Source organism: Rhinolophus ferrumequinum, chromosome 11 (assembly GCF_004115265.2).
Source record: "Rhinolophus ferrumequinum isolate MPI-CBG mRhiFer1 chromosome 11, mRhiFer1_v1.p, whole genome shotgun sequence".
Taxonomy (NCBI): domain Eukaryota; kingdom Metazoa; phylum Chordata; class Mammalia; order Chiroptera; family Rhinolophidae; genus Rhinolophus; species Rhinolophus ferrumequinum.
In genome coordinates this window covers 85,087,243-85,159,331 of record NC_046294.1, presented here as the reverse complement: position 1 = coordinate 85,159,331, position 72,089 = coordinate 85,087,243, and positions in this window count along the sequence as shown.

The following is a 72,089-nucleotide window of genomic DNA, read 5'->3' as shown; positions in this document are numbered from 1 at the left end:
GCAGAAGCCTTAAAAGGTAGGTAAACAGTACACCTGTGGCTCTGGATGGCCAGCCCAGTCAGAGCATGACCCCAGTGACATCAGGAGGCCTAGAGGAATAGGCTCAGGCCCCTGGCATAGGGGTGGGACCGGGCCGGGGGGAGACCAGGACCAGGGAAGACTGGAGCTCTGTGGCTGGAACGCTAACTAGGAAATTAAGACAGAACCCCAATGGTAGGAATGGGAACACCTTAGTAATGATGAAGGGAAGAGTGTTTGCCCCAAATGTACTGACTCCTGAATCTGTGGGCAGACATCTGAGCACAGCATTGCTCCTACTGGTCAAATGCAGGGGCTGGTGCCCCTCCTAGCCTGGTTAAAACAGGCTCAATAACTAGGTGGGGCTGAGCCTGTAGGTAAAGGTGACTGTGCCCCGCAGGGCTGGGAAAGGCACGAATGACAGGCTGGCCATGTGGGAAAACCTTCCTGGCAGATTCCCGGACTGCCTGTGTGTCTGGGGCCAGGGGCTGAGCCATCGCCAGCACCGGCTGACCTCCAGATCCCCCTAGTCAACAAGCAGCAAGAAGAGGAGACTCCAGAGGCTCCCTCAGCTTTGGAGAAAGCTCTGCAAACAAAAATCAGTTTTTAGGGGTTAATCCTCAGCCCCAGGAGGAGGTAGTGGGCCTCCTCTGAAGGGCAGAGCCAGCAAGTGGGCTGAGACTAAAGAAAAGGCATAGGGCTGCCGGCCTGAGATTAGTTTGGCAGCAGCTCCAAAGAGCAGCCCTTCAATGGCCTGGATTGTCTGAGTCCTCAAAAGCACTGGCTGCCTCCCACCAGTCCAGCTAATGGGGCTGAGCTGCTGGAGCCATGACCCCTGTCTCTCTGGCTGACGGTTTGCTGCTCTAAATCTCACTTCCCCAGCAACCAGGGGGACCATCATCTATCTGCATGCATCGTATCCCCGCATGTTATCTCGGCACCTACTATGCACACAGAATCACACCTACTATGCACACAGAATCACACCTCCTCATTCGCCTGCCTCCAGCTACACTCACCAGCCTCTGAAAGGCAGGATCAGTCAGCACTTTGGGGTGGGCAGAGTGTGGGGTGCCCAGGAGGGGATTGGTGAGAAGACAGGAGAGGACAAGAAAGAGAGGGGCATAGCTTGCCCTTTCTCCCAAGACCTGACTCCATGAGTCTGTCTCTACCCACTGTGGAACAGAGGGGCCATCGAATCTGGGCTGTGCCCATCTGGGAGATGACACACTCAGATCCAAACCCCGAGGCGAGGGAATTCAGACTGGAACGCACCAGTTCATAAAGGGCAGGGCTGGGCCCCCGGCTGCTTCTGGATTTCTAGACATCTAGGATCTCCCTGCCAGGCCAGATCTCCATCTCTTCCCATCTTGGCAAGGATGGCCCTGTCCCACTAGGACCTCCATGAGTACCCCTGCACACCTCCCCAAGTCGTAGAAGCCCTGGGAAGGTGATGTGGACGCGGGGCTGGCAGGCTGAAAGGGAGGCGTTAGTGGTGCGGGCTGTTCGGGGTCCACAGCTGTCTTCGTGGATTTCACCAAGGAGGGAGAGACCGCTGAAAGAGGAAGGGAAGAAAGAGAACGCCCGCCGGGAGAACAGGGAAAGAGGAGCTGTTCTGTCCTTCCCTAATCAGCAGGCGCCTCTGGAGGAGCCTCTAACCCCCGGTGGAGCTCCGCGGGCATACGCCCTGCAACCACTCCCGGAGGCCTGGCCGACGTTCACACCGATTGCGCGTGGACCCGGCGGCAGGCCGCGCAGTGGGCGCGCGGGCCACAAGGTCGCTGGCTCGGGGCCCAGCTCCTGCGGCCTTGGCTGGCCACCGGCTGCTTCCCGCAGTAACGAGCACTTCGCGGAGCATCGCCTACTATTCCGGCGCCTTGGCCGAGGGAGGCCAGAAAACCCCATCCCCAGCCCTGCTGCTCTGTCCGCCCTGCGCCGCAGCTTTTCCAGCTGGTCTGCAGCCCAGCCCGCCCCTCCCCCTTCCCTCTATCGGGCCTCCTGGACCCTCCTTCAGCCTGGGGAGGAGGAGCCCCGTGCGACTTCAGGCCTTCCCTGAAGTCTGCCCCTGCCCCCGCCCTAACACATATACAGAAACCCTCTCTGTAGAGGAGCATGAAGAGGTTGGAAACGAGGCAAGAGCCTAAAGGGCAGGCAGGAGTTGTCTGGAGAAGGGGACGCAGGGAGATTGGGGGCGCGGGGGACACCTAGCATACTTGAAGAGTAGGCAGGAGCTAAAGCCCAGCCCTCCACACAGGTGTGGCCACCTGTTCCTAGTCCCTGGAAAGCAGATCATCAGGAGCCCCAGAAGAGAAGGCGGCCAAGCTCTTCACACCTTCACTGGCCCATCCCAGGAGCCCAGCTTATTCTGTTGGACCAAGCTGCTGGTAACCCTGCCCCCTGCCCCCAGCTCCCCCACATTGACTGTGGGCAGCCCTCTAATGCCTTCACCAATGAGAACCACTCCTCACATTGGAAGGTCTTGCCTCCTCAATGCTCCGAGCTCCCAGGAGGTGGAGGTCAGTGATACCGGGCCTGGGGTGCTCAGCTACCCTCTCTGGACAACGATGGACAGACGTTCTCTCAAGATTATATAGAGCACAGTTTCTAAATCAATGCGCTGTTTCCACCTTTTCCACTAGATTGCCTGGCCTCCGCTTCTCTGAGGAAATAAAGATACCACTGCAATGACCATTAGCCATGTCTCCCCTGCCCTTGAGGAAGGACCCTGGGCTCTCATCTTTAACTCTGCTACATTATACTTGAGGTAAGTATATCCAAGCAACTCATCCACCCCTAGGACTTACTTAATCACTCCAGTCTATACTGACTTCCTCTCCATTGAACCTGTGCGTTGAAATCTGCTGCACACAATCCTATGCTTGCTGAGTCTGGCTTTGTTCTCCAATAGTTCAAATGCCTAGGTTTGACTCCTCCCAGGAAGGTAGAGTCTTCACAAGCAGTAACTATTCCATTGCTTGTTTTGAGTCCTGTGGAGCTGAGCTTAGATTGGTGTAGCATAAGTACTCAATAAATGCCCATGGACTTGGCTAATGGATGGACCGACTTGCAGGGGGCACGGCCCCTTCGGAAGAGAAAGGTGGCCTTTCTCTCCTCTGTCCTACCAAGAGGAACCCAAGGTCTTGTGTCCTGGAGTTGTCTCAGAAATCATCAGAGTCCAGTTCTCCCCTCATTCCTGCTTGCCTGCAGCCCCCTTGGCCTTCTGGATCCCTGTGGATCTGAAGAGGAAAATGCTTGTGGCTCTCACCAATATCAATTTGCAGTCACTAGGATGCAACTTCACCCTATGCTGAGTTCATAAATTAATCTCCTGGGATTAGATTCTGTGTTTTAGCAACACTCCTGAGGCATTGTATTTACACATTAATAATAAAAGAAAAAAGTGAGACAAGTTCTGACAACTTTCGATAACATTCAGAAATAAAGTGTGAGGCAAGGAAGTGTCCAAAGTTAATTAAGACCATTTGGTGTTGACGGGGGTGGGGGGTGGCGCCTGCCATTCTCCGACAGGTGCTATTTCTGAAACCCAATTTCCTTGTCTGTAATGTACCCGATTTCTACAGAAAAAGGAGACGTTGAAATAAACTGAACTAGCAGCATAAACTTGAACATTCTCTTGTTTTGTTTTACAGTGCCATGGACACTTCACCAGAATTTGTGGAGGGTCCCTAAGGAAAAAGAGCCCTTTGGCCCTTCCCTGTGGTTAGCAGACAGTGTGTCCAGACTGTTCCCATCTGCACCGTGCAAGTGGGGTCCTGGAGAAAGTTAAAGGGTGCCCTACTCCTTAAAGAGGAGCCAGCACCTTGCCTTTCCACTAATAGCTATCAGGGTCTTCCAGACATTTACCTGACTAGACCTGCATTCCAGAACCAGAGGAAAACAGCTCTAGGACCAAAAAAGAAGGATGCTGGGGAGACTCCTTAGACAGGGTATGGAATGAAGCTGGGCTTCCCCACTCAATACCTAATTTGATCTATTGCACAAATATCTGTGTTTTAAGCCACCTGCATATGCTTGTGCATTTTTGTATTTTCTTCATTTCCATTGTAGCTTCTCTCAATTTTAGCATAGTTTTTTTCAAAAAAAAAAATGCAAGGCCTTTCTCAAAAAAAATTAGAGAAGGGGGAAGGAGGAATTCTCTTTGTTTCTTTCGTGAGCCCAAATGGACCACTGGGTTTTGGGCATGACAGGGATCAAGGAGAGAAACTCAGGGGAATGTTTCGGATACTACATGTGGGCCCCTCCAGATTGTATCTTCTCAGAGTTCTTTCTTCATATCCCCCATGGTGTTTTGTGTTTTGTTTAAGGGGCAAATGAATTCCTTCCCGGCCCATGGAATTTCCCTTGATGTTTATATTGGAAGTAGAAATGAAGTCAGCAGCACCAGGCTCTTCAGCTGCATCCCAAACTGGATCTAATCTTAACTCATCACTCTCTATCTTTGATTGCGTCTGTTCATCCAAAAGAGAGAAGACACAAGGGCAAATGGAAATGGGACTTTGGAAAGAGAATGACCATCCACGTTCCCATCACAGCCTGAGATTTCAACCGATTAAGATTTTTAGTGGGTGACCGTAGGTCTTGTTTTCCGCTTTGGACCTCTTGCCCTTGGCTCTTATAATAGAGGGCTTCTCATTAGCCAGGCAGACTTCACCTCTCTTTGGAAGCACAATATTTCGTGGGCAAATATATTTCATAAGGTAAATGAGGATTGGATATAGTCAGGCTTTTACTGTATCTCTCATACCAACCCTGTAACCAGGAAATAAATTAAAAACAACAAACGAACAAACAAAACCACATGGGCAGAAGCCCTCACGGTATAATTGACTTAATCCCTCAACGTGGCCTCATAGAGATTGACCCCTCTCTCAAGTCTTACGTTCATCCTAATTGTTCTATGTCTGTTTGCTCTGGATCAAAGGAAAGTCATCCAACCTTTAGATGAAGATTAGACTGAGAGATGATGCTCCATGGCTAAAATGCTAGAGAAAGGATAAGTGTTCTGGAAATGCAGGATGAGGTGCAAGGCTAGATCCATCAGCTTAGCTAAACCAGGAGCCTCTCTGCCCAGGGGGCTGGCCTAGGGAGAAAACCAACCAGAAAGAACTTTGTTTTTCTCTGGAATCAAGGTGGGAAAAATGATCACCTAGCATGCCTGAGTGAATGTATTTGTCACTGAGAAGGCAAATCTTTATGTCAAGCCAAAATCCTATGTTGTTACTAGGTTATGTACCTGTAAACTGCCTGGTAGTTTAAGCTGCACCTAATAGTTCATTCACTCTAAACATCTCACAATAAGTGTCAATATTCTGTGATCCACTATGGAGAGAGGCTTTTGGAAAGAATAGAGGCATTGCTACAGGTCCAAGGTTGTTATTTAAAGAGATGAGTGCAACCCCTACCACCTTTTACTTCTTGAGCAATAAATGCATGTGGCATGGTCACATCTGTTTCTTGGGGACCACAGAGGCTGATGGTAGGGATTCAGAAGTTGAAGCTGCCTTGTACCCAAGACCTACTGTGAGGTGCAGCCTAGTGAGCCCAGATTTCCTGGCCGGTATCACTTCCTGTCCTGCCACCCTTGTCCAGCATAGCTAGCCCCTCAAAGCCTCAGTTCTCAGACATCAGAATAATTATTCCTGGAGTAACCTTCATCTTTTGTTACCTTTCACAAGACCTGCAAGTTTTTGTAAAAGGAGAGGAATACAAGGGTTAATCCCCCTGAATTCTAGAATCCAGAATTTAGATCACTTCTAGAATCCAGAATTTAAACCACTTCTGTAAAATAGCACTTGAGAACATGTAGATGTTCTTATCATGTTCGGTATGATGTAGACATTAAGTATAAAGGTCTGGGGAAGATTGTCTGCGTTTGACTCTTGGTTGGAACACTTACTAGTTATGTGACCTTCAGCAAGTTGCTTAAACTCTCATCTGAGTGTCAATTTCCTTATCTGTAAAGTGTGGTAATAATAACTGACCTCCCAGAAGTATTGTGAGATTATTGTGGTAATTAAATTAGTTGATTGATATAAAATGTTTATAAGAGTGCCTGACATTATTAACAGGAGTAAGTTTAGTTTAAGTCTTGCCAGCTGGTAAGGAGCTGGACTGAATGACTGCTAAAGATTATACTTTTTGACTTTCTGTTTTCTGGACTAGGTGACTTGTTCTTTACCCCTGAAAAATGTATCCCCACCTGGTAAGGAAAAGAAAGTGCATTTGTACACAAGGACAGATGCACACACATACATATACACCGTTGTTTCTCCACACAGAATTCATAGAGCTAGTACATCGTCTAGCAAGTGACCTGAAAGAGAGAGAAACAGTGTTGATCATAGTTTATAGGTTTATACTCACAAAACCCCACGACCTTATGACTGTGAGCCCTTGCCATCTCCAGCTCTGCCCACCTACATGCACTGAAGACCTTCAACGTGCAGACTCAAATTTGCTTGGTTCCTGATTCTGTCCTGACCAAGCCCAGTGGTTTATCAGCAGCCCAACCCTACCTGAAGTTGAGGGTGTGTAATTTGTCTCACTTCCTGAACCTGGGTAACCAATGGGCCCAGAGCTAAACCTCATGAGGTTTATAGGCCCACTAAAATTAAGCTTTCCTATCAGTGCTCACCTTGTCTTCCTATGAGAACAGCTGTATTATGTCCAGTTCCTCTTCTGGCACTGTCACCCTGACCGAAATCTCTATTTTAGAACCATCCAACTTAACTGTCCTATACCTGTTCTTTTTCCAAATAAACAGAACTTTATCTTAATACCAATCCTTCCCTAGTCCTTGGCCTAGATCATAGCTGAAATGTCCACAGTGAGGCCACTACCTGCACCAGGAGAAGCAATATGTTGCCACCAACCTTACAATGACCACCACTTTCTCTGGAGTCTCCCCATACTGAGCCGAATTTACCAGCTCACCCCACCCCTTTGTTCCTCCAGGACATTGGTTTGGAGCACAGGAGACCTCTACAGCCGCGCATTGTGTGGACTCCACCAGTCCCCACCCTGACTACAGTTAGCTTCCTTCTCTTTCCCTATTGATCCAAGGATTAAGTTGGCACTAAAACTAAATATTCTACATGCAATTTGTCTGAGCTCCCCACCCCCGATGTCCCACTAGGATGTTTGCAAGACATACCAAAGTCAGTAGTCCAAGACCTAACTCAGGATCTTCTGCCCAAAATCACACCCCTCTTCCACTCTGATGCCCCTCTAATAGGTTTTTCACACTGCAGCCAGAGTGATCTTTTCAAAATGCAAATCTGTTCATCACACACATACACCCTTAGAACGCTTTATTAGCCTCTCATTGTTCTTAGGATAAAGGCCCACATCCTTCACAAGGGCTTCAAGTCCTGTGTGTCTTGCCCTGGCTGCCTCTCCAGCCTTACCTGGTCTCATTCTTCTCCTCCCTTGTTCCCCCACCAGGGTCTTTGAAGGGAATTCGGTAAAGGTGCTCCTTCTGGGCAGCACAACTGGAAAAAGATGCCCTTTCCTCTGGACTGATGCAGCTTTTCATTAGGCTCTAGCGTGGCAAGTGGAGAAGGGCTGGATTTCAGCTCCCTGCACATGCTCCCTCGCCTTCGTCCATAGCACAGGCCAGGCCAGTCATCCCTGCCTTCTTTCAGTTCCCCAAATACACACTATCCTCCCTCCTACCACTAGGCTGTTGCTCATATCCCTTGTTCTGCTTGGTACTCTCCTGCCCTTTCTCTTTACCTCTCCTATTTATCCCTTATATCCCAGCTCAACCATCACCTCCTCCAAGAAGCCTCCCTGATATCTCCACCTCTCCAACCTGTTAGGACAAGTTCCTTTGTGATAAGCTCTCATCAGACAGTGCTCCTATTCTTCCTCATACTGATCTCATATTGTAAGCCTACACTCATTTGTATAACTAATGTCTATCTCTCTCATCGTTTTAGGAGCTCCATTAGACTAGGGGCCATGTCTTTTTTCCCTCTTTTCTATGTATCTCCAGAACTTAACACAGTGTCAGGCACATAACAGCTAATCATTAAATATTTATTGAGAACCTACTGAGTGCAGGCTGCTACACAGTTGGTGGTAGAGTCTGGACTTTATAATTGGAACAACTTAAGCTTCCCAGAGGCGTGATTAAGCATGTCAAAGAGGAAAATATTCTGTTCCACTTAATTATGCATTTTTATTTTAAAATAGAAGTCTTTATTAAAACAACAAAGCATAAATATTAAAGAATGTATTTAAATAACTTGTGCAATTTAGTGCAAGCTTTAAAGGTGCATAAACATAGAAATGTAATTCAATGCCTTTTTAAATCATTTTCTGTCATCTCTACTTTATCTAATCTTGCCTCTTAACCTAGGTTGGAGAAGAAGTAATTCATTCTGACTTTCCAAATTTTGTCTCAAAACCTGCTAAGGCTTGTCCACAACTCTAGCAAGTTTCTGGTCTCCAAGGCTTTAGATCAGATTGTAGCAAAAGCTTTTACAGGTAGTTTGCATCTTTGCTCCACTGTCAGGGAGCTCCTACAGTTTTAAAGAAAAAAGTCCTTCTCATAGGAGTAAACATTTTGGATATATATCACTGCTGCTCTTTGCCTGGTTCAGCTCATCCTGGTTCTGCAGAACATGTCATGTAACTAAAAAATGCAAGAGCTGGCTTTCACACCTAGACCCAAGGGATGGTCACTTATCACAGGCATGTTTCCTCATACCTGGCTTCTGAGCCAGCCTTCTCTTCAGAAAGAGAAAGGCTTTGTATGCAACTCTGCTTCTGCATTGCCAGGATTTCTAATCAATAGCTTGATCTAGACACCAGTTAGACACCTCCCTAACAATTATAGTCCCCAGAACTTAATGCTGCAAACAGAACTGAACTGAGCCCAGGAGCTGGAGTGGTGCCCTACACAGGGTGTGGCCACTGACCCATGAGGATAAATGGCGCATGCCACCCAGGTGGATCTGTTTCTGAGCTTAAACTTCCTTACAGTCTTTTCACATGATTGTATGTTTACAGGAAGCTGAAATGGTGGTGAGGGTTGGAAAATAAAAAGTCCACCCATTGACGGGTTGCAAAAAAAGGCCATTAATGCTAAGCTTCAGCTGTGGAACACAGAAAACGGCATTAAAGGATTTACTTTTCATGACCATAATTCACAGTAATGTACATTTGATGTTTAATGTATGAACCAGAGGTGACTTCAAACTTGTGGGCCTTTTCTAAATAGTGTTTTAATCTAAGTTTAAAAAAAGAGAGAGAGAGAGGTTCATACACTCAGCCTGTCAGACAAGAGGGAGGGGAAAAAAGGCAAAGCTAGGTGTGAGAATCCAGTGTGGGAGCAGGCTTTTGTTCAGTCTTTTATTGAGGTTTTACCTCTAATCTCTCCCTTTTTGATGCAATTTAAGATTAAGGAAATGAAAGGCAAGGCTGACTGTGAATGGTTTTTACAAACAGGACAGCCAAGAGGCCTTCAGAAGACAGTTTTGTAAGAGGCTTTGGGCTTCAATCCCTAGAAAGGACTGAGGTGGGGGTGGCAGTGCCCCTGCGTGCTCAGGAATGTGGCACCAGGACTGCCAGTCTGTCTGCCTGGGAAACTGTCCTTCTGGGTCCCAATAGGAGGTGATGGTGGTCACAACACAGCTTACCAGGAACCGGTCAGGCTACAGAGGCCAAAAAGCATGATTGTTAGAGCAAGAGGAAACATTCTCTGGTGGAAAAAGCCCCAGAATAATCAAACATTCTGGGTTGTGGGTCTATCGAGTGACCTCAGGCAAAGCATTTCACCTCTCTGAATCTCTGCCCTTCATCTTGACAGCAAGCTTCATAGGCTAAACCAGTGATTTCAAACAGACTCTGCGGAAATGCTAGGCAGAGGAGCAGCTTCAGGAGCAATGGAAGGCCAAGTGAAGGGACCCGGGCCCTGAGGGCCTCTTCAACAAGAGAAACTCCACTTTTATCTCATTTGTGTATAATGGTTCTACATAAGATTTACCTGAAAGGACGGTTTCCCACTGAAAGATAAAAACATTGAAAGGTACAAGAGCAGCTGATCCCTAAGATGCTTCCCAGCTCAGGTCCAGAAGGGTAGATAGGCAGAAAAGTCACCCAAATGGATGTCCTCAAGAAAATAACCCTCTAAAATGGGCAACAAAAATGAGCAGCACCTGACAGCACGTGTAGACTGCCAAGGCCACATTGCAAGAAATCAGTGTGGGGTGGGGTTGGGACGTCTCCCCTGGAGATCAGTTGATCTATTTGAAGGAGAGGTCGATGATCATCAGCAATGCTAAGCTGCTTCGGAAAAGATGCAAAGTAACCAGATAAGTGGGATTTTGCAGGTGAACACAGTGGCAGGAGACACGGAAAAGAACTTTAAGGATGTTTACAAGGAAATTGCTTTGTAGATCTGGGATATGGAAGGAAAGGAAGGAAGGAAGGGAATTTAGTGGAGTGGGGATGGAGGAAGAAAGTCTTTTCTCTTCAATAAACTGTGGGTGATTTCTAAAGTTCTCTTCAGCCATAACCATTTTATGTTTTTAATTCTTTCTTATCTCTTAACATGGCTGGACAATGGAGTGTTCACTGCAGAAGGAGAAAGACAGATGCAACTTAGGCAAGTAACAGCAGCTTCCAAATAGACAACCAGCAGAAAGCTCAGAGCAAGCATTGTTAGAGATCCATTGCTTCGTTCTTTGTTCATTTACCCAACACAGTTTTGTCAAGTGCCTACTGCATACGAGGTGCCTGGACTAAGGATTGGGAAAGAGACAAGTATGGACACTCAAAGCCTAGTGAGAAAAGTAAAAGCTAAACAAATGGTTACACGTGTGATGCATAAGAATGGAGGTCCAGGACATTCTGGGTAAACTAGGGGTGCTTACTCAGTCGGGCTTTCTCGCTGAGAAATTGCTTGTTCTGAGATCAACATAAGCAGGCTCACAGTGACTCCCACATCAGTGTACCCCGTGTCATCAAACCCAGAGCTGCTCTCCCACTCATCTCCTCCTGCCCAATTTCAGCCCTGGTTTCCCTGCTCATCCAGCAAGAAAAAAGTGCTCCAAACACTGGGATGGGGACACCTCCTGCTCCATCCCTGTGAAGTTCTCACTAGCTTGGGTAAACCTTATGTTTCTCTGTGATCTCTTTACCAATCTCTTCTTCAGAAGGAATTATAAGGCTTTTTACCAACTACACTCCCCACCCAGCTTCCTTTTTTAATTCCCTTTCTTAAAGGTTGCATTAATAAAATGATATTTTTCTGGGAAAATGAGACAGTCCTGCTCTACTCTGTGGTGGTAAAACCAGACTTGAATATTGGACATAACTCTCATACTTAGAGGGATATAAAACAAGACTTGAACAAAAGAGGGTGACTAAGGTGGTGAGGACACTTGGAACCTTAGCTCGTGAAGGACATAGAAGAAGTAGGAGGCTTAGCCAGAAGGTGCAGGATGGACATGATTGTTTGAAAGCCTGAAGGACTGTCCCAAGGAAGAGGGCAAATATAAACTGAAGCCCAGAAATGAGAACTAAAGTAAATGGGCAAAGTTATAGAACAGATATTTTTATCTCATTTTTTTTAAAAAAAGGAATTTTATAAAAATGGCTGGAAATGGAGTGGAGGCTGTAGGAGGCTGAGGGAAGATGTGTTCTCCTTAGTAGAAGTGTTAGCATGGGCTCAGTGGCCATTTAGCAAGAACATTTTTAAAAGTATACAGAAATGAGATGTGGAGCTTGGCCCAAGCTCTTTTATTTTTTATTATAGATGACTTACAGCATTACCCTGTTTCCCCAAAAATAAGACCTAGCCAGACCATCAGCTCTAATGAGTCTTTTCAAGCAAAAATTAATATAAGATCCAGTCTTATATTAATTATATAAGATTCGGTCTTATATTATATTAAAATAAGACAGGTCTTATATTAATTTTAGCTCCAACAGACGCATTAGAGATGATGGTCTGGCTAGGTCTTATTTTCGGGGAAACATAGTGTATTAGTTTCAGGTGTACAACATACTGATTAGACATTTATATATCTTACAAAGTGATCTCCACAATGTCTGGTAACCATCTGCGACCATACATTATTACAATATTATTGACTCTATTTCCTATGCTGTACATTATATCGCCATGACTTATTCTACACCTGGAAGTTTGTACTTCTTAATCTGCTTCCCCTTTTCTGTCCATAACCCCCACCTACCTCCCCTCTGGCAACCATCAATTTGTTCTCTGTATCTATGAGTTTGTTTTTGTTTCATTGTTTGTTTGTTTTGTTCTTTAGATTCTACAATAAGTGATATCAGACAATATTTGTCTTTCTCTGTCCAACTCGTTTTACTTAACATATCTCCTAGATCGATCCATATTGTTACAAATGGTAAGATTTCATTCTTTTTTGTGACCGAGTAATATTCCATTGTTTATATGTTCCACATCTTCTTTATCCAATCGTCTATCAATAGACACTTAGGTTGCTTCCATATCTTGGTTATTGTAAATAGTGCTGCAATGAACATTGGGGAGTGTACATCTTTTTGAGGTAGTGTTTTCATTTTCTTCAGATGAATAACAAGAAGTAGAAATGCTGGGTCATATGGTAGTTTTGTTTTTAATTTTTTTGAGGACTCTTCATATTTTTTTCCATAGTGGCTACACCACTTTACAATCCCACCAACAGTGCACAAGGGTTCCCTTTTCTCCTTGCCAACACTTGTTATTTCTTGTCTTTTTGATAATAGTCATTCTGACAGATGTGAGGTTTTAATTTGCTCATTGTGGTTTTAATTTGCATTTCCCTAATGATTAGCGATGTTGAGCATCTTTTCATGAGTCTGTTGGTCATCTGTATGTACTCTTTGGAGAAATGTCTATTCTGGTCCTTTGCCTACTTTTTTATTGGATTGTTTGTGTTTTTTGATGCTGAGTTGTCCCAAGCTCTTTAAGGCACTGCCCTGCCCTCCATAATGTATGACTTTCTGTGCAGATCAAATTAACCTGACTTCCTTCCCCAGCCTCAGTCCTTATCATTCCTCTCTCCCAGACTCTCTACCAAGCTCTCCAGGGGCCTCTCAAGAACCAGCAGGAGGGGGACTCCTCCCAAAAGGGACTCAGAGCCTCTGTTCCATCCTCCACAGCACAGGCAACATGACGGTGCTCAGTCCTCCCCAGGTGAGAGCCACGTCTCTTGCAGGCACACAGTGCCATCTCCCACACTGTACTGTGTGACACTGATTCATAATAAGAAATATATATTTGGTCCTCATGCTGTTTCTGGCCAAGAGCTCCTAAAACCCTGGAATTTCTTAAGAGAGGAGAGCAATGACAATGGTATCTTTTGTTGTGTTAATGAGGTTACTTTTGGAAAGCCCCAGGGTCACCTAAGGATGGGGTCTGGTTGCCAGAGGAATTTTCAGTCTACCCCCACTCTTTGAGTTCAATTGCCAATGGTCAATGATATAATCAATGCCTATGTAATAAAAGTCTTCATAAAAACCCAAAAGGACAGGTCCAACGAACTTCCAGGTCGGTAAACACGTGGACATTTGGGGAAGAGTAGAGTGCTCAGAGAAGGCAGGAAGCTCCATGCCCCTTCTTCATGACTTGCACTATGCATCTCTTCTGTCTGGCTGTTCCCGAGTTACGTACATCCTTTTATAATGAACTGGTAATCTAGTAAGTAAAATGTTTGACTTCTGTGATCCTTTCTAGCAAATTAATCGAGCCCAAGGATGAGGTCCCTGGAAATTCCAATCTGTAACCAGAAGCACGGTGAGAACCTGGACTTGCAACATGTGTCTGAATTGGGGGGGGAGGGCAGTCTTATAGGACTGAACTCTTACCCTGTGGGATCTGATGCCACCTCCAGGTAGACAGTGTCAGAATTGAGTTGATTGCTTTGAGGTATTAGGAAACAGCCCCTTCCTGCACCCCACACACATTGGAATTGGGTGTCAGAACTTTTACATTGCAAATGCAAAAAAGAGAAAAGGCCTGGCCTCCTCCTCCCTCCTCTCAGGAGTTTTCATGGGAATCTGCTTCTTATTTGCTCTCAAACTTCAGCTCTCAAAGGTTTTGCCTCCAGAAACCACTGACCTACCTCACCAGTGCCCAAGTCAGTCAGCCCTGGGAGTTAATCATTCACTTCAGGCTAAAAAGAACTTGTGTTTCTAGCCTGTCTGAATGGTCCCCACTTCTATCATTTCAATGACAGCCCCCTCATGTGCTATAGGATGTGATACCTTTAAATGGAAAACTTTCCTAAAAAGGCAGAAAGCAAATGGATTCAATCCAGGAGCACTAATCCCGAAAAATCAAAATCTTCCACATAGGGTTGATGATAAACAGATGCCTCTCATCTCGACAAATGAAAGGTCACCCACAGACAGTGCAGAGTAATTATTAAATAACTTCCCCCATTTGTTCAAGATCAGTAGTGGCCTCATTATCTGGATTTGAAGACAATATCTCTAAGTCCTGGGCATGGATCCAAAAAGGTCATTAATAACAGGAGAGTCCCCAAATTTGCAGGAGAAAAAAAGACCAGCTCTAATTAAGAGAGCAAATATTCCAGACCAGCCCTTTACATCAACAGTTTGCATGGTAATAACAACAGTTTGCATTTCTCAGGTGTCGACTTTTGTTAGCCCCTTGACAAACAGTAACCAAGTTAACCCAGCCTTTTCCTTAGCAAACTGGGTCGGGGCTTTGTACGTTACAGGCAGGACAGCTAGCCAACTGGAGGGTGATGTTCTTATTGTCCCTTCTTATGGCTTCAGATCAGAGGTCAAGGACTGGCCGCAGAGGCCCAGATTCCTGGCCCTTTGACCAGACAACTAGGCTTTAAGAAAAGCCATGCATAAATGAGTCACCGCGTGGAAAAAAAAGAAACTACGCTTCATCCCGACCTGGGTTCTCTAGGCGCCTGCACTGAGAGCAAGCCTAACCTGAAATTTGGTGTTAGGAAGGCCGCTCCTCTTCATTGGCTGCTTTAAGTTAACCAGGCATCTTTGAACGGTTTCCTCAAACTGCCGACGAGGAGCTCCCCAGCCTCTAAAGAGAGATTAGATTTTGCTAGCTATCAGAGGAGAGCTGAAACCACAGCCATGTCCCTTTCGACCTCATTTCCTTGCTTTTACCCTTCTCCACCAGCCCAGAGCGGTATACGGCACAAAGTAAAGCAGTACATAGCATACCAGCCTCCAGGTAGAACCGGTGTAAAACCAGCTCTGCCTCTTCCCAGCTGAGGGCTTAGACAAAGCTGGAAGCCTCAGTTCCCCATCTACAGAATAGTCCACATAAGGGCTCTACAGAGAATGAACAGGGGCACCCTTAATAATTACTCGAGACAACAGGCATCATCAAAATGATCTGGACAAGCCATGCTCCATGGCTACCCTACTGAGAAAGGTTATTACAAAGCTCCAACAAAAGGCTACACGTAAAGTGCTTATCACAATACTTGATACACAGCAACTATCAGAAATCATCATTTCATTGTCATCATTGCCCAGCCTTCCCAAGTTCCCAGACTGCCAAAAGGTGGCCCAGATGGACGGAGAGAGTCTTCCATTTCCTTAACTTTCCCTCACCTCTGGTAGGCCTGTGACCATCCTCACTCCAAACCCAGTGGTGCTGGCAGGATGTGCGTTACTGCAGCGTTTGGGGTAGCTACCTATCAATGTGCACACTGACTCTCGTAAAAGCAGAACTGTTTGGGGTCGTGGAATGTCCTTGGGAAATGGACATCCCCCATGGTAAGTCTGTAGGATCATCACACAGCTATCTCGGGGTCATTCCAGTGACTGGATCTGATTAATCTAATTAAGCACTGAACATCCCATTTCCACCTCACTTAGCCCCATGCTCAGGGTGCACTAGGCTAGATCCAGGGTGGCCCCCAAATGTGCTTGACAATTAAAACAATTTCTGCCCTGGCTGATTGCTTCCCCCATTACTCTGTCCCATTACTGGTGAAGCAAACAATAAATAATTTAATAACCCAGGCTGAGTAGAATCTGGTTCCAAAACAAAGTGTTTTAATTCTCCAGTGTGCCTGCTTTCAGCATTACTGTAATTCCATTTCCCTTCACTTGACTGGCCCTTTTGCTGCTTTTTAGGCTTCTCGTATTTCTCCCCAAGTTTTCCCCATGGGGCCCTGACAGCTGCATTATAGCAGGGCTGGGCAGCCAGCATGACATCACTCACTGCTGAAGTCCAGGCAGAAGCAGCACAGAGGCTGGTACTCATTACCCTCGCAATCTGCCCTGGTTTTCATGGCAATGGAAATCTCTGTTCGGGGCAGGGCACCTGAGCCTTCCCCTGACCCCTTGGGTTCTTCTTTCTCTTGCCCTGCCTCCCTGTGATCTCCTTCCAATCTCTAGCAGCCTGTGAGGAAAGGACAGGGGGGTGGGGGTAAGGAGCCCTGGAGGAGGGGGCAGGGAAATAGCCTGTACCTGCTCAGCGCTGTGAAGCTGGGTCTGAGTCCTCATCATACGCCCCTCCTGGCTCTGAAGAAAAGCTCTCTGTATCCCTGGCTTTTGCTGAAGACGAGGAGACTCCCCCAACCCTCAGAGAGAGTAGAGTTGGCTTCCTTTCAAAGGAGAGCCAGAACCACAACAAACTCTCACTCTGGCCAAGAAAAGTCTCCTTCCCTCCCAGCCAATGCCCCTCCTGAACTCCTCAACTCCTTGAAGCAGCAGGGAACATGCTGATGTGGGAGTCTGGTGCCCTTGCCTGAAGTCAGGGGCCTGGGGAGCAGCAGCTGCTGGGGAGGAGCAGGGTAAAGAAACGCACCAATGGAGCTTTCCTTTAAATACAGAGCAGGGAAGCATTGTGCTCCATTGATTACAATTTTTTTTCCCTGAGTGTTGTGACATTTGCAGGAAGGCTAATTTATTCAAGCATGGAAATCTTTAAAAACTTAATTAAGTTATTTCTGTGATTTTCCATGCCTTATTGTTTCGAGTTCACATTTACTTTCATCCTCGTTGATAAAAAATAAAGTGGGCAGAGGGGATGGGGAGAGAAGAAAATGAGAAAAATGATTTCACAGGACCTCCCAGGACTGTTTCTAGATGTTCCATTCTCCCGCCAGGGGCCTCAGAGCACCTGGGCATACAGGGTGGAAAGAAGGAAGGAATATGTCCTCCCATGTCAGGATCCAAGTCAGCGCCCCAATTCCATGAAGAATGGTGTGGGGTTAATGCAAGAACCTTGCCTAATCCTCTCGGCACGGTGGCACCTATAGCCAAGTTTAGGTAAGTGTAAACTTCGACATGACTTTCATAGAAATTACTGCTAACCGCATAACACTTGATTACTTTCCTCCAGAGCAAACTTGACACTGCCCTTTATAGGGTATCATACGGTGGCAGGGTGGGATAGTGAAGGAGGCAAGATTGGAATTCAGAGAGCCAGTCCAATTCTCTAATAGGCCAGTTCCCAGGCAGCTGTGCTGCTTAGAAATAAGACCTTAGGCTTCATCCAAGGCTTGGTTTTCTCCAGAATGTGCCCCAAATCCCTATAAGCTGTGTTCACTGCTTTCTTTTTCAGAGAGTACCAAGGATGCACCCCTACCTTCACTTAATTATAGATTGCTAATGGCCCTGTCATGCCAGGTGGCATGTGGGGTCTCTGCTCCCGCTCCCCACATAAGAACGCAGGACATGCTGAGGCCAAAAAGGAACACCCACGGAGCTATAGATAGGGGAGTCATACCACTAGAGTCTCACTGGCGGCTGGGTTGGAGACACAGAAAGCAAGAGCCACACGATCCGCAATCCACACTCCGCCCTTGCTAGCCCCCATTTGCTGCTAGCGTAGCCACCGCAGTTATATTAGTTGCCAATGGTTCACTGGTTACAGCTGACGGCCAACTAGCCACAGCTAATGGCCATCCAATCACAGTTGATGGCCACTTAGTACCTGAGCCAGCACATTTCCACGTGAGGCCAAGAGCCTGGAAACTGCACTCCTGGCTCTGTCCCCACACTCCATCCCTACAGGGTCTCGCCTCACAATCTATGTGACAAGCATCTTCTGCGAGGGGCCCTTTGCGAGGAGCCTGGAGGTGAATGCAATATCCTGGGCACAGCCAAGCTCTCTGGGCACAGCCAGTCCTTCTGGGCACAGCCAGGGTTTCTCAGGGTACCACCAGTCCTTCTGGGCACAGCCAAACTTCCTGGGCTTCTTAAGGTACCACCAGTCTCCCCAGGCACAGCCAGACTTCCAGGGTTTCTCACATATTCTCAACGGTGGCTGGTCAAGACACAAAAGCAAACATCCGCCAGTTCCACTACATGGTGGTACGTTCCCAAGCAAACAGTCAAGCGGTCCCTTAGATTAGAGATGGAAGGCAATTCCCCATAGTCCACAGTCACTTGCCAGGGCTGTGCCCAACAACATGTACCCTCTCTGCAGGGTGAGGGCTCCAAGTCCTCCCCAACCTGGGGGTGAAGGCCTTAATGAGCACTTCCCAGCCCACAGGGTCACAACGACCTTCACTTTCTCCAGCCTCTGCTGGTTGGGGAACCATCTTATGTCTTCCCACCCCTCCACAGGGGTCCAGCTCTCCGGCAGCTGCTCCTCCTGGTCTTCCTGAGTCTGAGTGTTCATATGATCAAACTGCTTCACTGCCCTTCGGGGAGCTTTGGCCGGCACCATATCCTGCTCGCTGCGCCATGTGTCACGCTGGGTGGCAGGTGGGGTCTCCTGTCCTGCTCCCTACATAAGAATGCAGGACATGCTGAGACCAAAAAGGAACACCCACAGAGCCATAGATAGGGGGTTCATACCACTATAGTCTCACTGGCGGCTGGGTTGGAGGAACAGGAAACAGGAGCCACACGATCCGCAATCCACACTCCACCCTTGCTAGCCCCCATTTTCTGCTAGTGTAGCCACAGCAGTTATATTAGTGGCCAATGGCTCACTGGTTACAGCTGACAGCCAACTAGCCACAGCTGATGGCCATCCAATCACAGTTGATGGCCATTTACTACCTGAGCCAGCACCTTTCCACGTGAGGCCACGAGCCTAGAAACTGCACTCCTGACTCTGTCCCCACAGGCCCTCCTTGAGTCACTAGTTTGTGGGTGACTAAGATGGTGGGAGAGGGGTGGGACAGAGCAAGGGGCACAGTGAGTCAAGAAACACAGAGATGAGAATTCCCATTAGAAAAACAAAGCCCATGTTGGCAGGAAGGATACGCACTGATTCTGTAGTAAACACTACTTTATACAAATACACAAATAAGACTGTCATGCAGGGTCTCAGCTCCCACTTCCCACATAAGAACGCAGGACATGGTGAGGTCAAAAAGGAACACCCACGGAGCCATAGATAGGGGAGTCACACCACTATAGTCTCGCTGGCGGCTGGGTTGGAGACACAGGAAGCAGGAGCCACACTAACCTCAACCTGCCATCCTCTTCTCTCTGCCAACCAACCCCACTTGCTAGCTGCACTCCGCAGTGCTAAGTGCAATCCGCTCTTGCTAGCTCAGCCACCATCTTCTGGCTAGCCCCCATTTTCTGCTAGTGTAGCCACAGCAGTTATATTAGTGGCCAATGGCTCACTGGTTACAGCTGACGGCCAACCAGCCACAGCTAATGGCCATCCAATCACAGTTGATGGCCATTTACTACCTGAGCCAGCACCTTTCCACGTGAGGCCGAGAGCCTGGAAACTGCACTCCTGGCTCTGTCCCCATAAGGACTCTGTGGTTAAGTTCGTTCTCACGGGGGATAAGTGTCTTGGTGGGTTGACTAGAAGGTGAGGAGGAAGTAGAGGGGCAAGGGATTTCATGTCAGGACAGGTATGATGGGGGCAGCAACACCTCTCAGTTGCTAACACAGGAAGGCTGAGCAGGTGGGCTTTAAAGGGCTGCCTAAATGATAAAGGACAGGTGGTATGATAAGTGAACTTAGTTATAGAGTAGGAAGAAAACAGTTGAAAGAAGGAAGCAGAGAAGACTCCAGAACCTGGTCAATTCCCAAGTAGATGAAGAGGCCACAAGAGGGGTGGGGATGGAGAGAGAGGGACATCTTCCCCCGAAGGAGCAAAGGAAGACATCTGGGTCCCAGCATGTGCCAGGTGTGCTCATTGCTTTCCTGCCTGGGTTTACTGGCTTGGGACCCTTCCTGCAGGTGATCCCAACTCAGGACATGGGAATAAGAACCCTCTACTGAGGGTCTCCTTCAGTTTCCTTTCCTGGGGCTTCAGCCTTAATCTCTGAACTGCCTCACAGAGGAAATGCAGCTCCTCGGGGTGTCTCTGGAGTCCCTCCCTTTGATTAAAAAGAAAACCTTCCTGTTGGGTACAAGGTGCTATGCATCCTACCCCGATCCCTAAATGAACTTCTCTGCTTTTTCCAAGACATCAGACTCCTTCTCCTGCATGGGCCACCACCCAGGTCATCTGTATTCTGATAACATTTGCACATATTTTTTAAGTCATTAGTCTCTGCCTGATACTGTGAGTCAAGAACTTTAATAGGAGAAATTTATGGCTTGTCTCCTCCAATCAACACAATAATTCATGGTTGTGTTGAGTGCGCCACACTAATGGATATTGCTATCAACTGGGTGTTGGGTATTTTTTTCCTCCTCAAATTCATTAGCTAGTCCTCTTGTTCTATCAACAGGAGCAGCAGCCACCCGTACTATCTGCCAACACAGTGGGTCTCGAAGTATGGTCCTTAAGAGGTCTCCAGGTGGTCTGCCAGCTAATCCAAATGGAAAGTCATACAAAAGTGCCTTTTCTTAAAGTGCAATCTTCAGAACAGATTTAAATCTATATTAAAAAGGCCCAAAATGGACACTTTCAAAACTGTAAGTACAGTAATAGTTATTAATCCCTGGACCATTATAAAGTTTTTGTAGTAATAAGTGAGTACAAGAGAGATACCTGAACCCTGGGCCCTTTTCTTATGCTGCTAAGCTCTGGGATGCTTGGGGAGCCCTGTTATCAAAGCATCAGCCTTAAGTAAGGCAACCAAAATGTCAAGGTTCAGAGAGAAAGGTTGCCGGCTGTCAGTCCATCCATCTCATTCCAACATCAGGAATGCACAAAGAAATAAAATTAAAAAATCAATGAAGATGGAGGAGACATTTATCAACTGGTTATACATAAACAGAAACCCAGAAGGCTGAGGCTATCTGGACACCTTTATCCCTGAGCAGCTTCCTCTACTCTCAGCACCAACACAAAGCGTGGGCCCTGTGCTAAATGGTACAACACTCTACATGGTAACTACTATGGCCCAGACCCTGATTCTTCAGAGCTTACCATCCAAAGCTGGGAGACTCAGAGCATCCCCTGGAGAACCAAAGAGGAAAAGGACAACAACCAAGCAAAAGGATCTCTGGGCATGTTAGCCACTGGGTGAATTTCTACCATAGTAACAGGAAATGGGAGTGCAGACCACTCCTCCAGCCCACGGGAACCCTACTTCTCTGCAGGGCCTCTTCTGTTAGTGTCTCCTTCGTTCACACATGCTTTTCTGTGAGTCAATGGAAACTTGAAGTACAATGTCTGGAGAGGACACCATCAAGATCATTCATTGACCTCTAACAGGCTGTTTTGTTTCTGGGTTGGCCTGTGAGCCAGCCTGCTGCTAGCCTGCTCTTCCGTCCTCCATGACCCATCTTGCTCCAGGAATGACTGATAGACTTCCACAATCTCCACACACTGTCTACTTTTTCCACTAGAAAAAACTATTCTTTGTCTTCGCCCCACCACCCAACACTTGAATGTAACACTCTAAACTTCTGCACACCTCCTGCTTCTCCCCATCTCTCTACACCAGTGGTTCTTAAACTTTAGTGTGCATCAAAATCACCTGAAAGGCTCATTGAAACACAATGAGCAATGTGTGGACACACACACACAAAAACACAATGCTGGACTGGGTGACAGAGTTTCTGATTCAGAGGGTCTGATGTAGGGCCTGAAATTTGCATTTCTACAAGTTTCCAGGTGATGCTGATGCTGCTAGTCCAGCAACCACACCTTGAGAACCAGCACTCTCTGAGTCTTACTTCTTCCTCTCCAGGCAGTTTGGGGCACGAAGGGTGCAAGCTTCTTTCTATATTGGATGCATCTCACCCTTGAGTTGCCCCAAAAGGCCACGTTCTCCTCACCTCCGAGTCACAGCAACCGGTTGTGCTCACGTTTCCCTTTCCTCTGAATTTGCTGCAGCCCAGCCCCTGCTGCTTCACAGTCTCCTGGACACCCCAAAGCTTGTCTCTCCACCCACACACGTGGCTTTTTGCCTTTTGCTTTTTTCTCACTGTCTGTGTGTCTTCACATCCATCTCTGTCTGCCAGATTCTCACATCCAGGCTTCCTCTGGCATCTATCCATCGTCCTCATCCATCTAACTGTGCAGATATTTACATTTCTAAAGCCCAGTGTGTTTTTATGATTCCTCCTACTTCAGCCAAACAAGGATTTTCCTCTCAAATCTACTCACAGTTAGGCTATGGGGAGGGGGAAGTATGGACACGGTGCTCATTGGAGTAACCCCTCTTGAGGCTATTTACTCATCACGAACAAAGTGGGATTTCAGCAGGGACAGATAGCAGACAAACCAGTACCATGTCTTGGGCCACGTGTCCCACTCAGGGACAGATGAGAAAACAAAATCTGTTTGGTTGAATCCTTTTAATCATTTTGAACTGACTTGAAAACCCTTCCCAGATCCTTGTCACAGATATTTATTTGCAACACTCAATGACCAAGAGAAAACAAAAAAGGTATATATGTGTGTGTGTGTGTGTGTGTGTGTGTCTATATATATATATATATATATATATATATTTCTTCCTGGAGCGTAAAAGTAAAAGTGTAGTGGCTGAGAGTGTGCACTCTAGTTTGGGATGGCCTGGCTTGAATCCCAGCTCTGGCCCTGACTAAACATGATCATGAACAAACACGACACCTCTCTAATCCTTAGTGTCGCCATCTGCAAAATAGGCATGATACCCCAGGGCAATGTCCAGAGAATTAAATAGGGTAACAGTCCTACACTTAACGAGTATGGCTCACACATAGAAGAACTCAGTAAATGCTACTAACATTATTATCCCCCAGGTGCACCGGATCTTGGAGCCTCAGAATGTGGGTATAGACATTGGTCAAAACCATGGGTGGGTCACTTCTACCAGAGACTAATACCACATTAGACCAGCAAATCCTAGGGTTTCTCTGTTAGACAATAGCCATTCTCCATTTTGCCCTGAGCAGTCAATCCCTCAGCACTTAAGTTAAAAGCTTTATGCTTTGGTTTTTGCCTTGTTTTGTTTTTTAAATAGAAAAAAAAATCCTATTCTTGTCTGTCCAGTGATTTTTTTTTTTCCAGCAAAAGAGCAAGTCAGCACAAAGAATTGTCCTTGGTCAGCAAAATGTATGTGTTTCAGTGAGACAATTTTGGAGAGTTTGAGGAAGCACTAATGAGAAGGAAAGTTAGGGTTTGGCTGTGCACTAACTAATTTTCCAGGTCTCCCAGAGATTCCTTAGGAATAATTTCTTCTCTTTCCTTCTATATCCTCCACTCCCTGCCACCCATAGAATCCATCTATAAGACAGGCCAGGGGATTCAAGAGAAGTCAGATCCAAGAAAAGCAATTCTCCCAGCCACAGCCTGAGGTCTGATGACCCGAAAGTTGCAGCCCTCCCATGGACACTGGGACCATTTCTTTGAGGGCCTGTATTCTGTGTGTGTGGCTTTCCACAGCAGGGAAAGTTTAGATTATCTCACCAGCCATCCGTCCACCATTAAGGTGCTGTCCAGGAATGTCCTACTCAGGACTTGGCTCTCCAGCCACAGGAAGTACATGCCAAGATCTACTGGCCATTTATCACACTAAGGCTTACTGGCTTGGAACCCTTCCTGCAGGTGATCCCAACTTAGAGGAGATGGGAACAAGAACCCTCTACCGAGGGTCTCCCTAACGTTTACTGGCTTATATCTGCCATGGCACCAAGCAGTGTGTAGTAGACACCTGTTGTCTCCTATCAGGGCAGCCAGGCTTCAGAGTGGCAACAAAGGCTTGCCTCTCAGGCTCCTGGACTGCAAGGGTCCCTCTACCCCCATCTCTGGAAATCAGAATGGTGAGGTAAGAACAAAGGTAGTGGACCAGATAGTCCTGATTTAAAATCCAGGTTCTGCCATTCTGACGAATTAAACAAGTTACTTAATGTCATTGCATATCACTGTTCTCATCTGGGATACGGGGATAGTGATTCATACATCACAGAACTGTTCTGAGGATTAAATGTGTTCCATGGAAGGAACTAGCGTGAGTGTACAGTAGGCACCCAATATCTATTGGGCTTACCCAATAAATTGTGGCTCTTGTGATTATTTAAAGTCAATTGCAATACTGATAAGTTTATCTGTCACTGGAGTTGGAAAAAGTTCAAATTCAGCAACCTAAGTACCTTCAGTACCTATAACCTATAAGTGTAGTCAGTACCTATAACTGACCTGAGTGTGTTAGAAAGCAAGTCCAAAGTCATCCGCTGCTGCTCTTGCTGCCCCAGCTAATCTTCAAGTGCATTTGTATTCCTTTGCTGTGAGCTGGACTGTGCATATGGAATACATTTTCTTTGGGTGTCTCACCATTAACATTTTCATTTCTGCTTAGTGTCAGGCACTTGCACACCACTGATCTTCCAGAGCACTAGCCCACCTTTGTGCAGGCTTGCCCTGTTCTTTCATTTCCTGATCAGCCAGGAAGCATTCCTGGCAAGAGCGCTGGAAGAGTGGGTTGTACATGGAAGTTCAACACACTTTGCATTTGGAGAAGGATGAATCTAGGATGAATCAAGCCCCACCTCATACACAGTTCCCCTCTTTCCCTGCCTAGTACCTGTATCTGCCTGGGGATCAAATTCAGGCTTCTTTCCTTCCCAGGTTTTCTACCTCTCCCCACATGGACATTTACTACGGTAAACTCTGCCAATGAACACAAAGAAGTTAGCTGGCACATTCGAAGCTCACGCGCTCAGTAAGCTGAGCATGACTCTGGGAAGATGACCTTCTATTTAAAAGAATATAATAACTCAATGTTGGCAAATGGGCAGCGAAATGGGTACTGTCATAGCCACTGATTGATAGAAGTGCAAATTGGTGTAACATTTCGGGTGGGGAGTGGGGGTGAGAGGGAATTAGTTAACTTGTAACAAGAGCCTTTCAAACACTGAATCCACTTCTAAGAAAGTGTCCTAGAAAATCATCATAAATGTGGTCAAATATTATTGTGATAGAAAGATGTTCATTGTAGTACTGTTTATAATGGTGCAAATTTGCAAACAATCTGAAAATCCAACATCATTAACATGACATATATACAGAGGGTGCCAAAAAATGTATACACATTTTAAGAAAGGAAAAAAGCTGTATTAAAATTGTAATACTCAATATATACCAATAATAGCAAAAGATGAATACAAATTATGTTTGACTTCTGCACTTACAAGAGGTGCTCAAAGTGGTTACAATCAGCACGTCCAGACACTTCTGATTACAGCGAGCTACTGCTTGACCAACGTTGACCAAAGTGTCCACTTGTATACATTACTTGGCACCCCCGGTGTGTGTGTGTGTGTGTGTGTGTGTGTGTGTGTGTGTGTGTGTGTGTATCCACAGAATAAAATACTATGAGACTATTTTTAAAAACATAGAATGATGTTTAGTAGGGTGGGGATAGCCTCATGATATAATCTGAAGTGAAAAAAGATAATAAAAATGCAAATATAATTCCAATTTTATTTTAAAATTTGTATACAAAAAAAAAAAAAGATTAAAGGGAAATTCCCTGAAATAGTAACAGTAACTCTCTTTGGTGGTGTTATTGTGGAGGATATCCTTCTTTCTTCTGTAGGTTTTCTATATTTCCTATAACAAACATGTGTTATATCAGAAAAGAACGACAACCATGTAAACACAAATGATACCTTTCTCTCCTGAATCCATGACCACACTAGATGAGGCAGGCTTGCTCCAGGAACCATCTTCAACCTTGACCTTTTATGGCGGGGCAAAGGAGATGCTACCTGGTCCTAAATGGCCTCGTTCCACTCCCTGACAACCACATGACCAAAGGTGCCTGAGTGGACAGAGCTGTCCTGGCCATGATCTCCTGCAGCCCCGCACTTCCTGGGAGCCTTTTCTAAGCCTCCTGTTAGCAGGCTTTGCTCCTGTCTATTAGGTCACTGCAGATTGATTCATCTCACTTCACTGTGGTTTACAATTTGCAGTTCTTGACCCTTACATTCTCCCCTGGTGCTGGAGCCATGTTTCTGCAATACATACAAACCAATGGCAGCAGGCAGCACCTCAGCTGCAAGCCTTGTATCCTCACAGCCTCCGCAGCAGGCTCCTTGCCCTCTCCCTTCCTCTCTGTCCCCATCCAGAATCCACATACACAAGGCTGCTTCTTTAAGAAGCCCTATGGGGTCCTATCCAAGACACATGGGGAAAGGAAGGGCAGGCTGAGACCTGACCAATGGGAATTTAATTCTGTGCAGCAAAAGTCTTTATGTCTGGTGAAACTATGAAACAAGAGGCCCTGATTGCAGCGTACACAAGGTCTGGATGTTACACCTTACCCTTCAACATGGAGCAGGAAACTCAACATTCCTTTTCCAGGTTACCATTCTGGGTGAACTCAAACCGCTGAAACATTCTGGGTTTCTGAGTTAAGGTGGGGCATTGGCAGAATAATCGTTTTTTACCAATAATATCATAAGAAGAAATCCCTAGGAGATAGAAGTTTATCCCTCTGTCCCTTGTTGTGATTCATGAAAAACCCCTGAATTTTGTCCACTCAACAACCTTCAGGGCCTTTGGCCACCTGGCCCCCCACAACCCTATCTTCCTAGTCTCTCACTTCTCCTCAATATGGACTCCAGTCCATAAAATACACTGTCCCTACTCTCTTCCTCTGACATCTTTTTCAATTGGTCCTTTTTCCTCCCCTTCCAGCATGAGTATTTGTATAAGAGCAACTAGACACAGAGGGAGGGAGCCTGAATTCTAATCCTGGCTCTCCTGTTTACCTGCTTAAAACCTCAGGCCGGTCATTAGCCTCCCTGAGCCTCAGTTTTCTGTCTGAAAATATACAAGCTGAACTAAAAATGAAACACCTTTCCAGTTCTCACTTTCTCTAGCGCTTCTCCTAACCAACTCAGAAGCCTTTTCTGAGTGAACCTGGCCCCAATTCTGATGACCACAGAATTGTAGTTGTGTTCACAGGGTAGAGGAAATTGTTCTGCATTTCCTTTGTCAGTTTGCTCAAGGTTTGTGTTTGTTTGTTTGTTTGGCTTCTCCTGTCTGGGTACAAAGTACCTTTGGAGCAATGACTGTATTTCTTCACAACCTCCTTATGCTGTGTGCAGAACACAGGAAACAGTCAGGCGAGGTTGTTAGTTCTCTGACTAATGCCTACCCTTCAGGCAGACTTGAAAGGGGACTCATTTAAATTTGGGTTCCCTGCCAGAATTGTCAGGCCTCGGTGGCCTTGGGAAATCACCAAGGAGGAAAATCACTATTTATCCTAAAAACTCTGGAATCTGCACAGGCTGCCACCATTTCCAAACCTCTGCCTGGCCTCACGTGGCAGCATAAATTGCCTTGTCCTAGCCTTTCCCAGGGTCATGGTCACTCCTAGAGAAGAGTGGGCCTATGCTCCCTGCTAAGATGGACCATTCCAACCTGGAGCCTGTATTCTCCAACATACTATGTTTCCCCGAAAATAAGACTTAACCGGAAAATAAGCCCTAGCATGATTTTTCAGGATGACATCCCCTGAACATAAGCCCTAATGCGTCTTTTGGAGCAAAAATTAACATAAGACCTGGTCTTATTTTGGGGGAAACACGGTAGATTAGCTGGAGAGGTGCTGACCAGGAGTCAGATGTGGATGTGAGATATATTATATTCTGAAAGCTGCAACTGTCTCTGCTGTGTGATCCTGAGGAAGTCATTTGACATCTCTGAGTCCCATACTCCATTTCTCTGGAATAGACATAACATTAACCTTGAGACTTAAATGTAATCAATTATGTGAGCATGCTTTTAAAAAATGTGACTATTTTATACTTTTCCCATATTGCTTTACTGGTGTCCAGAAGCATCTGGCCCAATATTGCCCTTCTTTCCCTCTCATAAAACAACCCCTTTCTACAAGGGCACTGTCAGGTGAGCTACATCAACAGGGAGAAACATTTTTGCTGATACACAGAATTGGAACTCACACCATATTTTCCCACTGAAATGCTGGCATTTGGGTGCTGGGGACAGAAATGGATGTATTTAGTACTTCAGATATGTGTGAGTTAAATAGATTTTCAAAGAGTTTCCTGAAAACTTCCCCCTACATTTAGCGTTTTTTCTATGGGAGAAAAAAACATTCCCAAAGCATAGTAACTAACTTACAAGCAAATCTTTGGAACCCTGCCCATCTGTAAATAGGGTTCTACCTGTGTTAAATCACCTTCAGATGCAGCCATTCTATGCCAACCTGGTGGGCTAATGACACGTTTGCAGATCCCAGCGTGTCTGTAATATTACCAGCACAGGTGTGGTCTCCTGCCTCCCCTTGTAGGGAAGGCAGGCATGAAGGGGAAGAAAGCACAGTAACCTCCTTGGCCCTCTGTCCTGCAGTAGGTCAGCTTCCCGCACAGGATCTTCAGGGGCTGAGAGTTCTTTTCTGGTTAAGGACCGTCTGCAAAGACAAATACATTTTTAAAGTCCCAGGCGAACGTTTATCTCAGAATAGACACTTATTTCTCAGCCAGAAACAGAGAAGCAGATCCCCATCCTAAAGGCAGGCTTGAGGAAGCAAAAGGGAAGGATGTTGGAACCCCAAAGCAGTCGGTGGATTGCCCAGCGGCTCTGTGTAAAGCCAAGAGTCTTTAAAGAGGGATCTGCACTGCTTCAAAAAGCTAGCAGGTTCTCAATTCCACTCCTTGCCTGGCTGGGAAAGATGCCCAGCGGGCCCTCCAACCCAGTTTTCTTCTCTCCCAGGGGCTAAGACCAAAGATGCAACTTGCCTAGTTGTATGCTGTAGGTTGAATTGTGTCCCCAAAAGTCATATGTTGAAGTCCTAACCCCCCAGTAGCTCAGAATATGATTGTTTGAATATTTGGAGATGTGGGTCTTTAAAGAAATATTAAGATTAAATGAGGTCCCTAGAATGGGTGCTAATCCAATATGACTGGTGACCCAAAAGGAGATCGGCACAAAGAAAACATCATCTGAAGACACATGGAGAAGATAACCACATACAAGCCAAGAAGAGAGGCCTCAGAAAGAACCAACCCTGCAGTCACCTTGATCTTGAACTTCTAGCCTCCAGAACTATGAGAAAATAAATTGCTATTGTTTAAACTGCCCAGTCTGTGAAACTTTGTTAAGGCAATCCTAGCATATTCACTGCAGAACAACATCAGGGGCAAATCAGAAAAAAAGTTAGACGCAGGCCCCAGGAACCTGAACTCCCAAAGTACCAGCCAGACTTAAATAGGGGTGGTCGGAACACTTCTAGCCCCAATGGGGCTGTAGAGTTTGCCCCTGTCTCACCCTCGTGTGCAGCCCAGAGGCTCCCGGCTCCTTCTTTCTTCAACCCCAGCAGGCCTGCCCTGACCCTGGGCTCACTCAGTACAGCATCTGCCTGCTTCACTGTTCTCACGAAGCAGGCCTCAACCCACAGAGGGAGTCGTGTGCAAGCCAGAGGGATGAGGAAGAAAAAGGAGAAACGATGGCACCAAGTAAACTCTTGTCAAGGCCCTGGGTTTGGAGAATATACTCCATGCGATGTCTGTCCCACTGTTCTTAGCCTGTGAGGCAAGCAGTTTCTAGTACTTCAGGGCCATTGAGAGCTCAGCTGAAAAGGGAGGGTGTTTGTTTCATTAAGACTGTTTTTAGAGAGTTTTAGGTTCGGAGCAAAATTGAGGGGAAAGTAGAGAGACATTCTCCCATAAACTCTCTACCCCTACATATGCATAACCTCCCCCGTTATCATCACTCCCACTTGAGTGGGATATTTATTACCACTGAGTTGTTTTTCAACCCAATTGTTTTTCTAGTGGCTAAACACCACTTCCTTTACTTATCCACTGACCTCTGTCCTCAGTTTACTGTGTTTTCAATCAAATACATTTCTATACCAGTCACAGCACCTTTTCTTAAACAATCGTAAGCTCAGAAAATCTAATAGTAGTACCATTTTTTTTTTTTTAACATCTTAGCTGTGGGCAATAGCCCCATATTTGGCCTTGCCCAGGTTGCTCTCCAGTTAGACCACTAACCTGATACTCCAAATTCTTTTTTTTTTTTTTTTAAGATTTTATTGGGGAAGGGGAACAGGTCTTTATTGGGGTGTTTCCAGGACTTTTTATTGGGGAACAGTAGTGTGTTTTTCCCAGGACTCTTCAGCTCCATCCAAGTCAAGTTGTCCTTTCAATCTTTGTTGTGGAGGGTGCAGCTCAGCTCCAGGTCTAGTCACCGTTCTTAGTTGCAGGGGGCGCAGCCCACCATCCCTTGTGGGAGTCGAGGTGTCAAACCCAGCAACCTTGTGGTTGAGAGCCTGTGCTCCAACCAGCTGAGCCATCTGGTCACCCGGGAGCTCAGCGGCAGCACATTGACTTCATTCTAGTTGCGGAGGGCACAGCTCGCTGGCCCATGTGGGAATCGAACCAGCAGCCCTGTTGCCCAGAGCTTGCACTCTAACCAACTGAGCCACCCGTCTGCCCAGTAGTACCATTTTTTAGAATACCTACTAATGTCAAGCACTGTGCTGGTCATTTTAGTCACATGACTTCTAATCCTCACAATCACCCTTGCAGGTGGGAAAGACAAGTCCCTTCTTAAAGATGAGAAAGCTGAGGCACAACCAGGGAAAGGAACTTGCCCACAGTCAGGCAGCTGGTTGGAGGCCGAGCAAGGACAGAGAGCTAGCTAGCTTCATCAGATTCGTTCGCTTTGCACTTCCCACTCTGCCACTCTGATGAGAAAATATTCCTATGAAAGCTCATTTATATTGTGAAATGCTATACAATAAAAAGTGTTATTTTTTTCCAATTCTTATTGTTAACTAGGAGACATTGAGAGAGAGAGAGAGAGAGAGAGAGAGAGAGAGAGAGAGAGAGAGAGATCCAACAAACATAGAAATCCCATATCTAAAACCAAGATCTGATCTCCAACTTAAAAACCTTCTGCATTGCTATTTTGCCTAATGGCAAAATCCAAATTCCTTTGGAGAGGGGAGCTGCTCCCCAACGCATGCTGTAGTGGCACTCTGCACCTTTCTTTCATAGCACCCAGAATAATTTGAAGTTATATATTTGGGTGATTGTTTGATTAATGTCTGTCTTTCTGCACTAGACTGAAATGCTATAGGTAGCGTGATCATGTAATTTGTAGTGTAAACAGAAACACTTTTGAAAGTAAAAGGAGATGCTAGTAATAATTATTCTGGAACAAAAAGGAAACTGGGACATGTGGCTATTTCAAGTAGGAAACAGAGACCAACAATGGTTTCCTTGCCATTATAGACGCCGTGCCCAATTCTCTACATGGCACATAGTAGCTGCTCATTAAATAAATGTGTTGATTGACGTAATATGTCTTTCAAGATTTCTCACAATATTGTCCCACCATATCTTTCAGACCTTATCTTTGCAACTTACCACATACCCCAACCCTAGACACATAAGGGACTCCAATTAGCCCATCTTGAACACACCATACACTCTCGTCTCCAAGCTGTCATGAAACCACTACCTCTACTGTCATGAAACCACAATGCCCTCCCCCATACTCCTCCTATCCAAATCCTCCTCTCTTTAAAAGTCTTCTCAGCTCAAATATTTTCTCTTCTCTGAAATCTTCCATTTCCCAGACTATACCTCTCTAATTATGTACACCACCCCACTTCATCACAGTGATTTATATGTCCTGTCCCTCACTAGACTGAGTTCCTCCAGGTTGGAGTACAGGTTTCATTCATCTCCCCAGGGCCCATCCTGGTGGCAAACACAGAGGAGGCATAGAATAATGCTTGTTGAAAGAGTCAGAAAAGGTGAAGCATCCTCTTGGATGTCAGCAAGAAAGATTATAAACGAGTGACCTTGCATTCTGAAATAATCACGTTTATGTTGCTGAGACTAGAAAATTGGTCACCTCCTCATATCACACAGTTCTGGGCACATAGCAAGCACAGCACCAATTATTATTATTATTAATTATTATTATCAATCGTTCATATTGCTATGTCCCTTCATCTTTGTCCTTCCTGTCTTCTGCAGCTTTAATGTCAAGTCTCCACAGTTTCCTCAGGCTCAGTTTCCCACTAGCATTTTTTTTCTGTTGGAACCAACCTTCTCCCTGCCTTCTGTCAGCCTGGATATATTTGAGGAGTTCTTCTTTGACAAGCAAGTCTTCCTGGCACTTCATCATGCCATATTCCTCAAAGCACCTCTGATGCAACGGCTACTGCTGGCCTTCTTGGATCCTCCATCTTCCCCTTGGCCAGGCTGTTTGTATTCTTTAAAGACCTTTCACGTAATGCCTGTGCTAATATTTACATCCCTGCTTAATGAGGCTGGCCTCCGCTGCCCTGGGCATTTCTTAGACTCAAGCAGGATGAGGTTGCAATCGTTCCAAGCTACTCAGTAGCTATTTCCCACTCATAGCCCAAAGCATGTTAAGAGCTGGAAGTTACTTAGTGTGCAGACTGCCTAGGTGTTGGGATATGTCCAGTAAAAGACGTGCCGGGTCTAGTCTAGTTGTATATAACTATGGACTTTGGAAACACACAGTCCTGGCCTTGGAACAATGCTATGTGATCAGTTAATGATTTAATCTCTCTAGAGCCTTACTTTTTACATCTGTAAAAGGGAAGTAAAAATATTTCTTATGGTTGGTATGAGGATTCAATGTAAAGAGGCAGGCACATAGTAATTGCTCACCACATGGTAGCTATTTATTATTATAAAAAACCAACAAAAATGCATTACATATCTACTATATAGAAAATGTGTATAGTGGAATTGGAGAAAGGGAGATAAAAAGATGAAGAAAACATAATCCTTGCCCTCTATTTCAAAATCAGAACGCAAAGCAAGCCATGATGACAGCCATGAGAGATACAGACAACTGCAGTGGGAGAAGGAGCAGAGAGGAGAAGGTGGTACTGAAGAGGGCAAAGCTGAGGTCTAGGCTTGGTGTGAAAGATTGAGAAGAGCCTTGGTTTACAGTTATAATGAGAGAAAATGTTGCAGAAGCAATTATCCTTGCATAATCGCAGAAAGAGGAGGGAGAATAACCCTAGTAATAACGACTATTTTAATTGATTGCTTCTAAGGTAGGCACTATGCTGAATGGTTTGACATCATCTCATTTAATTTCAACCACATGAGATGAGGTAGGTGCTATTATTACCTACAGTCTACAATAACTCTGACTCTCCAAAGGGAAAGTGACTTGCTCAGGATTTCAGGGCGAGTAAGAGGCAGGGAAGGACTTGCATTCAGGTCTGTCTGACCCCAAAGCCAGAGCGCTTCATCCCACAGTGAGTATGCTGGGTAGGGACATGTGGGGATTATAGGGAAGATCAGTGTGGATGAAGTATAGGTAGGGTGTGTACAAACGTGCATGTGTGTGTGTGTGTGTGTGTGTGTGAGAGAGAGAGAGAGAGAGAGAGAGAGAAGGCTTGTAGAAGGGAGGTAGGAAAACTACTGAAGAAGACTCTGGAGTCCAGGCTGAGGGATTTGAGCTCCTTTTGAGGCCAGCATCAGTTCTTCCTGCACATTCAACCCCAATAGGCCCCAAGGGTTATTAATAATAGCAATGATTATGCTAATAATGATGGTGAGAACAGCCCCAGGAGGGAAAGCACCGTGCTATGGTGTGCACTGCCTCTACAGGAGAAGGCCCCTGACTCCCACTTTGCAGGGCTTCAGGGCCTGGCCCAGGCCTCCAAATTGACTTTGACTTCACAGAAGAGCTCAGCAAATCCTGCAAAAGCAAAATACCTGGAGGAATAGCTCTCCTTCCCTGGAGTTTTGGCAAACTTATTATCCCAATCAATATCTGAGTAATTACAATCCCCTGTGATCAAAGGAGGGGTGTGTGTGTGTGTGGGGGGGTCTTTCCCTTTCTTTGGCCTCTTTACAGGCCTCTCTTATCTGGAAAAAGATTTCTTAATCTACTTTCCCTAAATGCCTGGAAGGTCTACGTGCCACCGAGGCCCCAGAACTCTCTGATTGCTTTTTACTCCTCAACTGCTATCCGACCCAGCTTAAAAGTAGCATTGGTTGGAAGGCCTTTCAGCTGAGGCCCCCCACAGAGCCCCCAAAGGAAAAAGATGAGGGTGGGAGCTGGGACTCTAGGGAACCCAGAAGAACAAAGGAGGGTCCCACTCCTCTCTGTATCTAAGAAGAAGTGGGGAAGGGTTGGAGGGCAAGGCTGGAGAATGTACTAGAAGGAGACAAGCCAGCCTGGCCTGGTCCCTCATACTGCTGACACTCTGCAGCCCTCTACACACCGCCAGGCTTTCAGCCACTCTTGAAGGCCCCAATACTGGCGAGGGTGGGGAAATGGACTTTTGGAAATTAGAAGGAAATAGGTTGGAAGTTTTCCTTTCAGTCCATGACAAGGAATTATGAGGCTGAAAGGAATTTTTGTTCAATCATCCCAGCCATCCTTCTGCTGCCATGATCCCTTCACCCATGCACCATCCAGACAAAAACCATCATCTGTCTAGCTGAGGTGGTCCCATCTCAGGCATGAAGACCAGCTTCCATTCTCAGCCTCCTTGTGACTTTCAGTAACAAATATTTCCTTATGTGGGTCAGGGTGGGCCTCCATGGAGGGTTAGATGTAATGTACCAACATGAAAGGAGGGGCTGCCATGTGGCCACAGCCCACTTACTAGGAGGAGGGAAGTGGGCAATGGAGGGAGCCCTTAGGGCCCAGCCTGGCCTGATGTTTGATTTAGAGACCAGGTCCTTTCTGACTCTCAATGATTTAAGAGGTTTCTACACTCCCGAAACCTAATTACCCCAAAGATTTCCATTAAGTCTTCTCAGTTTTGCTTCTAAAGAGGCTCTTCCAAGAACGCCACTGAGTTGGAGTCATTACTCTGCCGACCGCTTGCAGGGCCGTTTATTGTATTTTTATGAGGGAAATGCTGTGCTGCCTAATACATTTCCCAGGAAAGACTCTGTAGATGGGGCTCCCTGTGCCACAGCTGCTAACGGGGAAGGAGTAAAATCAATGTTGACTGGAGAACACACGTGTGTCTCCACACAAGGAGGGGGAGCACATGTGCCCAATGAACACAAACAACTGGAGCCAGGTCATACACACTTATGAGACAGGTTAGTCAGCTGAATACTCCCTACCTGGGACATTTTGATAAGCATTCTAGAGGCCATCCTGTCCAGCCCCCCGCCTCCAGGCAGATCTGTTCCAATTTACCCCAGACAGCATGGGTCTCTACATCTCTGAGGCAGGCACTTTCACCGTTCCAATGGAAGACTTTTCTAGTGTTTAATAGCTTTCCTCCTATGGAGCATTTTCCTTTTGGAATTGGCATTTTTCTCCCTGGAATGGAACTTGGAAATCATATAAAGCCTCTCATTTTAGGAATGGCAGAATCCAAGGGTTTCCATTCCTGGAGAAATCACTCTGCACTCCCATAATACACACACTCATGACCTGGGGCGGGGGGGGTCAAACATCCTGCAAACTTCAGCTCAGCTAGAGCCTAGAGGATAGACCTCTGATCTAGCCCAGGTCCTAGGTAAGTGTATCGATTTTCATAAAAGAATGACAACCCTACCCTAGGGTTGACGGATTCCAAATGTCTGCATGTTTGTAAAGCATATCGGTCTGTATTTTACTGGCAATGCAATAGCTGCTCTTCTGGTATTTGGCAGAGAATATAGTCTCGAACTCACTGCCACGCAGTGTCCATCAAAAACCCAGCTGAGGGAAAGAAAACATATGAAAGATTACCTGAAGGGTATGCAGTTCATCCATACCACTAGAAATATTAACAACTTCCTCAGGGTTAAGCCAGGTCAACAAAGAGCTGTCTACTGGACCATGTCTCTCTGGTTCCCTGTTTCTCTGAGTTGAAGTTTGGTCTGTGTTGAAGGATGATGCTACAGGGAGCAGCCTAAAGAAGTGCGGAGCCGCTTCTATGTAACGGTATTGTTGAGGACGTTGTTCATCAGGTTACACAGAGTGTCTTCAGGATGGCCCTGGAAAGCCACTTCCTGGTTCAAGACCGGGAAAGTTGGGTTTCTCCTAAACAATTTTCTTTCCTTTCTTCCTCCCATTCTCCCTCCCTCTTCCCTTCTCTCCTTCCTCTTTCCCTCCCTCCCTCCCTCTTTCCTCCCTTCCTTACTTCCTCTCCCCTCCCTTCCTTACTTCCTTTTTCCTTCCCTCCTTCCCTTCTTCCTTCCTTCCTTCCTTTCTTTCTCCTTTTTTCCCCTCCCATCTTATAGGCACTGTGAATTGTGAGACCGAGCAGGTTACCTTGCCCAGGTTGGCTGCCCAAAACCCAAGATTCTAAATTAAGGCCTCCCTATAGTACTCATTGAAGGGCTTCACGTTCTGCATGTCTATATTAGCCTCATTTCTGATCCCCTGTGACATGCCTTTCTGTGTTTTTCTGTTTTCATTTGCCATTTGCTTCTACTATACATTATCTCACTCTGTTTTACATGTCGTGTAAGCCACCATAACTCCACTGACACAAGGCAGGTATAAGTAAGTGCATTAATGAATTAATTAATACAGCTCAAACTGTCAAACTGTGCTGCACAAACAGATAATATTTACAAAGGAGGGCATTACCAAGCTGCTCCTGGAAGGCCTCGCAGACCATATGGGCCTGAGCTAAGAGTCTTGAAAGATGTGTAAGATACAGAGAAGCAGAAAGAAGTGGGAAAGTAGTCTCAGTCTAAATTCTGTTTTTTTCACTGTAATCTAAGACTGCATCTTCTCGTTCTTCTCTCAGCACCAGTGGAGCCTATCTCCAGTAACTTTACCCAATCTAATACCTCTTTATGAATTTGAAGGCACAGGATAAAAAAAAAGAATTGAAAAATTATAGAAGGTAAGCATCTGAAGGAATCTGAAAAGGAATCTCATCTGACCCTTTATATTAACATGGAAGAAATGGAGGCCTAGAGAGGGCAAGTCTAGTTCCTGGATCCCTTGGCCACTTACAGCAAGTCCCAGATTGAGAACCCAGTACCCCTAGCTCCCTTGAAGTCTGCACCCTTTGCTGTATCCCATGAAGCTACATAATTGTAGTTCCCCTTAGGGAGCCTTAGCTTCATACTCACATTAGTAAGTACATACATTACAAACTTACATTTGCCATAAAATGGAGAAGTGGTAAATGGGACTTCCACTTCCATAATTTAATCCTTTCAGGGGCTTGTTAGTGGATGTACAACTTTGGGCACATTACTTAACATTGTGCTTTCACTTCCTCATCTATAAGGTGGAGATGATAAGACAATTTCTCTCAGGTTGTTGTGAGGATTGAATCAGAACATGCACCTGAAGAACCTGACAAAGAGTAAGTAAGCCCTCACAAAAATTACTTGTGATGGTGATAGTTATTTCCCCATTTTACAAATGAAAAGCAGCAGTCCAGGGGAATGTAGTAATTTGGCCAAAGAAACATAGCAGAAGCCCTAAGCTGCCAGCTCCAAAGTGGGGAGCTTCACTCCTGGGAATCACTGGTGTGTTCAAGAATGTAGGCACTTGGATTTCCCATTTCCCATTCACTCCATCCCCATCTCCACTCTATGTCTGGTCTCTCCCTGATCCCACAGCCTCCTTCTGACTACCAGCTAACTCCCTCTTCATAGATACCATACACCTAAACACCAATACCAATATCCAAATGCCTAAACCAAGGTGGGCACATGAGATGATAACCAAGAGCAATAGCATCATTTCTTTGGGGCTCTTCTACCTGGGACAACTTCTGTGAGATCCTGACCAGAGGCAGGATGGCGACAAAGTAATTTTGCAGATATCTTTTCAGGCTGAGGACTCTAATGATTTTATTTCCTTCTGGCCCAAGCTCAGACAGCCGAATCTTGTTTTGGTGCCTTGGGTAGAAACATGAACATCTGGAGCCCTTGCTGATTTCATACTTCAAAGCCTTGGAGCTGTGCCTTGCACACCAGCCCGAACCACTCTTTCTTCATCTCCCCCCTGCTCTAGACACTGGTAAACAGGAAGGGAAAGGTGTGACCTGGTGAGATAGATGGACAGAACGGAGGGGATAGTGGCCCCACAGGAATTGCCCAGGTTCTATAGGACCACTGTTTGCCTTATAGGCAGAAAAGGAAAATGTGGAAACTGGCTAATAATAAGAGACTCTCCTGATGGTTGCTAGATGGGAGGGAGGTTGGGGGATACAGGAGAAGGTGAAGGGATTAGAAAGTACAACTTGGTCGTCACAAAATAGTCAAAAGGATGTGAAATACAATATGGGGAATATAATCAATAACGTTGTAAAGATTATGTAGGGTGTCAGATGGGTACTGGACTTATCGAGGAGACCACTTCATAGGTTATATAAATGCCTCACCACTGTGCTGTACATCTGAAACAAATATAAAATAATAGTGAATGTCAACTCTAATTAAATATATATTATATATGCATATATATATTATATATACAGTCATGGAATGTAAAGTACAGCATAGGGAACATAGTCAATGGTTTTGTGATAGCTGTGTACAATGTAAGATGGGTAGTAGACTTGGGGGGGGCTATCACTTTGTGAGGGGTGTAAATGTCTAACCATTATGTTGTTTTTTATACTTGAAACTAATATAAAGTAATAAGGAAATAAATGAGACTTTCATGTTTGCTCCCATTGGCACCACTTTCTCAAAGACTGAACTGCATTCAGTTCCACCACCCTCCGTATTCACCATCCATAACCTCAGCTTTGGTTGATCAGCAGCTCTCTCCAGATTGTCATAACCAAGGGTCCCCCCAGAATAACTGAATTGTCCTGCCCCGGGCCAATATATACCATGACCAACCAACTCTCAAGGCTATATTCTATGAGTTATATATAAATAGGCTAGACCTAGCACATCTTTCACCAGACTGCCCAACCCCCAGGCAATCTGCACACTAAGCAACTTCCAGCTCTTAGCACGCTTTGTGCTATGAGAGGGAAATTGCTACTGAATGGCTTAGAATGATTGCAATCCCATTCTGCTTGAGTCTAAGAAATGCCCAGGGCAGCAGAGGGCAGCCTCATTAAGCACGGATGTAAATATTAGCACAGGCATTATGTAAAAGGTCTTTAAGGAGCACAAATAGCCTGGCTGAGGGTCAGATGGAGGATCCAAAAGACCAAGAGCAGCCGTTGCATCAGAGACCTCAGCCTTACCTCACACCATATATAGACTGCAACCCAGTGGGAAACTAGATCTAAATGTAAAACCTGAAACTATAAAACCTTTAGAAGGAAATGTAAAAGAAAACTTTGTGACTTTAGGTAACCCCAAAATCATGATCCATAAAATAAAAAATAAACAAACTGGATTTTATCAACACTACAAACTTATCTTCAAAAGACACTCTTGAAAGACTTTAAAAAACAAGTCACAGACCAGGAGAAAGTATTTCCAAAACACATATCTGACAAAGAACTTGAATCTAGAATACATAAAGAATTTTCAAAACTATACAATAAGAAAACAAACCACTCATTTAAAAAAAATAAATAAGCAACAGAATTTCACCAAAAAAGATACAGGTAGGAAACAATCACATGAGAAGATACTCAATATATTTAGTCATTGGAGAAATATAAGTTAAAACTATAAGGAGATACTACTGAATACCTGTTAGAATAGCTAAGATTAAAAATAAGTAAATAAATAGCATATTTATTAAATATAAATAAACAGCATATCAAGTGCTGGGGCAACTGCGGATGTGAATGAGAAATGATATAGCCATTTTGGAAAACGGTTTGGCCATTTCTTGTAAATTTAAATATGTACTTGTCATACAACCTAGCAATTCCAGTCTAAGTATTTACTATATGAAATGAATGTATGTGCACACAAAGCTTGCATATGAATGTTTATAGAAACTTCATGCATAATCACCAGAAACTGGAAACAACCCCAATGTTCTTCATCCAGTGAATGGATATGCAAAGTATAATTTGTATACAGTGGAATCCTACTCAGCAATAAAAAAGGAATGAACTACTGGCATACACAACAACATGTATGAACCTCAAATTCATTATGTTAAGAGAAGAAGTCAGACACAAAAGAGTATAGACTATATAATTACATTTATAAGATATTCTGGGAAAGGCAAACTATAGGAACAAAAAACAAGTCAGTGGTTGCTAGGGGCTGCGGGTAAGAGAGTAGTTGAATGAAAAGGAACACAAGGGAATGGGAGGATTGATTAAATTGTTCTATATTTTTACTATAGTAGTGGTTACATGATTTTATGAATTTGTCAGAACTCATAAAACTATACACTAAAAAGGGTTAATTGCACTGTATGTAAATTATACCTCAATTTTTAAAAAAATATTGAAAAACTCTTTGTTCTCAACAAACATAACCTATAAGAGATGTACTAAAAATTATCATTTTCCTATTACAGATGAGAAAATGGAGGAATAGAAAGATTGATTAACTTGTGCAAGGTCACAGTTAGTAAGGGGCAGATCTGTGATTAAAATCTAGGCTCTAGAGTCCAGAGTCCATGCTTTTAGCCACCAGGCCATACTTCCTCTCGTATTTGGGACTTCTCTTTATTCTTGAGTATATTTTGGCTCGCCCATTGGATTTTAACCACCTTGAAGTTACAACCTAAATCATAAGTATCTTATTTGTGTTTCAAATACATGAGAACTACTTGAATATATTGTATTCTTAAAAACACTCAAACAATAAAAGAGTACAAAGAGTAAAGAGTAAAGGGCCCCTGCTACCATTTCTGCCTCTGTCCATACTCTTGTTGACAGTTGTTGGACAGCCTTTCACTGTGGACGTATATACTTACATATGCACATCACATGCATTTCCAATACCCTGCTCAATCTTCATTCATGGAAGCATACTTGACTTGAAACCAAAAGCCATAATAGGTGCATACCCTTGCTTTGTCGTACACTAGATGTATGACTCAACAGAAGCTAGGTCACTTCCATGTACCAGTTTTTTGTGTTTGTTTGTTTTTTTCCATTTCTAAAATACAAATAACAATACCTATCTTTAATAAGGATAGATCCCTTATTACATAGTTACAGTTCAGTAAATGCCGTTTAATCCAAAGGTGTCGGTGACTGAATGGCAATAGACGACATCTAAGACCAGCAACATCGTATCTCCATTCAGTCTACCCCACTGGACGACGGTGACTCGAATTCAGGGTTGTCTGAATTCAGCACCTATTTTTTTTTAACAATCCTCACACACAATGTGGGTCCTGTGTCACTCAAATTATGACTGTAGGAATTGAAGGAACGGGAAATACTTAGCCTAGAGAAGCAAATACCCTTTGGGGATGTGAGCACTGCTTTAAAATATTTGAAGAGCTGTCATATAGGAAGAGAAGACAGATTTGTTCTCAGTTGCTCCAGGGCAAAGCTGGAATTAATCTGGATGCAGATTCTGTATTATGGAATAAAATTGCCCAACAACTACTATTAGCCAGCAAAGGAGGAGCTGCCCATAAGGCAGTGGGCTTCCCACCACTTTCAGGTAATCAAGCTGAAACTGTGTGATCATTTGTCAGGAAAGCCAAAGTAAAGCCCGAGCGAGCAGATGTCAGGATCCCATGCTTCTCAGTGCAGAGGTGCACACCCTCAGAACATAAGTAGGTATATACGAATACTGGAAGAGGCCAATGTGTGCCATCCATCTTTTTAACTTCCCTATTAGTTAAGATGCCAATAATGGAGTAAGCAAAATTTTATGTACACAGGAACAAAGACAACACATAGATAGATGATTTTATCAGTTGGTCCTGAATTTAAGAAGGGGAGCAAAGAAGAGAATTTCCTGCCCTCCAAAAATGCAGACCTATTTGGATCCTAGCTGAGGTCCTTTGGCAGCTGACACAGATGCCCATCTGCCATGCTGGCACAGTGCCCCCAGCAAGGGGAGCTCTGCTTCCTGCTGGTGGGTATAGGTGCCAGGTGATTGAAAATGCCTGTGGGGGGGGGGGTGGGTAGGAGGGGCTTTGTCCCAAAAGCACAAGGCACTGGCAGTTCCAATGTTTACCCTCTGCCCCAATCAACCCCCACCATCCCCACTAGGAGCATGGAGGTGCCCCGGAGCTTCAGAGAGTGGGAACAGAGAACCTAGGCACTGGAGGAGTTGGGTTGCCAAATGAACAGGCTTTGCCACATCTAGCATGTTGTGGATCCAAGACCACCTAAGGAACAACCAAATGGATGCTTGGAAGAAAAGGGCAAGGCACAAATGATATCAAGTCAAAGGGCATCACAAGAGGTGTGGGCCCTTGAGAGGGACACGGGATATTATCTGATGTCCTTGGCTCTGTCACTCTCCTCCAAGACCGAGAAAGAAAACCTCGGAGGTGAGGATTCTCATGTTTTCCTATATCTGCCTTGGTGGAGACGTCCTTCCTTCTCTGTTGTTGATGGGAGTATCTGAGTTTGTGGTCATGTCTGCCTAGCTGCATGGGAGTGGGTCCACCCATGTTGGCTGTGTGTGTCTGCATGTGCATGCCCACGTGGGTCTGAGGGTTGCAGTAATTGTATATTGCTGATGCTGCAAAAGCACAGAAAGGCTGGACCACTAATCCAATCATTCATGCTTCCCTTGTTCCGACTCTTGGATCTGATAGATAAAAATACCGAGGCAAATGACCGGTTTCATGGACTGCTTCCTCTTTTGTCAATACAAGGAATGGTGAGCTGTCATCTCGTCCTCCTCTCCAGAGAGAGAATTCAAATATTTATGACCAGCTTTTATAACACTAATCGTATTTCTAATTGTTTTCCCCTCTCCACCGCATTGCTTTCCTCACCCCGGTGACCATGGGCAGTGCTGGGGTTTATGAAGAGTGGTTTGTCACACATGAAATTCAAAAGAGGTCTTGAAGGAGGCAGCCACATTTCCTGCTTAGCGGTTTTTCTCTGTTCTGAAGCATGGGCTCTGGCTGGACGCCAAAGGATACATGTCCACCGGGCCATGCAGAAAGGACGGGACTGGCTCTTGCCCCCCCCTCCCCCAAAGATCAGGAAGTCAGGGAAGCATCAAGGACAGCTCCTGGCGCTGGGTGTCCTCCAACTGCAGTGCAAAGCAAGTCTCTGCCTCAATTTCTCACCTAGAATCTCTCTCTCCTTTCCCTTCCTCCCAAGCTGCTCCTTGTGTTTCCACTCAGCAAAAGGCCCATTGGTGTTTTATTTTTAAGGTCTGCAAACTGATTTTCAGATTTTCAGATCAATGAAAGTGCAAGAATGTGAGTGATTTAATGGGAGGCACGTTTGAGTAGGAATCAGGAAAGCTGATCTCTAGTCATTCTATTATTCATTCATTCATTTATACATCAAACATTTATGGGGCCCTACTATGTGAGAAGCATTGCCCTACATCCCGGGAATAGAGAGAGACCAGTACCTCCTGACAAGTCCTGAAACCTTTCACTTCACAAGCCATGGTAGTTTCTTTTATAAAATAGATGTGGACCACCAGGACACCACAGTCCCCAAGAAGATTGCATTCGAAGATTCACCTTTACAGTATTTCACAGGAGAGCTTGAGGAGCAACTCTGCTTAAGTAAAAAATGATCTAGACCAAGAATTGGGAGGATTCTTCTCTGTTTCTTTCTATTTTATCACCTTGGACAAATCACTTGGACTTTTTAAGTTCTGCTTTCTTCACCTATAGAACAAGAGTAAAAGTAATCTTATAGTCCACATTTATTTTGAGGATTAGATGAGATAGTGTGGGTGAAATGCTGTCTGTAACTACATGTTAAATAATCCATATAAGAAACCACTATTAATAATAAAAATCAGAAAGCCCTAGTTAATTCTTCCAGTCTCCCTATGCAAGGTAAAACAAAAAAATGGACATCAGGCGATGACGTTGGGGAAGAAGGTCCCTATTGGCTGCCCCCTTTTCAAAGGAGGGAGAGAAATCTTCTCTCAAGTCTTGGAGCAGCTCCGGTGAAACTTGGTTCCAACCGACCATCACTCCACAGGTAAGAGACCCACACTCAGTAATATCTAAAATAACAAAAATCAAACAGACTATTAACTCTGTGGTGAACTCACCCTATGGAGCAGTCTGGCTACTGGTGAGCTGTGTAACCCTGGCCTTCGGGAGCTAAGAAAGTTCATAGAGCCCTGGATCTGCTGCCCAGTAAGGGTCCCAGGGAGCTGGTAGGTGAGCTTCATGGACGACCTGGGGTAACAGTTGCAGGAACAGCTGCTCCTTGAAGAACTGTCCTCCAGACCAGCGGGGGATGGATATCCCTGAGCCAGGGAACACAGAAGTGGGGAAGTAAAAAATCATGATCAAGAGATAGTGTGGCTACTCTCAGCACAAGCATCAACCCCAACCTCTCCGTGTTTCAGTTCCCACTGCTCTTTCATCTCGAGGTACTAGACTATAATTTGTGACCACGGTGGTATGAAAAGGAATTCTCTAAGGTGAGGTTGGAAAAGAAAATTAAAGTTTCACAGTGTGCTTTATGTAGAAAAGACATGAGATATCGACTATTCCAAATCCCTTGACAGGTATGATCTAAACAAGCAAGGGTACTGAGTTTTGCAACTTGGACAATCTATATGACCTTGGACCAGTCATTTACTTCTTAATTAGTAAACTGATAGTAACAATAGTAACTACCTGATGAGGTGAGATGAAGCATAAGAGATAGTACTATGTAAATTCCTTCAAGAAATTATATGATCTAGAGCAGGGGTGTCCAAACTTTTTTCAACGGTTTTCACCAAAGGCCACATGCGGTAAAATACACAAACAGCCGGGACACTCACTCGAGGTGAAGTACGTATTGCCTCACCTGGTTTATTTAAGTAAACTAAATATATTTTTGGAATTTGCTGCAGGCCAATTAACAATGGATTACGGGCCGCAGTTGGCCCGCAGGCCGCAGTTTTGACACGCCTGATCTAGAGGGAAGTCTATAGGACACAGGACCTGGATTTAAGATCTTATTGTTCTACCTGTCTGTGGCCTTGGTGAAGTCATGTAATTTTTAAGAGCTACATTTTCTTCACCTGTGAAATAGAAGTAGTAATAAAGATGCCCACTTTATAGAGTGCTGAATATCCAGTAAGATCATGAAAGACTTTGACGTGCTGTGAAGTGCATTTCAACATCAATGATTACTCTTCTAATGAAGAGACTGAGAACCAAGGAGGTCAACTGACTTGCCCAAGACCCACAGCTACTGTGGGACCTGAGCTAGATTCAGAATCCAGCCAGGCCCTGACTTCTGGGAGGTCCTCTGCCAACTGCTGCCCTGCAGAGAAGAGCCTGGCTCCCCTCAAAAGCCATAGCTTGCTACACACCCCTGCTGGCAGCCACCCCAACCAAATGCAAGGGCGTGGGGGTGGGGATTTTACATTGATTTGAATGCTGCTGTTTACATTGCCTTCCCTCAGGAGTTAACTAGAGTCCTTCCAGCATTGATTAGCTCTATCTGGTTTCCTATTGGAATAAATACAGGCTATCGACTAGAAGTTAACAAATATGCCCCTTACAACGCCAAATCAGCCACAAGACGCAGCATTTACTTGCACAGACCACTTCTGCCTGAACCCCCTGCTGGGAATGCCCTGTGACTTCCCCTTGGGTAGGGCTGTAGCAGACCCCGTGAATCAGTGGGACTGTTTAGTTTTTCCCTTTTAATTTTGAGACAGGAGTGATTCATTTGAGTTGGGGACAAATATGTGTTGATAATGGCAAGGCCTAAAAGGGGCTGAGATCCTGCCAGTTGTGGGCCTCCCAGAACTTCTCTTAACTGGTTGGGCCCCCTTGCATGCCTCTCCCCACCCCATCGCAGTGACTATTCTGAGCACAGATCTTATAGCCCCATCTCAGGAACCCACTTGGAGCTGGGACCGAGCCCCTCGTCCAAACATACAACTGAAGTGGAGTCTCCCGCTCTGCACATCAGCCTAGACCCTGTCTTTTCCTGCCCTTCTTCCCCTCTGCCTCCCTACCCAGGTCTGCAGTAGCTTGGGGCTCCCACCACCCTTCCCCAGCACAGTCCGGCCTGCCCTTCAGCTGCTTGCTTCAGGCAGTGCCTCCTGACCTCAGCTCTGCCCTCCCTGGAGAGGAGGAACCTAAACCGGGCAGCAGGGTTGAGGAGGGCTGGAGGCTGGGATCAGTCAGATGACGGGGGTGGTCTCTGCTCCGGGCTCCCAGGCTTTCATCTGCCCCGCAGGGAAAATCCAGGTTAGACTCTAGGCCTGTGCTCTGACCTCCACAGCTTTCTGAAACCAATCTTTTTTTCATTATAGCTTTGAGGTGCTGGTGTGTGTGTGTGTGTGTGTGTGTGTGTTCTCTTTCAGAATAACAATAAAATAAATCAGACAAAAAAAAAAAAAAGAAAGAAAAGAAAACCCAGAAGCCCCAGCAATGGGGGACTGGAAAGAACCGCTGGCTTGACTCATTAATGAAGTGAAGCTAGTTTGGGAGAAAGAATTCCTGCTCTCCTTTGGGAGCAGTACCTCTCATCCATTCCCTCCAAGTAATGCTTCCTTCCAGGGCCTCCTCATCTCATTTGGAGCAGATCTGGATCCAAGCTTCTCAGCATTCCTGCAGGTGTGCAGGTACCCATTCCCTCTGAAGAGAGGCACAGCCTGGAGGACAAAGAGAAGGGAAACCGACTTCTCTTCCTGTGCCTACCCCAGCAGAGGTCCCCCTGTGCCTGCCTGAGTTCCCTGTCTCCAGGTTCTCAAGAACTAATCGACCCTCAAGTCTTCCTAAGGAGCCACACAATAGCTTTATTGAGCAGAGCTATAAATTTCAGCAAGGCCATCCCTGGGAGTCTGCAATTACCTCCTGAGGAGGCTCCCTCTGCGCTGACAGCTTCCAACACAAGAGGGTCTTTCATAACCACTCAGTGCTGGGACACAATTTAGGGATGCCTGTGCAGTGGTGGTGCTGGGTGCACCCCTTGCTCCTTATCTCCCCACTCCCCCACCTTCACCCCAAGACGCAGCCTCAGTGGGCAGTGGTCACAAACACTGGTACTTTGAAGGAGACTATTTGGATGGCTGCTTCTTTGTTTCCTCGAAGTTTTGGCCTCAGCCCAAAATCGAGGAAAGGATGGTGAAGAATAAATAACTATATCTTGCAGGCCTTTTTAATATTATGTCACACCCGGAGAAGTGGAGAAGGGAGGGGAAGGGAAGAAAAAGGGAGGGAGGAAGGGCCTTTATTGGTTGGAAATTGCTACATTTTCTAATAACAACTAGAAAAACAGCTGAACCCGAAAACTTCAAATTTCAATCAAAATCACTCTTAGGAGTAGGTGGTTTGCAAAGACTAGGAAATAAGGGGGGAAAAAACAATTGGTCTGGAGTTAATCAAGATATTAATATTACAAAAGGTAGAAGAACAAACAGACTGTACCCAGGTTGCTATGGTGTGACGAGCCCAGAGAACTGGGCCAGGATCTATGGTCTTGGGCACCCAGCCTCTGCCCTTCCCCTTAGAAAGCCTCATCCATTACGGACAAGACTTTGACTGGGGAGAGGTCAGAGCAGTATTAAAAAAACTCCCCTCCCAGTAGCCAGCCACCCTGGCCTTGCTCCCACCTGCACCTTTTCTCCACAGTGACAAGTCAGCATTGTGGGTGGGGACATCTGTCCCAAGAGGCAGGTACCCACGGGTCAGTGTTGATTGATAGCTCCAACCTACAGAGGGACCTGTTTGGCATTTGGGGAAAAAGACACTTGGGCTCCCCATGGCTGTCAAGCCATTCCCGAGCTCTCAACTCATTTAAACGAAAAACCCAAGTATATTTATTTCCTAGTAGACCTGATACACTTGAGTGCTCCTGCCAACTTGCTTTGCAACTTTGTACACAGCAGATCAATGTGTGCAATTTAGGAACAGAGAATGAACACTTCTGTGAGGACCAGGGGGTAGGGTGGGGGCAGGCAGACAGGAGGCTTGGTTCCTGCTCACTGTTCCCTCCTCCTGAAACTCTTGCTTTCCCCTCACCCACCCCATACCTCTGATCTCTGAGCCTTTAAAAGGGGAAGCAGTTCTTTCCGGACCTGGCACCTCTCGTTTCATGTGCCATCACGTACAGAATGTGAGCATGATCACGAGTTTACATAAAAACCCATCTGCGTGTCCTGCCCTGAAGGGCGTCACCTAGAGCTCATGTCCCGCTCCCCCTCCTACCCCAAGGAGCTCCAATTCCTCAGCAGACATAAAGAAACTTGGGGACAGGTGACAGAATGTTGAACAAACACAGATGCTATTTACCTTCCATCCATTGTCCTGACTATTCTTAGAGGACTGGGGGAAAAAAAAGTTCAGCTCAGTTCTGTAATGAAGGAGGTTGCAGAATCTGCCGCTGTATTTAAAAGAGTGATTCTAACTGAGGGTTGCTAGATGGGCGGGGGGGGGGGGGCGGTGAGGGGATTGGAGGGCAGTTGGTGACCACAGGATGGCCATGGGGTTTGAAAATTAATCTGGGGAACGTAATTTAGTGGTTACCAGAGGGTAAGGGGGTTGGGGGGTGGGAGATGAGGGTAAGGGGGATCAAATATATGGTGATGGAAGGGGAACTGACTCTGGGTGGTGAACACACAGTGTGATTTATGGATGATGTGATACAGAATTGCACACCTGAAATCTATGTAATTTTACTAACAATTGTCACCCCAATAAATTTAAAAAATAAAAAAATAAAATAAAATAAAAGAGTGATTCTAGCAGGCTTGGGAGGTTTCTTCTCCACACTCCCACCAGCTTCTATGAAGGAGACAACTCAGAGGGAGAAAATGGACTCAAGACTGCCAGCTGGGGTTAAAACAACCAACCTGAAATTCATTTACATAAGGTGGGCCTGTAAACTCCCTCAACACCAAAACAAGGCTTTGCCCACCGTCTCATATACACCCTTAGGCTGAACACTGCTCCTTTTCCCACCAACTTGCCCTTGATATTCATGTTCATCTGAATTTACTGGAATAGTGACACCAGGGAGAGGGGCATAGTGAATTTTGCTTTGAGCTCCCGAATGGAAGGGCCCGAATGTCCAGAAGGGTTTTGATGAAATACAAGGTATTCCTCATCTGCCGAGTGCAGGGCTCTGCCTGGTGCTTTTGTGGACACTGTCACAGCCCTCCATCAGCCTCACCCTCTCCACCCCCCTGAAATTCCCCAAACCACCGGTAAGAAAATCAAGAACCAGCTAGATTCAGTGATTTACCCAAGGTCATACAACATGTGAGTGACTGCTAGCATTCAAAACCAGATTTCCCAACTCCAAAGCTAGTGCTTTTTCCTTGAAAGTACCATGATGTAGAGGAAAGAAGACGAGCTCAGGACCCAGACACACTTGTATTTGAATCCTAGGTGGAATCTGGTTGCAGCACTTGCTAATGGCAGAGCCTTGGATGACTACCCTTTCCTTCATCTGTCAAATGGAGAACCTAACAGCTACCTCAGAGGACGGGTGGGAGAATTACATGAGTTAATACCTCTAAAATCTGGCATGATGAGAGGCCTGATGTGGCTTCCCTTTCTCCTCACTTTCCTCCACTTTATAAGAGAAAAAAAAATGAAGATGTTTTTATTGTAGTATAAGATAAATGTACAACTCAATGAAATTTCACCAAATGTACACATCCATATGCCCAGAAACCAGACCAAGAAACAAACTGTTTCCACCCCTTCCCCGTCTCAGTGTCCCTCCTGTCCCTTCCCAGTCACTGACTCCCTTCAACGGGAACCACTAACGTGACTTCTAACCTCTGACAGACAAGTTTTACTGGCTTCTGACTTTTGTATAAATGGAATCACAGTCTCTGTTGTGTCTGTTTTCTTTCATTCACCATTGTATTTGTGAGATTCAGCCATGTTGCTGCACTTTTCAGTTCCTTGTCTCCTTTCTATGTCGTGTCCACAGTACACATATACTCAGTTTATTAATCCATTCCATTGTTCATACATATTTGGATTGTTTCCAGTATTTATCTTCGACTAAAATGCTGCTCTAACATTCTTGTGAAAATATACCTATGCCTGTCTGTTAGCTGTAAGGTGTACCTGTGCTCTGTGCTAGGAGATACTGCCAAACGCTTTTCCAAAATGGTTGTTCTAATGCCCACTCCAGCCAGTAGCATCCGAGAGTCCTAATTGTTCTGCATCCTCACCAATACTTGGTACTGTCTTTTATATTTTAACTATTGTGATGAAAATGTAGTGATTTTCTACTGTGATTGTAATTTACATATCCTTGATTACCTAATGTTCATTGGTCACTTGCAGATCTTCTTTTCCGAAAGGCCAGTTCAAGTCTTTTGCCCATTTTCTATGGAATTGTCTGCCTTTTTCTTATTGATCGGGAGGGTTCTTCACAAATTCTGGATATGAGTCCTTTGAGAGATATATATTTTGCAAATATCTTCTCCAACTCTGTGACTTGCCTTTCTACTTTCTTAGTTGTGTTTTTTGATTACTTGAACTTATTAATTTTTATGTAGTTTAATTAATCAATCTTCCCCTTATGGTTAGGCTTTCCACGGCCTAGTGAAGATATCTTAACTAGCCAGGTTCTTGGTCCTCCTATGTTTTTTTCTAAAAGCTTTTATCATTTTACCTTTCTTATTTAGAACTACGATTTATCTGTTTGGTATGAGGTAAGAATTAAAAATTGTTTTTTTCCATAAGGATATCCAGTTGACTTAGCACCATCTATTGAAAGGGTCATGCTTTCCCCATCAAGACTGCAGAGTTACCTTACCATAAATGAGGCAACTGAATACGTGTGGGGGCCTGATTCTAGACCGTACGATGTTCAGTTGATCTGTGTGTCTGTCATTTCAGCTATAGAACAAACACTATCTTAATTATCATAGCTTTACATAAGTCTTGAAGATACTTTTAAAAACCAACACCACTACCATCCCAATCTAGGACTTGCAGGAATCTATGCTCCCTTCCTTGTCTTGCGTAGATTGTGTTGGTGCCAAATCATCTATCTAGTTCGTAAGGTGGGAAAGGGGAAAGAGTAGGGAAAGCAGAAAAATATGTCGGGAAAGTTTCATCTTTAGATTAAATGAGATTGGGGTAAAATACCATGTCTCCTTCATGATAGAAAGAACCCAAAGATGTGACAATTTACAGAGCAATGGAAAGAGCATGAGCCTAAGAGTCAGAGTTCCTGAGTTCCAGGCTCAGTCGTGTCACTTACTAGTTACGTGACCATCAACAGCCTGGCGTTTCTGTCTGGGCCTCTTTTCCTTCTGTAAAAAGAGGGGATGGACTAAATATCCTCCAACATCCCTTCTATCTCTGAGAATCTATAACTGCGACTCTTGGCCAAGGAAAAGAGTAGTTGGGTCAGTAAATGACCATCCAGTCTATAAAGGTATTTTCTATTAGAAGCATGAGAACACTTCCTATTCTTATCCATCCCCAATGCAATATCTATCAGCAGGTGTGGACTCTGCTGAGCTGGACATCTTCTTTGTATTCAGGATGTGGTTATTAGTGCCTTCCTTTGAGCTGGGATTTGGTCTAAAGGGACTGTGTGGTTTAGCTGCCAGATATGGGTTCAAACCTTTATTGTGCAACTTGTTTGCTGTGTGACTTTGGGATAATGGCTCTGCCTCTCTCAATCTCAGTTGCTTCATATGTGAAATGGTGGCAAAGAATATATACCTTCTCATGTGCTTTTATCAGCCTAGATTATCTCCCTAAGGACAAGCTACTACTTATAAACGACATAGTGTTGCCACAGTATTGAAACTCACTGTCAGGTGTCTTGTCACCCCTTACCTGTTCAGTTGCTTTACTGTTTTCTATCCCCCACCTGCCATCAGCCAGCCAATAAAGGTCTCAGTAAATTAATTTACCTGGAGCCAACCCAAGATAATACATACCTGCTCAGAGATTACCTGGGCTTATTTTTGATAAGCAGTCCCAGATGTTTCAATTCTGGTGGATGTGGTTATGAGTGTTTTTAAGGTCAGAGGAGAAGGAATATGTCAACACTAGAGTTACAGGGCATCAAATGTGACTATGTTCACAAAGCATTTAGCACAGTGTCTGGCACATGGCAAACATTCAATAATGATATCTGCAGCCATTTCTATTACTCTTTTGACCCAGAATACCTGTTCTGTTCTTCATCGTAGGTGAAGCATACCTAAGGTGGCATACATCTTTTCATGGCTAGAATACCCACAGGAGTGAACCCCCCAAGCCAACTCGGTTTTTGGTTTAAACAAAACTAATGCAGATAATTTCTTGACAGGAGGTGGAGAAAAAGAACAACAGATGGATTGGTAGAAAAGATGTCTTCTTCATCTCTGCCCAGTGGCTCTAGGGAGCTCTTCTCTTCCCCCACTGAAAAAAAAGGTTCTCCTTTAGCGGGGCTGTTGTGTGGGGTGGCCTGCGGGATCCCAGCTTCCACTCCCCACATAAGAATTCAGGATATGGTGAGGCCAAAAAGGAAAACCCACGGAGCCATAGATAGGGGAGTCATACCACTATAGTCTCACTGGCGGCTGTGTTGGAGACGCAGGAAGCAGGAGCCACAGAATCCACAATCCACACTCTGCGCTTGCTAGGTCAGCCACCATCTTCTTGCTAGCCCCCATTTTCTGCTACCGTAGCCACAGCAGTTATATTAGTGGCCAATGGCTCACTGGTTACTGCTGATGGCCAACTAACCACAGCTGATGGCCATCCAATCACAGTTGATGGCCATTTACTACCTGAGCCAGCACCTTTCCACGTGAGGACGAGAGTCTGGAATCTGCACTCCTGGCTCTGTCCCCACAGGGGCTCCCCACACCTAGATTGCCAAAGTTCCCAGTGGCCACAGAGCAGTCCTCTGGCCACTGGCCCCTTACCTTCTGCTGGTCAAAAAAGGGCCACTTTATCTTTCCATTCAATTGCTTGCTGCAGTACCTCTGTAGGGCTTGATGTCTCTGTGCTACAATGGCCCCACCCCCACCCCCAAAGGAGACCAGCTGCAGTGTGGGCCCTATGAACTATTTCAGAGAGGTCTTCTCTCTTCTGATTCTCTCCTCCTGTGTGGCTGGAGGGGAGCAGGCTGGGCACACAGGCCCTCAGCAAGATCTAATAGCAGATCTGTGCATGCATGCGGTTCCCAGCATATTTGTTTGATGTGTGTCCAGGTTTCTTAGACATTTGCTTCTAAGCTGACAGCTGAACATAAAAGTAGTCCCAAGTGGCTGTTTTCAGGTCTTCAACGCCGGTTAGCCGCAGTTGGGAAATCTTCTCCTTCACAGTGCCCCTAAGTGAATTATCACATGTTATCAAGTCAGAGCTTCGGGGTGGCCCAGCCTAGCTCCGCCGCTGCTCCTCTGATGATCCATCACCCGCTGAGTGGGTTATTAAGACGTCCTCTGCCTGCAAGTGTGCATCAATCTGTGGCTCCGCCATCCTTCCAAGGGGCCAGGGCAGAGGGGCATCTGGTTGTTTGAACCCCACACTCTGCACCACTCCCTTGCCCACCAAGGGGTCCTACATCCCATCACCAATCTCGCCTCCAGCCCATACTGACTCCCGCCCTGGTATTGCCCCTGCACCCATTCGAGCCAGTTCCGGGGCAATGTCTTCCAATGGCAGCTCTCCCAGAGTACATGGGCCTGGGCCACTCCCCAGTGCTCCTGCTCAGGACACACCCTCCAGCCTCTCTTTGCCCCTCTCCAAACAGGTCCTCCTTGCTGCCCTCAGCCTACAGGCCGTGTGGAGGATTAGATTGCACATGAACAGGCAATATTCACGTGGCTCTGAAAGCCTCGAGTAAATCCCTTGAGCAGCTGTATGGGAGCAGTGCAGGATTTCCCATCTCCTCCTCCCTCCTCTGCCTCCCCGCAGCTCCCATTTCATTTGAAGGCCTTTTTCTTCCTTCTGGGATGTACTAGCAGGTGGGTGACTATAATTGAACAACACTATCAAAACACAGCATTTAGAGCAGAAAAACAGATCCCTGGGAGCAGTCACTCGATTAACAATGAAGAAAGGTACTTGAGGAGTGCATCCCCCTCCAGGGAGCTCTGCTGGGGGGCGGGGGGGGGGAAAGAAGGTCAGTCCTTTCCTTCCCACACAAGCTCCCTGCACCTGTGGAAGAGAAACCTCCCAGAGGTTTCACTGGAGCCACCCACTGCGAAGAGACGGCCCTTCAGAAAAATCTGGAGAGGTGAGGAAGTCTTCGTCATGTGCGGTTGCTATAACAAACTACCACAGCCCCAGTGGCTTCAACGACAGGTCTGCGTTTCTCACGGATGGGGAGACTGGGCAGTCAAGATCACAGTGTGGGAGACTCGGGTCCTGCCGAAGGCCTGCGTCCTGGCTTGCCGGCACCCACCTTCTCCCTGTGTGCCCACAGGGCCTTTGGTTAGTGTGTGCACACGGAGTGTTAGATCCCCCATCTGCCCATTCTTATAACAGCATGAGTCCCATTATAAGCGCGTCACCCTCGTGACCTCACCTAACCCTACTTACCTCCCACCTCCAGATGCTATCACGGTGGGGGTGAGAGCTTCAACATATGCATTGGCGTGAGGGTGCGGGGGGGACACAAAAATCAGCCAATAACAAGGTGATTGCCACGTTTTACCCAACTCAACAGTGGATATTCACCACACACTGTAGTGTCAAATCCTGCCCACCACTCACCAGTGGTGTTTTCTCAGGTAAGTTACTTTCTCCATGCCTCATTTTCCTCACCTGTTAAACTGAAATACGTTCTTAAGTGAGATGCCAATCACAAATGTTTAGAACTGTGCCTGAGCCATACTAAATGCTTAAAAGACATGAACAATTTTTACTTTCATTTCATCTAAACCACCTCCACTCCTCACTCCACGCCAGAGTCCAACAGTTATGGCAGGTATGGCAGAAGGGAATGTTTAAGAGAGAACGTTTATTTTGTTGTCTTCAGGAAGTACACGCCACCCCTTTCCATGGTTCTTCCTCAGGCCTGGGAAATGCCTGTTTGTCTCTAACACATGATAGGTGCTCAATTAATCTATTGCAAGAGGAGAAAGGGACAGAAAAGTGAGCAAAGGGAGAAAAAGAAGAGAAAGGTAAGAAGGAAAAGGAAAGAGGAGGAGAGGTAAGGAAGAAGAGACAATGGAGGAGATTACCACAAACTCAGTGTGTAAAAAATTGAACTCATTATCTGTCTCCTCCAGCCCTTTCTCTCCTGACTTCCCTATTTCTACCAGTGGCATTATCATTTTCTGTCATCTGAAACTTAAAAGCTCAGGGTCAAATTCAACTCTTCCCCTTCTCTTGTTCCCCATATGTACCCAGCCACTGAGTCATATTGCCTCTTCCTACGTTTTTCTCAAACATGTTTTTCCCTGTCTGACTCCTGTCACTGCACTGAATGGATTCACCATCATCCTTCCTCCCTATGATGTGATCTTCCTGCCTCTAATCTGTATCCTCACAAGTTTTTCTGCTCAATGGATCCAGATTAATCTTCCTAAAGCACTAGCCCCTTTATATTATTCTCGTTTCGAAAACTGACAATGATTTACCTTTCCCATGGACCCCACACCAGCCCAGCCTCATTCTTCACATCCCTTCTGTTCAGATAACCTCCTCCAGCCGGGTTTGTCTTCTCTCCATTCAGGAAGTGTTCAATGCACTTGCATCATGAAGAATTTCACTTAGATGCTAGACCTGCACTGTCTGAATGGTAGCCACTAGCTACGTGTGGCTGCTGAGCACTTGAATGTAGCTAATGCTACTGAGGAACTGAATCTTTATTTTGTTGAATTTAAATTAAAAAGTGGAAACAAGGTAAAATATTTTTGCATTAGACACAGTTTTGTTGTTTTGATAGGACCACATTCCACTTTAACCATTGCATCCCATAAGATATTATTGTTGTACTATAGTATGTGTGTCTGGAATGTGTCATTTCTAGTATTAAAAAATATCACTGATTATGTTGGTGTCAATGAATTGATTCTGTTTGAATGAATTCTGTTTTTCTATGTACGATTGTAATATGATTATTTAAATATTTTATACAGACAGCATGAATTACAGTGATGCTTGTTTCTTTTTATCTTTAATGTGTTTACTAAAATAATACATATGTGGCTTGCATTGTATTTCTATTGGATTGATCAGCGTTAGCGCTGAGTGATGACACCCTGGAACTTAGCAGTAAGGAGGCATGCAGTGGGCCTCCCTGGAGACGGTTATGACAACTTCCAGGTTGAGCTGGTCCTGCCAGGGGCATCTAGAAACCGGAAGCTCTAGATGCACAGTGGACCTTCAGTAAACACTACAAAAGGTGGTAGAGCATGGCGAGTTAGAGGGTAGGCTTGGGGATCTAACTAGCACTGATTGGAATACCAACTCTGTCGACTTGATAGTTGACTCTGGGCCTCAGTTTCCCCATGTGCTATACTGGAATGTTAGCATTACTGAATTCAGAGGGTTGTTGGGACGATCACAGAAGATACTGCTCTTAGCATGGTACTTACAGATAAGGAGCGCTCAATAACTGTTCATTATTAGACAATTGGATTTAATGGAATAGAGGTAAGAGGTGTATAAATTACTTTTGGATCCCGTTGATTCCTCTTTTCTCTGATTCCCAGTCACATGATTGCTACAGAGAATGACCTTGTGACTCACACAGATGAGGTTCATTGCAGCAATAAAATCGGTTCATAGGGAAGTATTTTTTACCCATAGACTCAGCACAAAATGCACTCTCAAATGTCTATCAACTAACCACAATGACCTGCCCTTGCAAATCCCATGATGAGTTCTGAGCTCCACCTCCAGACTCCCTGGGATGGGGTGTGGGGGGATGGAGTGGGGTCGGCTCTGTTTCTATGCAGCTGCTAGGCTTGCCAAAAAATAATATTTGGGAGGTCTAACCCTTTTCCCAAAACACAACTCCAGGCTCTCCCAACGTCAACTGACCCCTAGGCTAGATGACATCAGAGGTGTAGTATAAGTGACTGTCCAGAGAACTGCCAAGGAAAGCCTCTCCCCTTTATTCCCACCTTGCCCTCTGCTGGTCCTTGACACTATCCAGGCAGACAACTAGACTTGGAGACCTCCCCTGGGTCCTGCCAAGCAGGAGAAGAGGAAGCAGTTTTATAGCTTGAGTCACTGGAGCTCAAGTTCTCATCTAGTGCTTCTGAATAGAGAAGAGAAACAACAGTGATTTCAGACAATACTGAAAGAAACAAAAGAGCAGAAACCATCTCCAAGTACTCTGCAATGTTCTAGGACCCAGAGCTAAGGAGAGAGCTAAAGAGTCTTGGATTTTGGACCTAAAGAAACAGAGAGTAGCTCAAAAAGCAAAGGGCAAAGCACCACAACATTTTGGCAAATGAACGGCACAGGCACCCGTGCTCTAAAGTAACCAAGGGGCCTATAAGGTCTTATTGAGATTTTTCGAGCTGTTTCACCTTTTCAGTTTGCTTCAAATGCCCAATGACCATAGAATGGTCGACATTGAGTTCTTCGGCAACTTCTCCTGTAGTTGTAAGAGGATCAGCTTCGATGATTGCTCTCAATTGGTCGTTGTCAACTTCCGATGGTTGGCCACTATACTCCTCATCTTCAAGGCTCTTCTCTCCTTGGCAAAACTTCTTGAACCACCACTGCCTGGTACGTTCCTTAGCCGTTCCTGGCCAAATGTGATGTTGATGTTGCGAGTTGTCTCCGCTGCCTTACGACCCATTTTGAACTCGATTAAGAAAATCTCTCAAATTTGCTTTATGTCTAACATCATTTCCATAGTCTAAATTACATATAAAATAAACAGCAAGTAATAAGTCATTAGCAAAAAACAAAGTGAGAAATGTGCATTAAAATGATGTATAACATAACCACATTTATTTAAGAATGTATTCCAATATCAAAGGCAAATTTCAACAATGCAAAAACTGCAATTACGTTTGCACCAACCTAATACAATAGACCAGCTGCCTTCATGTGGCAAAATTCCTCCAAGTAGTAGAGATTACAAATAGTTTACAGATAATGAGTGTTCAATGCATAGTCCAACATGCATTCTTCCTTTCCTCCTTAGTGACAGAACAACAGTTTTACTGGGCAGCAACAGATCCCAGCTAAAAGACTACATTCCCCAGCTTTCTCTACAGCTAGGCATGGCCTTATGACTACATTTTAGCCAACGATATATAAGCAGAACATTGAGGGCTTCTAAGAAGGGAGGGTCATGTTCCTTTTCTCCCTTTTGTCCTCCTAACTGCCTGGAAAGCAAATAAGATCACTGAAGTTCCTGCACCTTATTGAAAGATGAGATGACTTGGAGGCTGGAAACTGCACTGAGGATGGAGAAGCAGAAAGACAGGCGCCTGACCTTGGAGTTCTCTGGCTAGCTCTGCATTGCCTACCTCTGAACTTCTTTTACTTAAGAACTACATATATGTCTATTTTGTTTAACCTCTGCTTTTTTTGGTTTGTTTATTTGCTTAGTTTTACCTTGTTGTGGCATGGGTGAGGGAGGTGTGTTTCAGTTAAAGCAAAACCTTATCTTAGCTGACATGCTACATTTAAGGTATTTCTTTCTCTTTTTTAAATTAAAGTTTATTGGGGTGACAATTGTTAGTAAAGTTACATAGATTTCAGGTGTACAATTCTGTACTACATCATCTATATATCACATTGTGTGTTCACCGCCCAGAGTCAGTTCTCTTTCCATCACCACATATTTGATCCTCTTTACCTTCAACTACCACCCCCCTCCCCCCTTACCCTCTGGTAACCACTAAACTATTGTCTGTGTCTACGAAGGGTATTTCTTATTTACAGCATTTTTAGGCAGAGACGATCTGACTGGCTTCCTCATTCTGTCTTTTAAAAGCCTGGGAAAGTTCTCAGATTGGCCTAGGTTGACTCAGGTACCATCTCTAGACCAAGCAGCTGTAGTCGTGGGAGTCTGTCCTGAGAAGGGGGCCGAGGAGAGACAGAATAGCCCCCATGCTGGCCACTGCGGGCAGAAGGAAGGGTAGCAGGTCCTGGATGTAAAAACGGAGATGAGCAGACAATACCCTCGAGTCTATTATGAGGAAGAGTGAGTTTAAATTGCCTTAATTTCCCCATTTTCAGCACATATCATTGTTATCTGTAATGCTAGTATTTTATGTTTTTATGAAGCTTTACACTTGTGTGGCAGATTACAACATACAGTCTGTTTTCACAGTTATCACTTCATTGGATTTTCACAAAAGTCCTGTACAGTAGTTATGTAATATCTCCACTTTTCCTAAGAAAAGTGAGACTGAGAGAGGTTAAGTAACTTGTCCAAATCTCACAGTTGGGGTATATTGGAGCTGGATCGCGAATGAGGGTGCAATTTGTACTACACCTACTAACATATTAATTAAGCACTTATTGAGCTTCGTTACAGAGAGCTGGATTTGAGATGATATACCTCTTCTCCCATCCCTACCACCACCTAAAACAAACACAACTCTGTAGTCATGACACTTAGAATCTAACTAGGAGGTGAGGGAGAGACAACTGTGGAAATATTTAAAACTACAAAGCAGAAAATTAACCATAAGTTAAATAATGCTTCCGGGAGGGATGAATGTATAAGGACTGCCTGCGACGTTCGGAGTGGTCAGAGCCTGGACTGCAGATACTCCAGGAAAGTCAGCCATGGAGCTAACGTTAGCCCAGAAACTCTTTGAACCTGGCAGCAAAGCTGTGAGAGCAACAATATCTTTATCGGCACTTTTTAAAAAAGAGCTTTTGAGGGTCGGCCCAGTGGCTCAGGCGTTGGAGCTCCGTGCTCCTAACTCTGAAGGCTGCCGGTTCGATTCCCACATGGGCCAGTGGGCTCTCAACCACAAGGTTGCCGGTTCAATTCCTCAAGTCCCGCAAGGGATGGTGGGCTCCGCCTCCTGCAACTAAGAATGAACACGGCACCTTGAGCTGAGCTGCCTCCCGGATGGCTCAGTTGTTGGAGCACGGGCTCTCAACCACAAGGTTGTCAGTTCGATTCCTTGAGTCCCGCAAGGGATGGTGGGTAGCCCACAACTAAGACTGAAAGGACAACAACTTGAAGCTGAATGGCACCCTCCACAACTAAGATTGAAAGGACAACAAGTTGACTTGGAAAAAAGTCCTGGAAGTACACACTGTTCCCCAATAAAGTCCTGTTCCCCTTCCCCAATAAAAAAAAAAGAGAGCTTTTGATTAGCTTGAAACATTAGTGTGATTTATTTTCTCAGTTCCAGTAAATATTTAATTATCAAAAATAATGGTCTTTTTTTTTACCTTTTTGAATCTAAATCACAGTGAGCATGTTATTAAGGCTCTCTTGGCAGTGAATGGCATTCTAGTGTGGCATCTTTTAACTGACATCCCTATAATTAGAAGAAATTGTCTTTTCATACCACAAATTTGAGCTGGCTAATTACTCAATGAATATTTAGCTTCTTACGTAGGCAAATATTGTGTGAAGAGAGGAACTTTATTGAGTAATTATTCAACCCAGAAAACTTCCCAGGAGCCAGCTGTGGCCTGTTCTATTTAAGGTCTTCTCCATTGCCCCTCATCCCAATGATCACTCCCTACCTCCTCCCTTTCAGACTCATACAGAGATACATGTGTTTCTGTGCACGCAGGTGCGCGCACGCGCACACACACTCACTCACACACCACACATTCTGGCACTCTGGAGAAAGCCAATGGCATCCTTAGTTGTTAGTGTTTGAATTTTTATATTTTTATTTTTCAAAATAAAATCATTCAAAAAGTTTAAAGAAAAATATGATAAATACCTTTGCGCCCACCTCCCCTCATAATAAATAAAGTATGACCAATATAGTTGGATGCCCATGTATTACATCCCCTCCCTGCCAATACTCCTTCCTATCCGCGAATCTCACGCTGTTGAATTTGACCATCTTGAATTTGGTGTTTATATTCATATGTATTATTCATAAGTAGTACTAGTATGGTTTTGCGTAGTTTACAGCTTTTCCAGTGATATCACAGTGTATATATTCTTCTGCAAGTTGCTTTTGTAGCTCCATGATATGCTTGTAGGGTCATCCATGTTAATACATGTAATTCCACTTCATTTTTTACTGGAAAGAATTCCATTGAATGAATACACCAGAACTTATTCATTCTCTTGTTGATGGAAATTTAGATTTTTTTTTTTGTTGTTATCACAAATGATACTGCCTTGATTCTTCTGGTACACACTTCTTTATGTGCTTGTATGAGTTTCTCTATAGAGAATAGGCCTAGGGTACAGTTGCTGGATTGAAGAAAAACTGATATTTTTAACCCACCGTATGGGCTTTGGCCTTAAGGACTGTGTTGGCATTCCTTTCCAATACTCTCCCGTGGCTCCAGTAACTTTCCAGAAGCCTCTTCTGTGTTTCCTTCCCAGGGGATGCCGGTCTCAGTAAGCCACCAATCAAAGGCCCATAGGCACATCCCAGTGAGAAGACTGAGAAGTCTTATCTGCTCCATTTTCAAGCAGGTCTCCTGTGAGAACTCAGAGACTCACAGAGGCAGGGAGCATGAAGAGCAACTCTGCCCAAAACCCACTGCCACCATGAATACTGAGGATCTATGACTTGTACCTCTGCTTCCCAGGGACTAAGCAGGGACCACAAGGCCTCAGGAAACTCAAAAACAGATTCTACCGTCCTAAGGAGAGAGCTGAGAAGTCTTAAGGTTTTACCCTGCCCAGGAGACTCTTGAAGTGTGAAAAGACTTCCAAATCAAAGGAACAAATGACTCTCTTTTCAAGGATGCATGAGCACAGTGGAAGATGTGAATAGGCAAAGACTTAGGGAGCACAGGTGGCCTGGCTCCCCAGGAATCACTTTCTATATGAAGCTTCTGAGTCAATCCTTCTGAACTGTCAGGAAACAGAGCTCCTGTGCCTGAGAGCTGACCTCTGCTCTCATCAAGAGCAGTCTGAGCCAAGCATCTAGGAAGCAATCTGGCAGCATCACTACCAGCCCCCCACCCACCACCAAGAATCTCCCTTGATCTCAGGCCTAACCAGCCCCTTCTAGGACGACTAGTTCCTTCCCCTCAAACATACTGCCAGGTCTAAGTCTACCAGAGAACTAGGCCAGACCCCAGGGCTTTGAGGAGCTGAGTGCCAACCTTGAAGAAGCCTATCATCTCTGCAGTACCCCAGGCCAAGAAGGAAACACCCAGGGCTGATTGCAGCTTAACCCTGGGGCCTGCCCACATGAGGTGTCCAGGTAGCTGTGCAGCCCTGAGATCCTCCCCACCTCTCTCCCAGCAGTTCATGGGACCTGGGTAGGTCCTTACCCTGCAGCTGGACGTGATCTCTTTATGGACCTGGTGGACTCACATGTAGCTGCCTCTTTGTAAACCTGGTGAGGCCCAAGCACAGCCTCTGTAACTGAGTACTTACTTCTGCCCTGAGTTTCTTCCTCATCCTTCTCACCCACTGGGACAGGAGCTATCCTCTCTGCTGAGCCCAGTGAGGCTCAAAACAGAAGCCAATTGCCAAGCCACTTAGCCAATAGTAGAGTTGGAATTTGCCATCAGAGCCTCATCTAAAGAGAGAGGAAGGTGCCAAGATGCTGGGAGTAAAACTCCAGGGGGAAAAGGGGAGCCCTATCTCTGCCCCCGCAGCCCTGCTGTGCAGCTGCCCACCCCTCACTCAGCTCTGCAACAATGCCTGAACTAATTTCATCTAATTCTACTTTAAAAAAGAAAACCCGGGAAATAATTACTTCAGTCAGACATTATTTACTTAAGTAATTCTTTACTCAAACGTCTTTAGGCTTTATTTTACTAATACTACATAATTACGTAATTGTGTAATTACGAAGAAATTAAATGACAAATGTTTGCTGAGAACAAATGGGAAAAAAAAATAGATTCTTTATTTTCCTGAGTGCTCTCAGCTCAATACGTTACATCTTCTTCCCTCTCCTCCCAGCTCTCTCCCGGCTTTCCTCCCCCCAGCCTCCCCACAGTGAGGATGGAGCAGGTGGAGTACCTGGACAAGTAGCAGCAGGTGTGGGCACCCTGAGCCTGAGGCGGGAAGCAGATGCTTGTAAGAACTAAACTGTGTGTCTCTGTGCAAGGCCTGACCTCCCTCCTAGAGCTGGGGGCAGGAGTCAAGCCTCCTCTGGTTTCCCCTTTCTGTCTCTAAGCCCAGGAGGTCCACGGAGCTCCACCCCACAGCAGCCCAAGAAAAGCAAGTACAGCTGGCCCTAAGGATTATCTTCCTGCAGTCAAAGGCCACATCAGCTCATCCTGCAGACGTGTTCTCAGGGGCAGCCAGCTCCCCAGGCAGAACAAAAATGAAGGGTCCCCCGGAAGGAGAGGTGGGAGCACAGCTATCTCACTACCTTCAAAGCGACTCACAGTGTCTGCCGCAAAAATCTTCCCCAGGAAGAGGCATGGCCTGCGCCCCAGGACGGAGCTGAGGAGGGGTGCGGAGAGGAAGAGGGGTGCACATTGGCATGGACCATTATGCCTCCTTCCCTCCTTCCCTTCTCCCACCTCAGCAGCTGTAGAATTCAGTGGAGCTTCCTGCAGGTAAAAAATTCAATCAATCAACCACCCACCCAACACCCATGGAGCGTGTCTTTTGTTCAAGTTCTGAGAGGGACACAAAAGAGCAGGCAGGCCACCACTATACTCATTAATACGTCAGTTGCTTGGAATCTGGCATGTAGAGCAGTGTTTTTCACAGCAGAAAGTTTCCTAGCCAGCCTGCCAAAAAAGAGAAAAAAAAAATCACTTCTAAATGTCCTCAGTATCCAGTACTAAGAGTAAGGAGCTGAAGCCGGGTACTCAGTTTGCGGAGGTTCACTGTCTCCAACACTTACAAATCGTGCCCCGGGACAAGTTACTAATCTTGCTGTGCCTCCATTTGCTCACCAGGAAACTGTGAATGGAGCACACCCTTCCAGATCCCAGATCGTTGCGAGGCGGAAACAAACCAATGGCAATGGGCATTCAGAGTAGCACCAAGTGTTCAATAAGCAGTAACTACGGTCGTCAAAGTGGAACTACAAAAGCCGACCCAGATGGAGGCAAGAACGCTGTGGGAAAGCCCCCAGCTCAGCTGGCTGGTGGCCTCTCCCCTGTCTCTCACCCTCACCAGCTCCCACTTAGCTGATTATGACTCATGAGGGCAAGAAGGTTGGAAAAGATGAGCAAAGTGATAAAGGGGGCTTAGGTCCCAGGGGAAGGAGCGTTGCACCCTGACAGGGACTTCCTGCTGACTGGACTTCCTGAGAAATTTCTGCCTGGGGCCTCTCACTTTGGGGGCAAAAGTAAAAAGAACACATTTTAACATTCTTGAAGAAAATACTTTGAAGCTAACTTTGTTTTCCCCAACGAAAGGGAGATGAATGGATTAAAGTGATTTCCTCCAATGTCTATTGACTAATATCATAAGAAATTGGCAAAGGTCGTATAAGCACTAATGGTGAGTCTTCCAGTACTCATTGAGGTGAAGTACTTTCCACACAGGTGATGATGAAACCAGGCTTTTGGCCATCTCAGGCTAAAAATGAAACTGAAGGGGAATGAGGGGGAATAATAAATTTGGGCTGAACACCCCAGCCCTGTGACAACTGGAGAAGGAGGAGCCTAGGAGGTTTGCCTTCCTGTTCCCCTATCCTCCCTGGAGTAGAAAGAGCATGTGCTTCAGAGTTTCAATCCCCGCTCAGCAACTTGCTATCTGAGTGACCTTGGATAAGTTGTGCGACCTCTTTGAGCCTCAGTTTCCTCATTTATAAATCAGGTCTTGTAATGATTAAATGGTCCTTCATGAGATTGCTAGAAGGATTACATGAAATTATACATTATAAAGCACTTAGCTCAGGGACCTGGCACATATTAAGAACCTAATAAATGGTCATTCATTCATTCGTTATTATCATTATTATTTAATGTAAGCACTACTAGTCTTGCTACCATAATCAGACATTAGGGGGATGTCAGGTGTGGGTCCTAGGGAAGCAGCAGTTTCCAGGCCACTGCAGGCAGCAGTAAGGTCTGCAGAGAAGAAGGGAGGGGTGGCCAGGCGGAACCAGGATTAAAGAAAATTCTTACAGAAGATGGGGCAGTTCAGAGCCCATGTTTGGTTCATGGCCAACAAGCCAGGGTTGCTCTCCCCAAGCACTGCCCAGATATAAGAGACAATTAGACTGGGAGATCTCTGCATAAGACACGCTTCTACCCAATAGGGAGGAAATTCTAACCCCCTTCTCTCCAGCATCCTCCATAACGTTTCTTATTTTCAGGAGCCCCTTTGTGGTCTTAAGTTATAATCCAATGGAGTAAGAGTCACTCAATCTCTGTCAGAGGCTAGCCTTAGAGAATGGCATTTTTTAAGCCGTGCTTGTATTGATATCTACTAACCTTCCCTGCTCACACCTCATCTCCCTGCTCAGTCTTTTGGGCTCCTGGCAGGGGGGCTTGGCCTGGGCGTGTTTTATGTGACGCTAACCAGGACTCTTGCTCTGACCACTATTCAACCCTGCATTTGCTTTAAGGCTAGGTGGGGTGTCCCGTCCGTGCTCTCCCAGCACCTGGCACCCAGCGTGGCTCTTATTTTGCTTTTGCTGCGGCCCCACACACTGGGCCAGCCAGCTTCCAGAGGCCTCGCTCACCCATAACTGGCTGTTCTCTTTTCCAGACAGCTACAGGGTTGAGCAGCAAAGGAGCACAGGAAGCCAGAGTAAGAATAGCCAGACCCCTGCTCTCTAGTTTCAGGTTTAATCCAAAGCAATGGATATTTATAGAGTGTCTAACACGAGCAGGCTCATAACCATGTGTGTGTAAGTGTGCATGTGTGTGAGTGTGTTGGGGGATTCTCTAAAGGGATAGATGAAAAGTCAACTTTCTTGTCTCACCTCGTATCTTTCAAACTATAAAATTCAGGACTACTTTGAATGCTCTATAGAACACACTGCAGCCGGTCAATATTGACAGACAGATGAGCTGAGTTTCTGAATCCCAGGGTTTTCTCACAAGTGGGTCCCCAAGCTCTGGAGGAAACCCGACCCCATCAGTCGTTGGCTGCTCGGAGTCTCCTCACTAAGCCTTGGCTTTGCCTCCTGTGGCTCATTGGCTGAGAGCTAGTAGTAATAAAGACAGGTCTGCAATTCACAAGGTCTCCTCCTTGTCTAACCTTAACAGGGACAGAGACAGCCAGACACCTCCTGCCCTTGCCTCCTCCTCCTCCTCCATGCTGTTTGTTAGCCTCACAGATGATTATTAGAGGCACCGCAGAACTAATCACCTCCCTGGTGGACACCCAGCTTCCCCCTAGCTACTGCTCCTACATCGTCTGCATTTGACCTGACTTCCCAGGGCTCCCAGGCTGCCTGCTGATGGCTCCTGGGGAGGAGCAGAGGTGAGCCCACCTGCGCAGGACTGGGGGATCATCTCCTCCAGGAGAGTGACCTCTGCCCTGAGACCCCAAGGACAGAGACTTGGGAGGTAGAGGGGTGGGGAGGAGAGGGAATGGGGGAGGAATTTTGGAGACGTGCTATAAGCTAAAGCTGCTTTGACACTTACTCTACTCTGGTTAAGCCCTCGTTAGTAACGTCCAGAGAGATGCACACAGGGAAAGGAAGGAGGACCAGGCGATGGAGGATTTCCCCTCACAAATCAGTGCCAGTAATGGAGGAGAGTCATTAGCACTTCTCCCCTTCTCTCAAAGAGAGAACAAACAAACTTCAATTCCAGCAGATGGAATTTAAGTAGCCCAGAGGAAAGACTTCCTCACTCCGAGGAGGCCTCTTCCTTGGATAATTTCCATGCATCCTTCTGCAGCCCAGGAAGCCCTCACCAGTTTTCACCTTGCATTCTCCTGCTCAGATCCTCTCAGTGGCCTCCATTGGGCAGGAGGAGGTCCAAACACAGGGGCCTGATGTTCAAGCCACACACTGCCCGTTTCAGGGCACTCTCTTGGCCTATCCAAGTCCTACCCTTTCTGCAAAGCCAGTTACAGCTGCTCCAGCGATAAGTGCTCCCTCCCTCTCTGGCCTTACATTCACCTAGTACAGAGCCTTGTTCTAGGCGGAGGGCCCACACCTTACATATCTGTGAGTCTCCTCAGTCCTAAGGGCAGTATCTCACATACAGCAGGTGCCCAATAGACACCATGTGCTTAACACGAGGGACAATGTAAATCTTGGAGTTCTTGTCATTTAGTAGGATGTTATCAGAGTTTTACAATAACAGGAAGAAGTGCAAGAAAGAGAATGATCAGTTACAGAGTCTTGTTTCCTCATTTCTCCCTTTTGACTGTCTCATTGGGCAGGCATTAATGGTCCCATTGTATGTATTTATTCAGGGCCACATAGCCAGTGAGTAGCAGAGCTCTGGGATACAAATTGAAGTCAAACCCCAAAGCCTAAATTCCCTTCACTATGGGATGTTCCCCTCAAAACTCCCTTAGATATAAGGTCAATTTGACCTAGACTTCTAATAAAGAACTTGCACAGGATTTGCCAAAAGGTAAAGCACGTGAGGTATCATATTTCATATCACATCCATATTCCCACCACCTCGTTGGAAGAATCCCATTTCATTTAATGATTTCTGGGAGTGAAAGATATTCATTAATTCGACAAGTGTTCAATAAATAAACTAAGTGCATACCATATGTCAGGTTCTGTTTTAGGTGCCAGGAATACAGCAGTGAACAAGACAGATAAAAAGCCCTACCGTCTCAACAACAAAAAAACAAATAACCGATTAAAAAATGGGCAAAGAACTTGAATAGAAATTTCTTCAAAGTGTATATACAAATGACCAATAAGCACATGAAAAGATGCTTATCATTAGGAAAACGCAAATCAAACCCACAATGAGATTATCACTTCACACTGATTAAAATGGCTATTATTAAAAACAAACAAACAAAAAAAGAAGTGTTGGCAAGGATGTGGAGAAATTGGAACCCTAGTACCCTGCTGGTAGGAATATAAAATGGTATAGCCCTTACAGAAAATAGTATGGCGGTTCTTCAAAAATTAAAGATAAAATTACACCATGATCCAGCAATACCAATTCTGGGTATATATCCAAAAGAATCGAAAGCAAGATCTCGAAGAGATATTTACACAAAGATGATAATAGCAGCATCGTTCACAGCTAAGGGGCGGAAGCGACCCATGTCTTCACCCGTCTATAGGATAAACAAAACGTGGTATATACATGCAACAGAATGTTATTCTGTCTTTAAAAAGGCAGACAACTTTGATCCATGTTACACCATGGATGAAACTTAAGGACATTATACTAAGCAAAAAAACCACTCACAAAGTCACATATGATATGATTCAACTTATATGAAGTACCTATAGTAGTAGTCAACTTCATAGAGACAAAAAATAGAACACGGTTGCCAGGGGTGGGGGAAGGGGACGTGGGGAGTTGTGGTTTAATGGATACAGCATATTAATTTTGCAAGATGAGATTTGTTGTACAACGTGAATATATTTAGCACAACTGAACTGAATAGTTAGAAACGGCTAAGATGGTAAATTTTATATTTTTCCCACAATCAAAAATAAAAATTTTAAATAAAGAAATCCCCTGCTCTTGTGGCGCTTACATTCCTGCACTCTGAAATGCCCACTGGTTTATGCCTGGATGGCTTTTCCTCCTGGCCCCCCTACCCCTTCTATTATTGTGAGAGGGGCCAGGGAAGAGGTCAAGTAGCCATCAGGATTCATTCCCCTGACCTGCACACTGGAGCCTGCCACCCCTGCATTTCTTTTCACTTCTCCTGGGAGGATAAGGCCAGCTCCTCGCCTGACCCGCTGTCACTTGCCTCACTCTCACTGGCGCCCCCTGGAGGCAAGTCATGATGGCGGTCATAAGGCCTTGCCGGATGTTCCTTGACGTCACAATCAGTTTTCACCCCTGGGAAATCAGAGGCCCTGTGCTCTTTCACTTGCTTACCCCCAAGCCCTCCTAGGCAAGGAGTTTGTTGGCTTTTCACCGATCACCCGAGGGTGTGTGTGTGGGGGGGAGGGGAGTGGGTAGGAAAATGGAAGTGGGGGGTGTCTTTCCAGTAGGACCACTAGATTTTGCCAGCTGCCTGCAGGCCACCACACAGCCCAGCCTCTTCCCAGAGAGCCCACCTGGCGCTAATTGTTTGTTGTTCTGCTGAAAATGCAGCTTCTCCACCAGTCTTTTCTGTCCAGATGTTGTCATTAGTCAACCCCATCAGGCCAGGCTGGCCTGGGGTCTGGCTCTCGCCTGTCAGTCCTGACATCTTCAGTGGATAATGGAACACAAGGATGTGAGAGGCAGAGCAGGTGCATGCTAATGAGGAGATCAATTTTAATTATGATTTTAATTAAACACCCGATCCAGTAGGAAATATGACAAGAGCTAGGTTGGGGCTGTGCAACCTGAAAGAAGGGAGGGGCACTGGGGAGGGAAGAAGCCTCCAGCCTTCCTCAGGATTTAAAAGAAGTAAAGGGCAGCACTGTTGGGAAATTGAGAAAAATCTGTGCTACCTGAAATTTGCACATAGCAAGCCTTTCACTTTAAAGAGCTCTCAGACTTCTAGACGCCTGAGAGGATCCTAGCAACAACATGGATGGGCCGTGCCCCTTCATTCACATGGGGAAATTGAGGTCCAGAGGGAGACATGACTTTCTTCTGTCCCCCATAACATACTGTCCATGCTTTCAATAAAGTACTTATCATATAACATAATCATTAACTCTTCACAGCCTCTGTATTTGTTGATATCAAGTGTTTATAAAGTCAGAGAGTTGTTTGGGCAATGCAAGCCCTTCAAGGGCAAGGCCACCTCTGCAGAGCTCTCTCTGTACAACTAGTGAGTGGACAGTGAGAGGATTGCTTATGCTCATGCCCTCTCTACTGCAAAGGAATTATATACATGATAAAGGATCTTCCCCAAACTCCACACTCCATTCCTTCCCTGAACAGTACCTGACACATAGTAGGCATTCAGGAAATGCGTGTACAATAAATAATTACATAGAGTCTATAAAATTTAATGAGAAGTCAAGAGCAACACCCAATTAGTCAGTTGTTCGTAGGCTAGGCCATCAGATTTCTCAACACTGCCCTGATAGAAGAAAGCAATGTGCATGTGGCTTGTGTGTGTGTATGTGCACATGCGCATGCATGTGTGTGTGCACATATGTGAACACGCATATTGCTGTGTGTGCTGTGTATGTGGTGGCCGATGGTAGCAGCTCATAGGAGGAGAAAACTCAAGGCGGCAAAGGAACTAATTCTGCAGGACTCTTAGTAACAGAAAATTATAGAATAATGCAATGGCAGAATGGCAAGAGAGTATAGATGAGCATTGTCCAACGGAACTTCTGCAGTTATGATGCTGTATATCTGCAATGTCTGATGCAGTAGCTACTGGCCACATGCGACTATTGAGCACTTGAAATGTGGCTAATGTGACTGAGGAGCTGAGTTTTTAATTTAATTTCAACTGATTTAAATTCAAATAGCCACATGATGCTAGTGGCTGCCATATGTAGACCACCCAAGGAGTAGACCACCCGATTAAATCCTCTCGTTGTTCAGCACAGGAACCTGAAGCCCAGGGAAGGAGCCCTTGGGGATCATCCAAGCTCATGCATTGGTCTTCACAGCAGCTCATTAAGATTCAGTCCTATTACGGTGTTCTTGTGCATAAGCAGAGCACCTGTGAAGGGGTCCTGCTTTCAGGAGTGTTCATACATCCCGTCAATAAGGCCTAAGGACAAAGGACAAAAAGATTCTCCCCAGTTCCCCAGATAAGCCTGGACGAGGAAGAGCTGGAGGCCAGGGCAGGAGCTTGGGCAATAACCCTGCTGCTGCTTCTGCCCTGTCTCCACCACCAGCACCAGTGCCCTAACAGGCAGGGCCCATCTGGTTCTTCCCACCTAGGTAATGTGAGGTCTTTCCAGTCTCTTCACCTGCAGCTAAAGTCCTGTCACTGGCCTGAACAGAGAAGCTGAGATTGGAGATGGTGGCAGAAGTTAATTGGGCTTAGATGCACTTGTTCCACGGTTAACAAAAGCACAGATGCTCCACAGCCACTTCTTAAGACAGATCATTTTCTAAATATTCTCCCCTCCTTCCTCTCTGCTTCCTCTTCACCCTATCCCCAGCAATCCACCACCCCCAGATGCTCCAGAGAGGTGCTGATTGGGCAGTTTCTCTTTCTTGCATGTATGACTCAATATCAGTTAAATGAATGAGGTCATTTGTGGGAGGAATAGAGAAAACAGAGCCGTCCAGCCTTTGACACACCCAGCTTCCTTCCTTTCCTTCTCTCTCATGTCTTCTCTGCGGCCTGCTTCATTCTTTGGGCTGCCAATGGAAGAGGCAAAGTCGGGGTACCCATTAATCACCTCTCAATGTCAGAACACAAAGAATGCCCCTTTGTCAAAACACATCTCAGGCTCCCAGATTGACAGGGACTGAAAATCAGGGGAAAGCATGGTCTACAAATCCCCAGAATATTTTCCCAGCCTACCCCAAGGACCCTCACTGTTGGGGACATTGAATTCCAAGCTTCAGATGAATTCTGGTTCTCAGATTCTGGGAGCCAGTTCAACAGGATTTCTTCTTAGGAAAGATGAGTTCAGAATTTTCTGTTCCTTTAGTAAGTAAGGGATCAAGAAGGACAGAAACATAAGCAATTTCCATCTGTGATTCAAAAAGCACTTTCCTCCCCATCCCAAATATGGGCAGGGTCCATATCAGCTGCACCCTGGGGAGCAATCACACTGTC